The sequence below is a fragment of the Lampris incognitus genome, chromosome 1 (genome assembly GCF_029633865.1).
Source record: "Lampris incognitus isolate fLamInc1 chromosome 1, fLamInc1.hap2, whole genome shotgun sequence".
Taxonomy (NCBI): Eukaryota; Metazoa; Chordata; class Actinopteri; order Lampriformes; family Lampridae; genus Lampris; species Lampris incognitus.
In genome coordinates, this window is record NC_079211.1 from 56,608,570 (window position 1) to 56,680,658 (window position 72,089).

Below are 72,089 nucleotides of genomic sequence, written 5' to 3' on the forward strand. Positions count from 1 at the left end.
TCCTGGTGTACAGGCCTGTCTCCTGGTACCTTCTCCATGCTCTGGACACTGTGCTGGGAGACACATCAAATCTTCTTGCCACAGCACGCATTGATGTGCCATCCTGGATGAGCTGCACTACCTGAGCAACTTCTGTAGGTTGCAGATACCGCCTCATGCCACCTCTAGTGGTGAGGGCACTAGCAAAATGAAAAACTAACCAAAGATCGGCCAGAAAAGATGAGGACAGGCAAATGGTCTGTGGCCACCACCTGCAAATCCATTCCTTTTATAGGGGTTGTCTTGCAAATTGTCTAATTTAAACCTGGTGGAAATTAGACAATTTACCAACAGGTGAAATTGAGTCACAAATCAGTGTTGCTTCCTAACTGGACAGGTTGATATCTCAAAAGTGTGATTGACTTGGAGCTACATCGCATTGCTTATGTGTTCCCTTTATTTTTTTGAGCAGTGTAGTAGTAGATTAAGGACGTTATGTCAACCCAACACATGGTTTTATAGGGGGCGCTGTTCAGCTAAGAGCTCTTGTAGCACCACCACTTGCAAGTGTAATGGGTATACAGTCACGTGCTAGTCTTGGTTTTATAGAATTCATTTATTAGTCCACTCTGTGTTTCTCTGCTACAGGAGAATGACTACAAGTCATCCATCCATCCATCCATCATCCAGACCGCTTATCCTGCTGTCAGGGTCGCGGAGATGCTGGAGCCTATCCCAGCAGCCATTGGGCGGCAGGCGGGAGACACCCTGGACAGGCTGCCAAGTCAGTATATTGTGGAAATCGTTGACAAAAACAAAATGCAGCGATCCAAAGGAATTGAATCAAGTGCAACTGGACTTGGTCTATATCCGTGAAGACGTTTCGCCTCTCATCCAAGAGGCTTCATCAGTTTGTGCCTTTCTGACTAGACCAAGCTAGTCTGACTGGCTGGTGATGAGACTCAGATATTTATCCTCTAGGAGTCGTTATCAGAGCTATTGATGTCCATGGCTCTTTGTGTTCCGATGTTAAGCAGCGACGGTCGTTGGGGGTGTTAGTTTCGACTTCGTTAGTGCTCCATTCAGTGGTCATGAGTCATTGGAGCCGTTAGTGACCGGCTGTTGTTCTTGGAGGCTAGGCTTCTTGAGTCTCCTGGGTAGAGATGAAAGGACGGCATTGTAAGTGGGAGATAGGTGGTGTCGTAGACCTCCTCCTCTGTTGAGGGATGGTTTTTCCAGTTTGGCGTAGATGGCTTCCTTCACCCCTCTTTCAAACCATCTATCATCTCTGTCCAAAATGTGTACGTTGCTGTCCTCGAAGGAGTGTGTCTTCTCCTTTAGGTTTAGATAGACTGCTGAGTCTTGTCCTGAGGAGTTTGGCCTTCTGTGTTGGGCCATCCGTTTGTGTAGTGGTTGTTTGGTTTCTCCTATGTATAGGTCAGTGCAATCCTCATTGCATTGTACAGCATACACCAGATTGCTTTTCCGGGTGTGTGGTACACGGTCTTTGGGATGAACCGGTCTTTGTCGGAGTGTGTTGCTGGGTTTGAAGTATACCGGGATGCGGTGTTTGTTGAAAATTCTCCTGAGTTTCTCGGAGACCCCAGAAACATACGGGATGACTATGTTATTCCTTCTGTTCCTTTTCTCCTCGTCGCTCAACCGGTTGGTCTTTTTGGGACGTGTTGCAGTTTTCACAAAGGTCCAACTGGGGTAGCCACAGGTTTTTAAAGCTCACCTCAGGTGTTTGTATTCTTCCCGTTGGGCCTGAGTGCTGCTGGGCACATTGTCAGCTCTGTGTTGCAGAGTTCTGATGACGCTCAGTTCCAGCGGGCAGTGTGAGTCAAAAAGTAGATATTGGTCTGTGTGTGTAGGTTTCCTGTAAACCCCAATGTGGAGGCTCCTGTCTCCCCAATGTGGATGTCACAGTCCAAGAAGGGCAAACTTTTGTTCTTTATGTCTTCCCTTGTGAACTTAATGTTCTTGTCCACTGAGTTGATGTGTTTGGTAAACGCTTGCACCGCTTGTGTTTGGATTTTGACCCATGTATCGTCCACATATCTGAACCAGTGGCTCGGAGGTGTTCCTCTGAAGGAGCTCAGGGCCCTGTGTTCTACCTCTTCCATATATAAGTTGGCCACAATGGGAGATACTGGTGAGCCCATTGCACAGCCGTGTTTCTGTCTGTAAAACTGGCCCCTGAATTGGAAACATGTAGTGTTCAGGCAAAGGTCCAGTAGTTGGCAAATGTGGTCTGGGCTGAGGTTGGTCCTATTGTGGAGGGTGTCGTCCCGTAGCAAACGTTGCCTCACAGTTTCCAAAGCCTCCATGGTTGGGATGCAGGTGAATAACGAGGTCAGCAGCACTCAGGCCCAACGGGAAGAACACAAACACCTGAGGGGAGCTTTAAAAACCTGCAGCTATCCCAGTTGGACCTTTGTGAAAACTGCAACACGTTCCAAAAAGACCAACCGGTTGAGCGATGAGGAGAAAAGGAACAGAAGGAAGAGCACAGTCATCCCGTATGTTTCTGGGGTCTCCGAGAAACTCAGGAGAATTTTTAACAAACACCGCATCCCGGTATACTTCAAACCCAGCAACACACTCCGACAAAGACTGGTTCATCCCAAAGACCGTGTACCACACACCCGGAAAAGCAATCTGGTGTATGCTGTACAATGCAATGAGGATTGCACTGACCTATACATGGGAGAAACCAAACAACCACTACACAAACGGATGGCCCAACACAGAAGGCCAAACTCCTCAGGACAAGACTCAGCAGTCTATCTAAACCTAAAGGAGAAGACACACTCCTTCGAGGACAGCAATGTACACATTTTGGACAGGGAAGATAGATGGTTTGAAAGAGGGGTGAAGGAAGCCATCTGTGAAACTGGAAAAACCATCCCTCTACAGAGGAGGAGGTCTGCGACACCACCTATCTCCCACTCAAGAAGCCTAGCCTCCAAGAACAACAGTCGGTCACTAACAGCTCCAACGACTCATGACCACTGAATGGAGCACTAACGAAGTCGACACTAACACCCCCAACGACTGTCGTTGCTAAACATCGGATCACAAAGAGCCATGCACATCAATAGCTCTGATAATGACGAGCGTGGCTAAACATCGGATCACAAAGAGCCACGCATATCAATAGCTCTGATAACGACGGGCGTTTCTACACATCGGAACACAAAGAGCCATGGACATCAATAGCTCTGACAACGACTCCTAGAGGCTAAATTCTGAGTCTCATCAGCAGCCAGTCAGACTAGCTTGGTGTAGTCAGAAAGGCACGAACTGAGGAAGCCTCTTGGATGAGAGGCAAAACGTCTTCACAGATATATACCAAGTCCAGCTGCACTTGATTCAACTCCTTTGAGAACCATGACCTGGGTGAATGAGAACATTCACAGACAAAATGCAGCGAGCTTTATTTTTACATTGTGAAGCGTCCCACGGACCTGGCTTACAACTCACATTTATCAGGCTGAAGATTTTCCACTAGGGAGGCGCTGTCCGTATGCGTAGCATCGCAGCGATGTACAGGAGCGGTGCTTTGCATCGGTGACAGTGTCCCTAAGTGAGAAAATACACGTACGACACTGTGTGTAGGTGGTGCTGGGGTGTGGTGATCAGGGAAATAAAATGTCGATGCCAAATCTGTGAAAAGCCCTTATTCACGTGACCAGACTGGCCGGAAGCCGTCGTGTTTGCAGCTCAACATGCTTCTTCGTCAGGGTGCACTTGGAGTTTTGTAGTTAAGGTAAGTTTTACAACATATACTTCACTCTCCATATACTGCGGACCTGTCTGCGCCCCTGTTTGGGGAAGTTAAATGGACCCTCCCATGTGGCTGTGCAGAAAGGAAGGTTGAGCTGAGCAGTCTTAATGTTTCTTTCAAGGACTGTCAGATGATTGGACCAGCAGGCTGACGTCAAGTTACCTCTGGCTGAAATCCAGTTCATATGGTATCATACTTCATAAAAGAACTTAACCATAAATCAAACGATAAAAATCTTAATTCTCCTTAGTGCAAGAAGGTCGTTCTTGCTCACATCTATTGGACTGTCGAAGACCACATCAGTTGACCTTCAGTTCTAGTATTTTAGTGTGTGTGTGTGGGGGGGGGGGTAACTAAATTGGAATTAGTCTATTTGTGGACTTCAATGTAATTCTTAGGCAGTAAGTGCTCTGGGTCTTCATATGATCTAATATTAATTAGTATGTTGAGCCCCCCCCCATCATTTTCAAAATTGATTTCAATGGCTGCATTAAGAAGCTTTTACGTGGAATAGAGAAATTGACAAGATCATACACGGACTGTAAGGCAAAGCCTGTTGTATATGACGGTTTTGGTAACCTGGCCACAGTGACATCTTGTGTCATGCGCATGCGCTTTCATTCTCTCTGTCGTGCACTTAAGGTTAGACAGTCTAGGGGCGTCCGGGTAGCGTAGCGGTCTATTCCGTTGCCTACCAACATGTTGTGGCTACTTGTTTGTTTGTTTGCTTATTTATTTATACGCTGTATCATGCTGTTTGTTTCTCCACTTTATCAAATGCACAACAATACTGTAACGTGCGTGGATAAGTAGACACGTTGGCCCTTGGCTAACGAGTCGGACCCTTTAGTCGACTGGTTGATGTGGTCGCTTGCGGAGTGGGAGGCACGGGTTCGCGTCCCGGCTTTGGCGACGGTCTCCCAGACTGCCCCCCCCCCCGAATTCGCTACAATACATTGCTGGCAACGACGTGCTTACGCATCAGGCTAACCTCTGAGTTGAGAAACAGCGTCCGTGTGGTGTAGCGGTCTATTCTGTCGCCTACCAACACGTGGGCCGTCGGTTCGAATCCCCGTGTTACCTCCGGCTTGGTCGGGCGTCCCTACAGACACAATTGGCCGTGTCTGCGAGTGGGGAGCCGGATGTGGGTATGTGTCCTGGTTGCTGCACTAGCGCCTCCCCTGGTCGGTCGGGACGCCTGTCCGGGGGGGGGGGGTTGATAGTGTGATCCTCCCACGCGCTACGTCCCCCTGGCGAAACTATGTATCGGAGGAGGCAGGAGGTAGTCTGCAACCCTCCCTGGATCGGCAGAGGGGGTGGAGCAGCGACCGGGACGGCTCGGAAGAGTGGGGCAATTGGCAAAAAGTACAACTGAGGAGGAAAATGGGGAGGGGGAGGGGGGTAAAAAAACAAGAAAAAAAAAGGCGAGACAGTTTATGTAAGCTAGCTGGCCATTTACAGCACATTTATTCAACATGGAGATAAGCGTCAGGCAGCAATCAAAGCCATTTAAGATGAATCTCCATGGAAACACCCACATAAAAGACCCAGTTTTCGAATACTCAGCTGTCTTCTAGGTTCCAAGTCGTTCGCTTGGTTTAACCAGAAACACTTTGATACCATTACTATACCTGGTGGTCCACCCACGCATCACTATCAGCTACATTTGTTACAATTACAGCTACACTTGTTACTATTACAGCTACACTTGTTACTATTACAGCTACATGTGTTACTATTACAGCTACGTTTGTTACCATGACAGCTACATGTGTTACTATTACAGCTACGTTTGTTACCATTACAGCTACATGTGTTACTATTGCAGCTACATTTGTTGATATTACAGCTACATGTGTTACTATTACAGCTGGGTGTAAGGGAGACAAATAATTGAGGCAACATTCACAACAGCATCCTTGCCCATGATTTATTGTTATAGATCCAGCAATGATGTGAATTAGATTTAGCTTGACAAAATGCACAATCATTCAACTTATCAGTTCCATTTTCCACAAAACCTACCACCAATAAATGGATAAATGCCAAAAATAAACACACGATGAAGTCTGGGAGAAATGACAGGTTGTATCCGAGTGATGGTCTTTTTACAGCGTCTAATGGGTTTAACACTCATTCCACAATAGTGTAGTGCTCTGAAACTAAAGGTGTGTCTTTAGCATCTCATTTATATATATATCATAAATTAGACAAATGAAGTGTGGATACCTTTACGCTACATTTGAAAACGGGAATCTCAGAATTTAGTATAGGAAAACAACAATTAGGCATACAAATGTGTCATGTCACGCAATGAGCATTATTCAAGAGCAGAGCTACAGATTTGCAGGAAGTAGTGAAAGCTATGTCAGTGTCAGGATCCTACACCATGGCAGTTGGCAAGTAACAGGTTATTCGTGTGGTGGTTGAGATTAATTCTGACTTTCTAACAGGGCGACACTGTAGACAGTATTTTTACATTTGCAAAACAAACATTTCTACATAAATGGCATTGATTTGGTATAACCTAGAGAATAATATGACCAAACTACCTACGGCCCTTGCCTGTAGGACTCAGGAGCTTCTATGCTGAGCGTATCTTCATGTATGTGCAGGGATGAGATGGGGACCGGTAGAGAGGAAGGAGCTAAAATAAGCATGCATCTTTGAGGGATGTTTTATACAGAGAAAGAGAGATCGTACACTGGAGGAGAGGACAGGAAGATGTGTGGATAACTGATAAGGTCGTGTGGGTTAACAGGAAAGAGAATGGACTGTGGAGCTAGGGGTTATAGGGAATGGAGGGCAAGGGTGAGTTTTCTTGGGAAAACCACCCTATGGAGCTTGAGTAGTACCTAGCCCAACTGCATTAGCGTAAGCAGACAGGAGATTAACAAGTTGTCTGGTTTCCAGCGTCAGCCTAGCTTCAGTCAGCCAGCCTTGCACCACATTCCTTGCCTCGCCTCTTAGTTGGTTGAGTAGTTTAGCGGCTAGCTCCAAATCCCCCTGTTCTAAGCAGTAACTTGCATATGAAATAATTTTAAATGGGTCTAAATCCTTACTGGTAAATTGGGTAGGTGGTGCTTCCTCTTTCTCCTCAAAAAGGAGTGCAGCTTGAAGATAGGACAGAAAATATTGATATAAGGAATTGTGGGATTCATCAATAAGAGCAACGCGCCGCGCCAGGGATCGTAGAAAGTAGAAGCGTGAGCGGAGGGACTCCTCACTGTAAATGCCACGATGCAAGGATTCCTCAGGGAAAGCTGAGGCCAGAGCCTGGGCAAATTCGTTTTCATGGCAGCTTTCTCTGATGGCCACGACGGCACTTTGTAGAGGCTCAGTTGGGGAATTGGCACCAGCGGTCTTTAACGTGTAGTTCAGGGCCTCAACAGACAGCCACAATTGATGGGCTTTACGAGCCTCCTCCTCAGCTACGATGTGACCTGGTGAGAAAGGCACATAAACAGATGGTCAACCAACACGTTACTGAGTTACCCAACCTGTCAAGAAAGAACATTACCCCCCCCCCTTTTTTTCTCCCCAATTGTACTTGGCCAATTACCCCACTCTTCTGAGCCGTCCCGGTTGCTGCTCCACCCCCTCTGCCGATCCGGGGACGGCTGCAGACTACCACATGTGGAGTCGCCAGCCGCTTCTTTTCACCTGACGGTGAGGAGTTTCACCAGGGGGACGTAGCGTGTGGGAGGATCACACTATTCCCCCCAGTTCCCCCTCCCCCCTGAACAGGCGCTCCGACCGACCAGAGGAGGCGCTAGTGCAGCGACCAGGACACATACCCACATCCGGCTTTTCACCCACAGACATGGCCAATTGTGTCTGTAGGGACGCCCGACCAAGCCGGAGGTAACACGGGGATTCGAACCGGGATCCCCGTGTTGGTAGGCAATGGAACAGACCACTACGCTACCCGAATGCCCCAAGAAAGAACATTTCTAAAAAGCATTTTAGGGACACAAGTCATGTAAGAAATAAGTCTTCACTTCTTAAATTCTCAGAGTCACACGTCTGCTGGCATATATTTACAACGGTCCCATGCAGGGATGATGTCAGCGGGGTAGTAACGTGTGGATTAATTAGGCTTCACATGGGAGCAGTTTGGGGTCAATGGCAAACCGGATACTGATTTTTCCAGTGGGGCAGAGACCAAAAAGCTCTGCCTCCACATGCATTAAATATCCACATGCCGCAATCCCTGATGGATCATTCCATCAAGAGTGAGTCCATTTTCTGAACTTTGGCCATCATCGCATGGCAAAGGGACCAAGTACATGTTATTGTCATCCCCCACAATCGGAACGATAGGGGAGGGACTAAGGATCAATTTCTTTCTATCTGTTCAATTTTTTTCTGGCAGTTTTTTTCCTGATTTCTGAATTGTAAACTATAAACAAAGATTCCGTGGGCCAAACTACAGCTGGGTTTTAATCCATCCGGAGTGACATCAGACGAAATGGATTCAAGTTTACTAAACCGCTTCATTCACAAACTGCACCTGTCTTTCTCTTGCTCATTGGCATTTTTCTCATTCATGTAAAGCAGGCAGTCAGGGGTGAGTGTATGCGCTGACAAATCATAACTTTTGCTTAATTCACATACCATAAAGCCCGAAGTGTAACCGAGGCAAGAAGACTGGTAAGTAGACTGCAACACTTTACCTTGGATTACTGTTAAACAGTCTATACTAACACAGAACTTAATTGTCAGTTTTCATTGAAATTGGAGGACTATACGCAAAGTGGGCAGCCACTGTGCTCCAGTTCATCTTGCCATGCCTTGCTCAGGGGCACATTCAGGACCCTAACATGCATGTCTTTTTGATGGTGGGGGAAACCACCATCAATTCTATCAGGCTATAAAAATAAAATTGGCTTGACTTGACTGTGAGACTGTACATTGACGTGGAGAGGTGTTAAATATGATGGAAAGTATTGGGGCCAATTGTGCTGCACAGTGGCTCAGCAAAGCAGGACTGATGCTGTCTGGCCCTGCTGCTTCCCTGATCTTCAGCTTCCTGAACGTTACTCTCACCTCATCCTCCTGGATGCAGAAGGGTGGCATTGGAGTGGGAGTAGGGGGGATGGCTGGTGGAATAGGTTTTTCAAACCTTGCACAAAATTCATTTATTCATTTTCATTTGGACTGTGTATAATGACACAATGAATTCTTTGTAACACTCACCGAGAGTCTGTTTACATTTTCTTTAAATTTACTGTTTTTGTGCCCTTTGTGAGCTGATGCCCCATTTTGCCACATAATGTGAGTAGTTGAACCCATTCACAGGCCATAGCTAGGGGGAAAAAAATCACCGCACTGCAAATAAAATAAATGCTGTGAAATGCAGTGAAACTTCACACGCTATATGATGTGTTTTCATGATGTTGTCTTCATTCAGTAGCACACTTTCCACATAATTTACTGACGGGAATAAACTGCACAAAAAAAAAAGAAAAGAAAAGAAAAAATGACTCTTGATGAAAAATGGCCTTGAGGCTGGACTACTTTGCCATGTTCTCCTGCAGTTATTGCTTATACGGCAGTACAGGCTAAAGCAGCTCGCGTAGGCTGATCCCAGTGCACAAGCGCCCACAGCACAATGATGAAACCAGAATGAAATTTTGTTCTTTTTATTACAAAATATGCCTACGGGTCCACCAGTTTCAAAAGATCTACACTTTTGGTATGAAGGTCTATTAAAATGTTTTTCTTTCTCTTTTTTGGGTGGAACTATTGACAGACACCATGACCGGGGAGATTGTTGCCTTTTGAGAGTTTTTACTGGTAAAAAACGGTAATGGGCGTCCGGGTGGCGTGGCGGTCTATTCCGTTGCCTACCAACACAGGGATCGCTGGTTCGAATCCCTGTGTAACCTCTAGCTTGGTCGGGCGGCCCCACAGATACAATTGGCCGTGTCTGTGGGTGGGAAGCCGGATGTGGGTATGTGTTCTGGTCGCTGTACTAGCGCCTCCTCTGGTCAGTCGGCGTGCCTGTTCGGGGGGGAACTGCGGGGAATAGCGTGATCCTCCCGTGTGCTACGCCCCCCTGGTGAAACTCCTCACTATCAGGTGAAAAGAAGCGGCTGCTGAATCCACATGTTTGGGAGGAGGCATGTGGTAGTCTGCAGCCCTCCCCGAATCAGCAGAGGGGGTGGAGCAGAGACCGGGACGGCTCGGAAGAGTGGGGTAATTGGTCAAGTAAAATTGGGGAGAATACGGAGGAAAAATCCAAAAAATAAAAAAATAAACAGCTAACACAAACACTGGATGGGGCACCATGAGTCTCTGTGGTGAGGGTGTCTGTCACATGTATTTACTTTGTCTCTCAATTCCTCGCCAATAAACAAAACATATCAGCGATCACACACTTTTTGTGTGATCAGCGCTCCGCCTTGTTGTGATCATGTGGAAGCGATGAGAGGTGACTATGTATCACCATGACAAATGATCTGCACAACAGTCCATGAGGAGAGAAAGTGCACTCAGTGTGTATACGCAGAATAACGTAGTGTGTATGTGTTCCTACTGTCTATGGCATCCTCTATCCCCTTCAGTCTGACGTAGGCAGTGTTGATGTCTAGCGTGAAGTTGTCCAGCTCTTCCTGCATCAGCCGACGGTAGTGGGTCTCTTGCTCCAACATCTTACTGCTCAGGACCTAGGACAAGGGCAAATACAAGTAGGCAGAGGGGGGAAAAAGGGTTACACACACAATACCTACAGGAAGTCAACACATCCTTTCAAGGTAGCCTGAAGAAAGATGCTTCCTCGTTCAGCTTGTCCCCCCCTGAAAGTTCAGTTTTCATGAAAGTTCAGTTTTCATGGATACCCTGTGAGGGCACAGTACCAATGGAAGCCGTTGTTGAACCGGTTGTTAGTCTGAAGAAATATCGAGGGTCCTATTTAAATGATCTACAGCACATGGTGTAATGCACATGGAACAAGTGCATCTAGGCTGTGTTTTACCAGTTAAATGGTGCACGCCCACAGTCACCGGCTGACCTTCGTTCGAAGGGACGGTGATTTTTTTGTTTAGTTTGGATGTATGTGTTAGTGTGGACATGTGTGTTGTTGTAGTTCTTGTAGTTTTTGTGTTGCACTGCTGTGCGCTGGGGGACGAAGTGTTCCTGACTCCTGATAACCTGGACACAAGTGAAGCTGCAAGGCACAACAGGGTTGTACTTAGTCTGTTAATGAATCATAGGTGTGCTCTGGGCGTGACATGAAGTAAACCAGTCAGAACGTCATCTGCCTCTAAACGCCTGGTGCACCTGCACCATGCCGTACCTGCGCCATGCCGCACCTGCACCACTGCACCATGCCGCACCTGCACCATGCCGCACTGCTATTTAAATGGCAGATTTGTGAAGTTGGAGAAACGAATAGTTTTCTGTTGAGGGAACGAATCTGCTCATGCACAATATGACGATCTAGGAAAACAGCAAGAGTCCACCAAAGCTCAGATTCCATTTTGACATTTATTTTTCAAATACCATTTATACTACTACTACTACTACTACTTTCGGCTGCTCCCATTAGGGGGCGCCACAGCAGATCATGTTTCCATCTCTTCCTGTCCTCTGCATCTTCCTGTCACACCAGCCACCTGCATGTCCTCCCTCACCACATCCATAAACCTCTTCTTTGGCCTTCCTCTTCTCCTCTTCCCTGGCAGCTCCATATTCAGCATCCTTCTCCCAATATACTCAGCATCTCTCCTCCACACATGTCCAAACCACCTCAATCTTGTCTCTCTTGCTTTGTCTCCAGACCGTCCAGCCTGAGCTGCCTCTCTAATATACTAGTTCCTAATCCTGTCCTTCTTCATCACTCCCAATGAAAATCTTATCATCTTCATCTCTGCCACCTCCAGCTCCACCTCCTGTCTTTTCATCAGTGCCACTGTCTCCAAACCATACAACATAGCTGGTCTCACAACCATCTTGTAAACCTTCCCTTTAACTCTTGCCGGTACCCTTCTGTCACACATCACTCCTGATACTCTTCTCCACCCACTCCACCCTGCCTGCACTCTCTTCTTCACCTCTCTTCTGCACTCCCCGTTACTTTGGACAGTTGACCCCAAGTATTTAAACTCATACACCTTCATCACATCTACATCCTCACCATTCCACTGTCCTCCCTCTCATTCACGCATAGGTATTCTGTCTTGCTCCTAGTGACTTTCATTCCTCTTCTCTCCAGTGCATACCTCCACCTCTCCAGGCTCTCCTCCACCTGCACCCTACTCTTGCAAAAGATCACAATGTCATCTGCAAATATCATAGTTAACAGAGACTCCTGCCTGATCAACCTGTCCATCACCATTGCAAACAAGACAGGATGGTAATTTTTCACATACCATGATGTACACAATAATAATCTTTCACATTGTATTGTTTAAGTTGTAATCTTTTGCATGTTTGTGCACTGCTGCATGTATCGGTGTGTGTAACAAGAAAAGTGTATGCGTATTGTGCACCTGCCTATGTAGGTGCATTTTACAATCTGAAGAATACACCCTTTAAATGGCAGGAAAATAGTGCACCATTGACTTTAGACCAGGGCCCCAAATGATTTTCCATCTTTATTTAAATAAGGTAACTCACAATAAAGTGGAAAAAAACCTTTCTGAAAATCAAAAATAATACTCAGTAATAACAGGGTTGTATATCTATCCTCCCCCTGATAAACACTGAGGATGCACAAGCCATGCATGCTTAGCGCCGGTCCCAAGCCCGGATAAATGGGGAGGGTTGCTTCAGGAAGAAGGGCATCCGGCGTCCAACCTTTGCCAAATCAAATATGCAGATCATAAATCAGATTTTCATACCGGAAAGGTTGAGGCCCAAGTTACCACAGACGGCCACCGGTACAGTTGGCCAGCAGGGTGCCGGTGGAATGCTACTGTTGGGCAAAGGAGAATGATGGTGTTTAGTGTTGTTAGTATTAATGTAAGGTTTAGTGTTGTTCTGATCCCGAGGTGACTGACCTCTACTACCTGCTTGCCTGCCTGCCTGCCTGCCTGCCTGCCTGCCTGCCTGCCTGCCTGCCTACCTACCTGCCAATCTATCTATCTATCTATCTATCTATCTATCTATCTATCTATCTATCTATCTATCTATCTATCTGTCTGCCTGCCTGCCTGCCTGCCTGCCTGCCTGCCTATCTATCTACCTCTGTTACTCCACCCGGTTGATGTCTTTTTTTACCCTCTTTCCTGCTCCGTATCTACACCTGAACTTCCCTTTGGGGTGAATAAAGGTTATCTTGTCTTATCAATTATTTAGCCCAAATTCATATAAATAATTTGGCCTTTGGGCAAGGGTATGAGCGTTGATCTAAACTCCATAGCAAAAAGAGAATTATTATGATGCTGCCCTCTGCTGGTTGCATTCGCAGGCTTAACTAGGAAGACTCGCCTTTTATTAAATAAATTACCTTAACCAAACTATATTAGGATTCAGCCCTCCTCTTTAGACTTTAATTGCTGGTGACCTGATAAGCGCAAAGTGTTACATGATACCCCCCCCCTTTTCTCTTCAATTGTACTTGGCCAATTACCCCACTCTTCTGAGCCGTCCCCGTCGCTGCTCCACCGCCTCTGCCGATCCAGGGAGGGCTGCAGACTACCACATGTGTCCTCCCATTCATGTGGAGTCACCAGCCACTTCTTTTCACCTGACAGTGAGGAGTTTCACCAGGGGGACGTAGTACGTGGGAGGATCACACTATTCCCTCTTGTTGGCTGTTTTTGCTTTGTTGGCTGTTTTTGTATGTTTTTGGTGGTGTTGTTTTAGGAGGTTTTTGGATATGTGTTTTTGTCTTTTGTGTTGTACTGCTGTGGGCTGGGGGAAAGGGAGTTTTGTTTCTTTTGTGTACATACTAGTACATAAGATGAATTGTTCCTGGTTCCTGTCCCTGTGCTGCAGTGGGACATCTCAGATTAACTGTTACGCTTTCGCTGTAGGTGTTGGGCTTCGGTGTACCTACCTTCTCAACGATAACTGAACAACATCTTAAAAACACAACTGTTGCTGAGGAAAAAACATCTGCTTAGCTATGTGTTGTGGTCTGTATTGTGTTTTATAGTGTCGTGCACAAAGACAAACCTCCTCAGATTCAGCTTTCAGCTCCTGTTCTTGAACTTTGAGCACGTCTCGGAGGTGGTCAGTGTGAGCAGCTGCCTGCCTGCGTAGCTGGGTCCTCATCTCTGCCTCCATCACTTCTCTTACCTCGGACAGCTATGGAACAAGAGGAGAGGACAGCAGGGGGGAAGTCAAGAAAAATAAGAAACAGAGCGAGGGGGGGAGACGAGAGAGCAAGAGAGACAGCGAGAGAGACAGACAGACAGACAGACAGACAGACAGACAGACAGAGAGAGAGAGAGAGAGAGAGAGAGAGAGAGAGAGAGAGAGAGAGAGAGAGAGAGAGAGAGAGAGAGAGAGAGAGAGAGAGAGAGAGAGAGAGAAGGAGATGGCATAGGGTGAATGTTGTGTGGAATGGATTCATTCCACTAACAAGAGCAGGAAAGACACCCGCACTGACAAGAAACCCTTTCCTCCAGTCTAGTCTATCCATTCCCCTCAAACACTCCATTCAATCTCTAGATCAGTGTTTCCCAACCCAGTCTTCAAGGAACCCCTATCCTGCAGATTTTCTTTGCAACCCTGAATAGGTACCTGTTTGTAGTTATTCAACCAATGAGCAATGAATTATGTCTGCTGTTGCACACCTTGCATAATAAAGTGCTGTGAGATGATTGGTTGAGTAAGTACAAGCAGGGCTACCTATGCAGGGTTACAATGAAAATCTGCAGGATAGGGGTTCCTTGAGGACTGGGTTGGGAAATGCTGCTCTAGATCATCTCCGACCCCTCACATCCTGCTCATCACCTCTTCCAGCTCCTTCCCTCAGGGAGGCGCTACAGGTCACTGTCCACCAAGACTAAACGCTTCACAAACAGTTTTTTCCCCCTAGTTATCAGGCAGAGTGTAATGTGTACCACAAAGGCTAATAAAACTATTTTATCTAATCTAATCTAATCTGATATTCTTCATCATTTGCGTCCCATTACATTTACAAAAACTAGTCATCCCTGCCACCAGGCAGGTGGCACGTTGGCGCAGTGGTTGGCATGGTCGCCTCACAGCAAGAAGGTCCTGGGTTCAAGCCCCGGGGTCCAACCTTGGGGTCGTCCTCCGTGTGGAGTTTGCATGTTCCTCCCGTGTCTGCATGGGTTTCTTCCCACAGTCCAAAGACATGTAGGTCAGATGAATCAACCATACTAAACTGTCCCTAGGTGTGTATGTGTGTGTGAGTGTCGGCCCTGTGATGGACTGGCAGCCTGTCCAGGGTGTCTCCTCACCTGCCGCCCAATGACTGTTGGGATAGGCTCCAGCATCCCCGCAATCCTGGGAGCAGGATAAGCGGTTCGGATAATGGATGGATGGATGGATAGTCATCCCTTTCTCATGCTGGAGTCGGATTCATACCTTCCTCTCATGCTGGATTCTGATTCATACCTTCCTCTCATGCTGGAGTCTGATTCATACCTTCCTCTCATGCTGGAGTCTTGCCTCCTCCTTGCTGTGGACCAGGGCTGTGTTCACAGCCTTCTCCAGTGCTTTATGATCCACTTGTTTTTGTTGTTCCAGAGCTGCCTCTATATGGATCTGCTCTCGGACCCTCTGCTCGGCCAGCTCTCGGTTTAGCTGGTCGATACGACGGTGGGCATGGGTGATCAGGGCATTGAGATCATCTGCTGACAGTTTACCAGCTGCAGGGCCAAAGGAGGACAGGGAGACACAGAGCTTTTATGAATGTGAATTTCTTAATCTTACTTCGGAGGAACTACACTGGCATTCTGTGAGTTGGCTGGATTTCTGTGTGAGTTGTATCTTACCGAGTCCCCTCCAGTTGGCCTGGATGTCTGGAGTGATGCTGCTTAACTCCTTCTGGAACTGCTGTTTGGCCTCATTCACCAGTTCACTGTACTGGGAGATGATCTTCGCCTCCGACTCTGCAGACTGCACCTACACAGCCACGCATACATGAAGATTAGATGTGGTTTACCTGCCGTCTCTGTTCACATCTCGAGCTCTGCAATTTCATTTACAAGTTAGCCCCGACAATGTGAACATTATTGCACAGTCCGAGCCCTCAATTACAAACTTGATTTTACCGATGCCGGATTTCATGTTCCACAAATCCCGACAATGATCACATTAAAACACTGTTCACGTTCAAGGGAACATGCCATACTAAACAACAATTACAATTAACATGAACCACATCAAAATCTTGATTTCCTGACAAAATCAATGCAACTTCTCTAGACCACATCTGAACTAGACCCGGGAGCATCTTAGCTTCCTCATTCCATCAGGGTTTGGAAAGAACTGAATTCAGGGCCACTCTGATTGAGTCATATAAACATCGCTACTCCTTCTGTAAACTTTTTCCCCCCTTTTTTCTCGCCAATTGTACTCGGTCAATTACCTACCTCTTCCATGCCGTCCCAGTCACTGCTCCACCCCCTCTGCTGAGCCGGGGAGGGCTGCAGACTACCACATGTGTCCTCCCATACATGTGGAGTCACCAGCCGCTTCTTCTCACATGACAGTGACGAGCTTAACCACAGGGATTCAAACTGGCGATTCCCGTGTTGGTAGGCAACACGGCTACGCCACCCGCACGCCCGCTATCTAGGATTTTTACATTCCACAGATGCCAAAAATGTGGCTTTAACTGTACTGGGATGTTTTCTCTCAAGCAGTGCTGTGACTCAATTGCTGTTGCTAGAATATGAGTGAGTATGTATGGAAGAATGTTGGAAGGGATGTGAAAGAATTACGACATGCAAGGAACAACTATTTGGTTTGACTTAGCAGAGTTCCAAACAATTATTCCTTTTTAATGTACCTGCACTCCAGGGCTTGACTGTTTAACTTCTTAAGAAGGTTGAATCAGTTCATCTGGACACAACATTTATTGAGAAACGTTTCACCACTCATTTCAGTGACCTCTTCAGTCCCAACTGACTGCAGGTGTCCCCACCCTTATAAACAATACAGTGGCTGCAGGTGTCCCCACCCTTATAAACAATACAGTGACTGCAGGTGTCTCCACCCTTATAAACAATACAGTGACTGCATGTGTCCCCACCCTTACAAACAATACAGTGACTGCAGGTGTCCCACCCTTATAAACAATACAGTGACTGCAGGTGTCCCACCCTTATAAACAATACAGTGACTGCAGGTGTCCCACCCTTATAAACAATAGTGACTGCAGGTACCCCCACCCTTACAAACAATACAGTGACTGCAGGTGTCCCACCCTTACAAACAATACAGTGACTGCAGGTGTCCCACCCTTATAAACAATAGTGACTGCAGGTGTCCCACCCTTATAAACAATACAGTGACTGCAGGTGTCCCACCCTTCTAAACAGTACAGTGACTGCAGGTGTCCCCACCCTTATAAACAATACAGTGACTTAACCACCCAAACCAATGACAAGTTTCATATGCAAATTTCCATGACCATTACCTAGATTTTCAATGGCCATGTGTACTATTCACAGAGGGTTGGGGAATAGTTGCAATCACAGCATTGTAAGATGGTGACAGAAGTACTCTTAGCCCCCCCCCCCCCGGTTCAGGAGTGGTCGTTCCCTTTTCACATAGATGGCCTCTTTGACTCCCTGTTCAAACCAGTGTTCCTCCCTATCAAGGATGTGCACATCCTCATCCTTGAAAGAGTGGCCACTGGCCTGTAGATGGTGTAGACTGTGAAGATGGTGTAGACTGTGGAGTCCTAGTCTGATGTGTTAGCTCTCCTGTGTTTTGTGTCATCCTCTTGGCCAGCATCTGTTTGGTTTCCACAATGTACAAGTCATGACAATCCTCCTGGCACTTAATAGCGTACACTATATTGCTCTGTTTGTGCCGGGGGACCCGATCCTTGGGGTGGACCAACTTCTGGTGCAGCGTGTTTCGGGGTTTGAAAGCAACTGAGTTGCGGTGTTTGGAAAACACATATATCTTAACTGTTCCGACACTCCTGCCACATACAGAATCACCACTGGTTTACACTTAGACAGCTGTTGTCCTTCTCTCTTCGATTGGCTGGTGCACTGTTTGGGTGTCTTCCTTGCTTTGACAAACGCCCAGTTAGGATAACCACACTTAACCAGGGCCTGTTTAATGTGGGATTTCTCCTGTTCCTGCTGCTTTGTCGGTGGGGACATTGTCAGCTCGGTGGTGCAGCGTCCTGATGACTCCTAGTTTGTGCTCCAGTGGATGATGAGAGTCAAACCTTAAGCACTGCTCAGTATGTGTTGGCTTATGGTAAACATCAACAATCACATGTCCCCCATCACCAACTGCAGTGTCACAGTGTAAGAAGACTAACCTGTCATGTTCCACATCCTCCCTGGTGAAGTTGATGTGGAGTTCATGTGGTCGGTGAAATGTGCTACATCCTGAGATTTAATTTTAACCCGGGTGTCGTCCACAAATCTGAACCAGTGGCTAGGTGCTGTCCCTGGATAAGACATCAGAGCTTCTTTTCCACTTCCTCCATGTACAAGTTGGCCACTACAGGTGAGACTGGGGAACCCATAGCGCAGAAATGCCTCTGCCTATAGTACTGCCCCTATATGTGACATATGTGGACTGAAGACACAGCTTCAGGAGCAGACACACTTGGTCAGTGTTAAGAGTACATCTGTCAACATCTTACAATGCTGTCAATGCAACTATTCCCGAATCCTCTGTGAATAGTACACATGGCCAAATCCTCTGTGAATAGTACACACGGCTGTTGTAACTCTAGTTAATGGTCATGGTAATTTGCATATGACTCCGATCGCGGGTTTGGATGGTTATGCTACTGTATTGTTTATAAGAGTGGGATACCTGCAGTCACTGTACTGTTTATAAGGGTGGGATACCTGCAGTCAGGTGAGACTGAAGAGGTCACTCAGATGATGATGAAACGTTTCTCTCAATAAACGCCGTGTCCAGATGAATTGATTCAACTTTCTGTGATTTCCTTAGCTGGATTATTGAGCATGGATGAAGACACTTCTTAAGAAGCTGTGCCATCACAGTTCAGTGACCCCGATTCTACTTACGGCCCTCATTTATGTACGGCCATTGTACCCATACTGTACATAAGTGAGGGGTTGTACTGAAACACTTAAACGGCCAGGTCAAATAAAAGATGCATGCAGAGCTCCCCATTTACGTTTCTCCCTCCAGTCATCTGTCCTTACCTTGGTTACCACCTGGTCAAGGTCCACCACCATGCTGTGGAGATTTTCTTCTACTGCCAAAACCAATGGGCGGGTGGCAGTAACCTTTGAACCTTTAACTTCGTCAATCTTCGACCTCAGAGAATCCAGTGATTCCCTGTGGTATTGGGAATCGGGGTAGTGGGTGGGGGGGTGGGGGGTTGGGACAAGAGTTAGATTTAAAACATAGAAAAAAGAAAACTACCAGAGCTGGTCAGTGACCAGCAGAAACCAACTGTGGGACACAGCCCATGAAATATAAGCATGGGCTCTGCAAGTCAGAAGAAATAGGTCACCCCCTTGATAGCCTGTCAGAACTGCTCTCAGTGTGTCGACTCCCCATCTTTTCCTGAAGTTCCCAAACTGACGGAGATGTGATTTTACACTTTCAAAGTCCTACTAGATGGTTTGGGATATTGAGTCAAAGACAATAAACTGAAGGGCGCCTGGGTAGCATAGCGGTCTATTCCACTGCCTACCAACACAGGGATCGGAGGTTCGAATCCCCGTGTTACCTCCAGCTGGGTCAGGCATCCCTACAGACACAGTTGGCAGTGTCGGCGGGTAGGAAGCCGGATGTGGGTATGTATCCTGGTCGCTGCACTAGCGCCTCCTGTGGTCGGTCGGGGCGCCTGTTCGGGGGGGAGGGGGAACTGGGGGGAATGGCGTGATCCTCCCATGTGCTACGTCCCCATGGTGAAACTCCTCACTTTCAGGTGAAAAGAAGTGGCTGGCGACTCCACATGTATGGGAGGAGGCATGTGGTAGTCTGCAGCCCTCCCCGGATCAGCAGAAGGGGTGGAGCAGCGACCGGGATGGCTCGGGAGAGTGGAGTAATAGGCCAAGTACAATTGGGAGAAAAAGGGGGAAAATCCAAAACAAAAAAGATAATAAAATGAGAATAGCCCAGACAATAACGGCAACAGGATGTTTTTATGTTTGAATGTGTAATGTAGAAATACAACAGCATACCTGTAGAAATAAGTGCCTGTAGAAATTTCAGTGCGTTGCTTACGCCCAACATTTGGGTTGATTTTTTTGTAAATCGGGGCCAAAAGCCATGCTAATTGGTGAATAGTGTTTTATTTTTCTTTCTTTAACACAATAATTACAACAGAGTTCTTCTCTATACTAAGGGTGTAAGAAAATATCGATACACTCGAGTATCGTGATATTATCTTTTGTGATACTTTATTGATTCTCAAAACCACTATATCAAAAAAGAATTTTCTCCCCAATTGTACTTGGCCAATTGCACCACTCTTCCGAGCCGCCCCAGTCGCTGCTCCACCCCCTCTGCCGATCCAGGGAGGGCTGCAGACCACCACATGCCTCCTCCCATAGTCACCAGCCGCTTCTTATCACCTGACAGTGAGGAGTTTCACCAGGGAGACGTAGCGCGTGGGAGGGTCACGCTATTTCCCCCAGCCCCCCCCCCGAACAGGCGCCCCAACTGACCAGAGGAGGCGCTAGTGCAGCGACCAGGACACATACCCACATCCGTCTTCCCACCAGCTGACACGGCCAATTGTGTCTGTAGGGACGCCTGACTAAGCTGGAGGTAACACGGGGATTCGAACCGGCGGCCCCCGTGTTGGTAGGCAACAGAATGGACCGCTACACTACATGGATGCTGTATTTGTCAGCTCAGAGGTTAGCCTGATGCCTAAGCATGTCATTGCCAGCAATGTATTGTTGTGCATTTGATAAATGAAGAGGAGAAACAAACAGCATGATACAGCGTCCTCTGCAGCGCATAAATAAATAAACAAACAAACAAACAAGTAGCCACAACAAAACAGCTCTGACAGTTTTGTATGCCAATATGAGCAACAAGTGAGCAGTTGGTATATATTTTTCCTACTTGGCCTTCAGAAGAGCAGCTCCAGCATCATCTGCAGAGCGATTCCTCTCAGCCACAGCAGCCTCTAGATCCTTCCATTCAGCTGTATGTTCTTCAGGCGGGGTCTGAACACAAATGAACAAAAACACCAGACTGAGTTCTGAAGAGGAAGCCACAGATCAGCCTCCTGTTGACCACTTTAGCTGACCTACATGAGCAGTGTATTCATGGGCTCCACCTGCATAATCCAATTCAACCTTGTCAAGTCCATTTTATTTGCATAGCCCAATATCACAAATTACAAACTGGACTCAGGGGGCTTTACAGTAACACAACATCCTGTCCTTAAGCCTCCTACAGACTGTGTGATTTTAGCAGTCCTATACGTTACTGTCAGTTACTGTGTGATATGGATCTAATAAACTCAGGTACAACATCAAGTGTGATGTGTGTAGACTGTACGATGATAACACTACTGAATCACCGGCTATGACGCAAGTCCATAAAAACATCATCAGCGTGCGTGCCGCACCAACGTGTCATCAATCTACGCCGCTGGTAGAGCAACATGACGCCAAGCAGGAATCCAGTCCTTTCAATAGTCACCGCAGCTCGTTGTGTTGCTCCTTGTGTTCAAATCTATGGCATTTGGGTTACAGATGCTAACAGTGTGTTTGTTTGTGTTTAGCGCCAGCAAAGATTGTGCGTGGCGTTGATCAGTGTGTCATATCATGCTGCATTTCTATTGGTTGGTTAGTAGACGTAGGTCGTAGTAGCAATCTCATTGTGAGATGGTCATCCTACACTTCTGAGACTGTCAGACTTTTGTCCCAGGTCATCTTCGGTCGCAAGACCGTAATATCTGCTGTCTTTGAACCTGTCTCACAGTGTGACATAGGACCACTGTTTTGAAGCCACGACCAAAGACATAACCACGTTTAGTCATCTTTCATCTGAGACAGCCCACATCACACAGTCTGTAGGAGGCGTTATTGCAGGGTTGTGATGGGTTGGAGCCCATGCAAATAGGCAGTGGACAGAAGACACACACACCATTTATACCAGTGGGCAATGCAGAGAGTCTCTAATTCATCTAAAACACACTGCTTAGCACTGTGTGCTTAGCACTGTGGAGGACAACCAGATTATCTGGAGGAGACCCACCCATAGACAAGGAGAACATGTAGGGTTGAGATCAAGCCTAAGATCTGCCCCTCACCCTTGCTGTGAGGCAATAGTTGTCATCACTATGTGACTGTGCTGCCCTATCAAAATGCTATTTTTGTGTGTGCAAATACCTAACGCAACTTTAAATATATTCAAAACAACCGTTCAGAACTTTTTGAGTCTGTCCATATTTTATACTCACCGCTCACATTGGTAGGTTCCATTTCATCTATTGTTTCCTTCCGGACATCCAACCATCTAGAGTTTGATGCAATTCATAGTGGATAAACGCACAATCGTTCAGCGCAAAAAAGAAGTGCACAGTGCAGTCAAAGCTAACATGATTCTGCAGCAGTCGGTCATAAAGAACTCCAGTCATGCTGCTTAACTCCCTCTTAGTGTTTGCTTTGAGGTGCCACAGTAAAATGAGCTGAAGTGTGTTGGCAGGAAGTAGCACGGTAGGAAATGACCTTAACTTATCATAAGAAACCGTAATCTTTAAAATGACCACTCAGATTTGCTAAGACAGACTGATTTAGCATCATGTTACCTGTGGCTGAATCTTGGAGTGCTTTTTTTGTGCTGGACAAGGATTGTGCATTTGTCCCCCATTTAATTGCATTGAACTTGAGATGGCGAGTTGGAGTTACTTGTCCAGTATGAAGGCAAGAATAGATGACATGGAACATAAGACTTACCTATGGACCACAAGAGCGGTGAGTATAACGTCAGGGATAAACCTCAAATATGTGGAAGTGTTCCTTAAGTGTTTACAGTGTTCTAAAACATATGTACGTACCTGTGCATCCATTGCCTCCTTCAGCTTCTGCGTGTGCAGGGCAATAGCCTGCAGGGCTGCTTCCTGAGCTCCGATAGCCTGGAGGGTTGACTTGGCTGCACTGCCCAGGGAATCTTCCAGACTGGCTGAGATAGCTGGGGAGCAGTGAACAAGGCAGAGAGACATTTACAAGGAAACATCAGAGGTCACAGTCACAGTGTGCTTTTTTTCGAAATTTATTTCTGATTTTTCCCTTTTTTCTCCCAATTTCGTGGCCAATTGATCCCTATTTTAGTTCAAACACCCACCCTCGTACTGCATGCGTTCACCAACTGCATCTCTCCGGCCGGTAGTCTCGAAGGAGACGCCTCGCCACTTTCGTGACAAGGCGAATCCAGGCCAAACCACTGCTTTTTCCGACACACCCAGAGACGCATTCATGTGACAAACACAAGCCGACTCCGCCCCCTCCCGAAGACAGCGTTGCCAATTATTGCTGCTTCATCGAGTCCGGCCATAGTCAGATCTGACGAGACCGGGGCGCGAACCCTGGTCCCCAGTGGGCAACTGCATCGACACAAAGCCAATGCTTAGACCGCTACACCGCCGCGGACCCAGTCACGGTATGCTCCAGTCACGGTATGCTTTGGCTTCAAGACAAGAGGTCAGAGGTCAAGGTGACAAAACTCTTTTTTTACCCAGACTACCCCTTTTTCAGGGCAGTCCAGACATGATGTGTCAAATTCAGCGAAGATTGGGCAAACTGGTGGAAGTAGTAGGGAAAAATACTACTTTGGACGAAAGTCAAAATGACAGAAAATCTAGGGCATCCGGGTAGCATAGTGGTCTATTCCGTTGCCTACCAACACAGAGGTCACCGGTTCGAATCCTCGTGTTACCTCCGGCTTGGTCAGGCGTCCCTACAGAGACAATTGGCCATGTCTGCAGGTGAGAAGCCGGATGTGGGTATGAGTCCTGGTCGCTGCTCTAGCGCCTCCTATGGTTGGCTGGCGTGCTTGTTTGGGGGGGGGGGGCAACTGGGGAGGAATAGCATGATCCTCCCACATGCTACATCCCCCTGGTGAAACTCCTCACTGCCAGGTGAAAAGAAGCGGCTGGCGACTCCACATGTATTGGAGGAGACGTGGTAGTCTGCAGCCCTCCCCAGATCAGCAGAGGGGGTGGAGCAGCGACCGGGACAGCTCGGAAGAGTGGGGTAATGGCCAAGTACAATTGGGGAAAAAAATTAGGACCCCCCCCCCAAAAAGGACAGAAAACCTCATTAGTGATCACACTATAGAAGCCAATTCAGCAAAGTGATGTTAAATATAAAACAACTGGATGTTCAGGACTGTACAGACAGGTTGTGTGCAACATTTGATGACTGGACCAGATGTTCTGCATGGTGTGTGATCATTTGATGACTGGACCAGATGTTCTGCATGGTGTGTGATCATTTGATGACTGGACCAGATGTTCTGATGGTGTGTGATCATGAGACGGGCCATCATACATGCCAACACATCCTGCTCTTCCTGGTCTTGTTCAGCCAGTCTTGCTGCCACTTCCTCTACAGGGCGCTCCTCCAGTGGTTTCTCCGCTTCAGCCGTTAACACGGTCCCAGTTTCTGCCGTTTCATCAGCCAGCGGGGCGGTAATGTGATCTGTGTCATGGCTGTGACATTCCGTACACTCCCCTGAAAAACACAAGATAGTACAATAAAAACCAAAAATACCTTGTCCTGATGCTCAAAAAAACAACCTTATGTTAGCGAGACTTAAAGACTTTCATAACCATGTCGTCTTTTACTTTTGATAGATGTCGTTATCCAGATCAAAGTAATGTTTGGGTTAGTGTTACAATATTAAATTTTTGCAGAGTAAGACTTGATGATAGTAAGGTACTTCAGTGTAACAGTATCAGGTGCATTCATCTCATAAAGCCCAGTCAAACGACAAAACAGCAATTTAATGTGATGTTTTTCACCAAAATTACATTTAATTAATTAATTAATTAATTAATTAAAGTATCACATAATGACATCAGCAGAGTGAGAATTTCAAGTTGGCACCAGAACGACCGGGATTTCACTTCTACCTAAAACGACCATGGGTGGTCAACATGACGGCCTGTTGTTAAACTGTATATCGTGTCAAGATAAATACCCAGTTGAGATATTAATGCATTACATATGTTAGTATGTCTGTTATGAAACTAACTGACCCCAAAATTAACATTTTAACAACTTTTAACACTATTTTTAAATAATTTAAAATGGCCACCGGCCAACGCCTGTAAATACTGCAGCGCCTTGGTGGTAGTCATGATGCGTCTGTAGCGGCATCTGTAACCAGACACATCAAGTTTAGACTACTTGTCTGCATTGGAGGGCGCTAGTGTGTTTCTAGGACAGAACGAAATGACGTGACCAACACACGTCATAAATACTGACATGACGCGACCAACACACATCATAAATACTGACATGCCGTGCATGATCACGCGCACATTGAGAGCAGTCATTTTGACCGCTCATGGTCGTTTTAGGTAGATCTTATCATAACTTTTTTGTGTACAGTTGATCTAAAACTCATTTTAATGCAAATATATGCAGGTTTAGGAGCATTAAGGGAGCGGCAGGTCTGTACCCTTTTTTCCACCAAGTTATTAAACTGAAAATCCAAAACGGTCATATGACCGTCTTGGTCGTTCTAGTGTTGGTAAGTTTACTGGCATGTGTCTAGCACGCTGCTGAAACGGCCTGGTGATTGGTACATTTTTCAGGTGTGTGTACTGTATCAGTAACTATTTTGCCAATGTGTGTACTTTCACTGATAAAGTAGGGTAACAATGAGAGGTGGGACCAAGTCACCAGTAAAAAGTAAATCTCAAGTCTTGACACTGGAGTCCAGTCAAGTCTCAAGTCAAGTCTCAAGTCAAATCATGCACCACACTGATCAGGCTGAGGGAAATCAAACTTATTTAATTTCCCTAAACCAGTCTTAACAGCTTTTCCATCAAATTTAATTTAATTTTAAATCGTTAAACCAGTAGAATTGTATTCTCCCTCTTAAGAATGAAAATATTCCAGAACCATTAGTTTGTAAAATAATTATTACCATTTCAAAAAGAACATTGAAACGCCATAGAAATATGAGATAAAGACTCAGAAATTTTTGAAGCATCAAGTTCAACTTCATTGTCATGTGTATTTACAATACAAAGTAATGCCTTGTACTCTGGCTCTCTGCCTTAACACAAAGGACACAACACCCCCCCCAAAAAAACAACAAACAAAACAAACCAGACTTTTACACAGTGAATTCATACATTATTGCACAATATACAGTACAGGATAACACAACAGTGTAATATGGGTGTGTCAGCTGCTCCGCAGCCTGACTGCCTGTGGACAGAGACTGCTACTGAGACGGGCGGTGTGTGATGTGATGCTCCGGTGGTTTTTTTTAGATGGAAGGAGTGAGAACAGAACATGAGCGGGGTGGCTGGTGTCCTTGATGGTGTTTTGGGCTTTACTTTTGCACCGAGGGGTGTAAATATTATCAAGTTGTGGTAGATCCATGCCGATGATGTTTGCTGCTGTCTCTACAGTCCTTTGACGCAGTCTGCAGTCCTCAGCAGTCAGGCTGCAAAACCACACTGTGATACAGCCTGTCAAGAACATGTTAGCTCAAACATGTTTTAGAATCACCCCCTACACCCGAAACACTTCATTTGAATGTCCGTATGAAGCCTCCACCGCTGGCAGCAATACCAACATGTACCCTGGCTCTGCCAAATGACGGAAGCTAAGCAGGTGTGGGCTTGGCTAGTACTTGAATTGGAGACCGCCAAGGAAAACTGAGTTGCTGCCGGAAGTGGTGCTGGTGGGCCAATAGGGGGCAGTCTTCCCTTGGTCCTAATAAAAACAACAAATATCAAATCCCAGTGCCGTGACGGGGACACTGTGCTGTAGGAGAAGCCGTACTTCAGATGAGACACTAAACCGAGGTCCTGACTCACTGTGGTCATTAAAGATCCCATGGTACTTATCACAAAGATTAGGGGGTTCCCCGGTGTCCTGGCAAAATTCCCAACCTGGCTCTCTCCATCTGGCCACCTAATCATCCCCCATGTAATTGGCTCATTGATTCCTCCCTCTCCATCTCAAGCTGATGCGTGGTGAGCGTTCTGGCACAAAATGACTGCCGTGCATCACCCAGGTGGTGCTACACATTGGTGGTGGTTGAGGTGAGTTACCCCTTTCACTGTGAAGCGCTTTGAGTGTCTAGAAAAGTGCCATAAAAATATAGATATAATGATGATGATGACGATGACGATTATATGTAGCAGGGAGCTTTCAAGCCATTTGTAAATGTAGTCTTTGGAAAGTGTGCCTACATCACTACGCTTAGACAGGTTTGACCCCAAAACTTCAGAAACTATGTCGGTTGTCATTACTGAGCCTGAAATTAAACGAAGCTTTTAAATCAATCATATTCCGTGGTTATTAAGGTTTGGGTGTTACTGACAGGACACACCTGTCCTTCCATGATCCGCTTACCAGGGATTTGCTCCTAATAACTGGGTTTTTCATGGACAGTAAGACTGCCATTATCACATTTAACAAACTAACCAATAACTAACATTTACAACATGTACAAATGCAATTGCAATTTAAAAAATATGGCTCACAAGCATTTATTCTATTGCATATCTTGGCATTTAATAGTTGTTCAAACACAAAAAGACTCAGCGTTAATGTAGTAGAGCAAAGCATTCTCTAGGAGCCATGATAATGTTATTATGAGCATACAGAAACCCCCCTTATGTTGTTTTTAAAAGTTTTCCTTCACCCAATCAAGAAATATGCTTTATGAGAGTGCTAAATCATCCGTCATCTGGAGATCACCTGGAGAGGTGGAGGTATGCACCGGAGAGAAGAGGAATGAAAGTCAGTAGGAGCAAGACGGAATACATATGCATGAATGAGAGGGAGGACAGTGGAATGGTGAGGATGCAAGGAGTGGAGGTGACGAAGGTATATGAGTTTAAATACTTGGCGTCAACTGTCCAAAGTAACGGGGAGTGCAGAAGAGAGGTGAAGAAGAGAGTGCAGGCAGGGTGGAGTGGGTGGAGAAGAGTGTCAGGAGTGATTTGTCACAGAAGGGTACCAGCAAGAGTTAAAGGGAAGGTTTACAAGATGGTAGTGAGACCAGCTATGTTGTATGGTTTGGAGACAGTGGCACTGATGAAAAGACAGCAGGTGGAGCTGGAGGTGGCAGAGATGAAGATGATAAGATTTTCATTGGGAGTGATGAAGAAGGACAGGATTAGGAACGAGTATATTAGAGGGACAGCTCAGGTTGGATGGTCTGGAGACAAAGCAAGAGAGACAAGATTGAGATGGTTTGGACATGTGGGGAGGAGAGATGCTGGGTATATTGGGAGAAGGATGCTGAATATGGAGCTGCCAGGGAAGAGGAGAAGAGGAAGGCCAAAGAGGTTTATGGATGTGGTGAGGGAGGACATGCAGGTGGCTGGTGTGACAGAGGAAGATGCAGAGGACAGGAAGAGTTGGAAACAGATGATCCACTGTGGTGACCCCTAACGGGAGCAGCCGAAAGTAGTAGTAGTAGTACTAGTAGTAGTAGTAGAGAGAGCTAAGTGTACTTAGTGAGTGCACCTTTGATCATCCAGAGGAAGTGATAGGAGAATCAAGTTACAAGGTAGATGGGATGATGCCAGATGTCACATATATATAGCAAACTTACTGCAAGTGAATATGATTTAACGTGCAAGTAGTAAAAGGGCACAACAGTAGACACTGATAATATTGGTGTCTTGATAAGAAAGAGCTCAGTGGTAGCACTGCGACTGACTAAACAGTAGATGGAATTCTTACAGTAAGACTTGAAATCAGGTTTCAAAATTCATTGTTATTTTCTCCTGTGACCTGCTGCCTGAAGGGTCGACATGGGGGTGTGACTCATTCTTTTAGCTAAACTTTATTTGCATTCTGACAGCAAAGCTGTCTACATTTGTAGGGATTTTAAATAGCCGCGTGGCCAGTTGTGATCACCACATATCTGAGGTTGATAACACATCTCCAAGGGGCCACACATATTCAATGCTTAACAGCCATGGAGAGACACTCACTGAATTTCTTAATGACAGGTTAATGGGAGAGTTTCCCCTGATAATGACAACTTTACTTCAGTGTTGGTCAAGAGGAAACGCTATTGCAAACTATATTATTGTACCTCATAAGGGTTTGAAAAATTGCATTGAGATTACGTTTAAATCTGCAGTGCGGAAGTTTTGTCCTCCCCTTCTGGCAGTGAGAGTAATTACTTCTGTTCTTTTAGCGCTCTCCAATGAGGAGAAGCTACACCAATGGTTATCGGTGTTTGTCCTCTCCATCGATTGCTTTCTTTCTTTCTTTTTTTGTGTGACTTTAATCCTTCCTCTTAACATCGAGTTTCCTTTTTCTCCGGAGCATCAGAAACTTTTCCTGGACACTTACGTTTTTCTGCCATAGCTTTCAAGCCCGGAAACTTTCTAGAAGAAAGCCCTGAAGGCAAGCCAATGGGCGGCATGCGAACGCTTCTGTCACACAGAAGTTCAGCAAAGCAGTCATTGCTGGACTGCAAACACATCACTACGCATCACTTCCAGTGCACCAGTGCGGGAGTGCAGTGCGGGAATGTCGCCCCAGACGCCAGATTTAAAACTGCGAAATACAGAGAGATTCACATAGGGGTGATAGGCTTAATCATCATTGTGTGAACTTGTTTGGCAAGGGCTTGAATGTCACAGACTTTTATTTATGTGTAAAAGTGCCATAATCTAGGTTTAAGGTTATCTCCCCCAATTTTGGCAGCAACTGTCTTTGTTTGACTGGAGATGGGTCAAGGCTACCAAATCATTCTTTTTTTTTAAAAATAAATTTATTTATAGGTTTTCCCCTTATCCCACCCGATTAACCCAATGGCATATGGCCGGAACTCTTGTCGAATAACTGCCCTGGCTCACGTTTCCACAGGAAGGAGATATTCGTAACACCAGCTTCCTTCAAACTCGTGTCAGTTGCTCTCGCTATTTTACACGCTGAAGCCTCGCATGGATTGCATTACCCTCAGGCCGCGAAGGAGACGTAGGGAGAATGCTTTCGGTTGCTTGGCTGCAGGTGCCTGGGTGGGCCAGAGGGTTCGCTGGAGAACGACGAGTCCCCGAACACTACACCGATCTACACCCACTATCCCTTGGGTAAGGGTGGCCTAATGAATGTCTTACCCCGTAGACGTTCTGGCCGTGACCGGTTACGGCGAGTCTGGGATACGAACCTCCCAGCCACATGACGAGCAGACTGCAAGAACGGCGGTTTATTCCGCTTGGCCATCAGATCGGCTACCAGATCATTCTTTATTATGTTTGAAATTAAAATGTGGCGATGCCTATGATGCTATGGATGAATACAACAAATTTAAGTTTAATATTTTGAACAAGAGAAGGAAATTAGAAACGTCCCAGATAATTTGCTTCAGCGATGGACTTGAGGACTTGGTCATGCCACCAGCGATAGTGCGCCTCTCCCAGTGCTCTAGAGCAGCAGCTCAGGATGTGTTCAATGGTCCCATTCTTGGAACACAGGGGGCAAGGTGGTGTCTCCACTTTGCCCCATGTGAACAAGTTGGATGGGCTGGGGAGGACATCTTAAATTTCCTAGATCAAAAACATGATCCTTTGAGAACCCCCCTTCCAGATGTCCTGCCAGGTGAGCTTCTACTCTATTGCCTCTGTTCCCACTTCATCCTGGCACCTTGTTGTTTCATGGCCACTGCCTTGTTGGTTCACTCCTGCTCCACAGCAGCTCCCACCCCCTCATCCACCAGCTTCTTCCTCTCCTTCACACAAGCAGTTTTGTAACGGGCTGATGTTGAGCTCCCACGTCCTGCCCTGCCCTGGGCTACCCTTCCCACAAGAAACTTGCACTGCAAGTGGGATTCTGCTTGCTGCATTGCTTCAAGCACTTGAACTTTCCCCCTGTTCTCATGGAGATACCTGTGCTGGCCACTTTGGGGTCATTTCAACTGGCATACTGCAGACGCTTCTGTGTCCATGGTACCACAAATAAACACCTCTGTCACTGAGTTGAATGGGAACTTTACTTTGTTACTGTGCCCATACAGTGCAATGCTGCTCAGACAATCCCAGTCACCCCCGGAGGCAGCTGCTGGCTGACCTTCCGCTGAAAGCCTTCCACTACTGAGATAGGGACTTCATAGACCAGTAAAGGTCAGAGGATTCTTGGTAAGAGCCCATGCTGGTAGAGCCAGGCCTTGAATTTTCCTGGAAGTCCAAACTAGTCCACAGCTCTCAGCAAGCCCTCAAGATCATCACTGGAGTTCTAATAGAGTCTGCATCTTACAGGCTGTAGTTTAAGACCTTCCCCAGGGTTAGGGTTAGGGATCTGCTTTTCACTCACTCAACTTGTCCAACATAATTCCTTTCTTGAAAACCAATGACCAGGATTCTGCTGGCTTGAAACTCATGTGCGCCTAGGACGTGAGTTTCTCCACTCCCTGAAGGATACATCTGGCTCCTGGCACTGATGTGGTCATCACCTTCAGATCGTACAGAAAGCCTGATTGGCGGTTGCCTTGTTCCCAACTTGCTGAGGGTGCCCCAGCACGGTGCCTCTAATAACAATTTTGTCGACATATTCATGGCCAGAGCAAAGAGGGTCACTGAAATGGTGCAACTGTTGATGATTCCCACTTCAAGCTGGTAAGACTCAGATGTCACTTGGCCAGAAGAGAGCCCCACACTGAACTTACTGTAGTATTCCAGGAGGACGTTTTTCACCTAGAGGGGGAGATGGTGTTTCTCCAATGCCACCTCAACCAGTTTGTGGGGGTATTGAGCCACAAGCATTGGCAAGATCCAGCCACATCACAGTTAGGTCCCCTCTGCCCTCTCTTGCCTCCCTGATGAGCTGGGTCACTACACCTGTGTGCTCCAGACAACCAGGAATGCCTCCTTTCTGCACAGCTGTGGGTATGCAACTGTTGCTCAGTAGGAAGTCAGAGAGTCACTTGACCACAACGCTGAAGATGTTGCCCTCAACACTGAGCAGGGAGATGATCTGAAATTGATTTGATTTTTCTTGGATCTCTCCTCTCTAGGTATCCATTACCCTTCAGCATACCTCCATGACTGGGAAATCTTGTCCATCCTCCTGACAACCTTCAAGGCCCTCCAAAGCCTATGGAATAGCTTTGGGCAGTTCTTAGCAAGGAACTCTGCTTGGGTCTGGTGCAGAGCTTCCCCTTACCCTCTTCACAACTCCTTTCACTTCAATCAGGAAGGGCTCTCTCGGGTTGAACTCTGTTGCTGGTTTGGGTGGTTTCATCAGGGCACTACACAGCCTCAAGGCTTGGTCTTTTGCAAGGTCACTGTAGTTGCGCTTGAGGTGGTCGTTGGTGGCATCTTTGGAGCCGGTCAGGCAGCCAGTGAGCTTCTGGCTGAAGACTTGCTTGGTCAGCTTAAAGGGATTGGACAGGAATGCTACTCTCTTCTCTGCCCTCTCTCTTCACCTCCTTCTAGGGCCCTAAGTTCTGAGCAGAGTCAGGAGTTTCTTTTTGAGAGTTGCCCGGAGCTCTGCCAGAGCTACCCTCCCGACTTCCCCCGACTCCTTGAACTGCCTCAAAAGACTCAAGTTCCTTGCTGAGCTGCTGAATCCTGACTGCTTAGTGATCCAGAATATATGTCAATGGTGCTGGCTTGGCAGCCTCTGTCCTGAACTGCTCTGATGTATATTGATGATGATGGTGGCAATTGTCATCAGCAGGCCACTCATGTACCCCTTTAAAGTCACTTCCAGAACCCATTCACATCCTCATCAAACTGGTGCGAAAACATACACTGAAAGGCATAACCAAGAGGCTAGGACAGTGTACGGGAATGTCTGTACAAAGTACAGACTGGAAGTCTCCAAGTCCAAATGGGAGACACCACCAAAGGTGGTTGAGAACATTTGCAGTCCTTAGCAAACTATGCAGAAATTTCAGCAAATTTCATCTACTATAAGGTGTTCAAAAAGGCAGATGTATGCAAACATTCTGTGTATCGTCTACCTTTCTAATATGGATTTGTTTATCCTATTACTCTGATTTGTTGTTTATTACACTGCTTAGTGACAGGTCACATTCAAGCATGATTACTCACATATGGCATTTTAATATAAAACTGTATCTTTAAAAACAAAACTAAGTCATTTTGTTTGACTTTCCTTGGTTTCTGGTTTCCACTGACAGTGAACTTGATATGTAAACAATATTTCATTATGCCAGTAACATGAAGTCCAACACTGCCACCATTAGTAGGTTTGACTTTAAACAACATGGCATGCAAGGATAAACTTGGAACAAGGGTTGTGGAGTCACCTTTGGGTGCTGAGGCTTCAGTGTCGCAAGGAGCAGGTACTGAAGGAACCTCAGTGATGGCTGAGATGATATGGGACACTTCTGTTGAAGCTTCTGAAGAGACAGCCAAGTCAGAGAAAGAAGTGTTTACGTACATCTTTGACAAGGGTAATAGAAGAGTCAGTCAGTGTAAAAAATAGTATAAAAAGAATGTTTCGATTCCTTGGGCACAAATCAAAGCCTTGTCAGTGCTTTGTAAAAATGCCCAAATTTCAATGTATGTATAATCAATGTGTGTGTGTGTGTGTGTGTGTGTGTATATATATATATATATATATATATATATATTTATACATACATACTGATGCTAAAGTAGCCTAAAACACTTTTTTTCCAACACGGGGATCGCCGGTTCGAATCCCCGTCTTATCCTACAGACACAATTGGCCGTGTCGGCGGGTGGGAGGCTGGATGTGGGTATGTGTCCTGGTCGCCACACTAGCGTCTCCTGTGGTCGGTCAGGGTGCCTGTTCAGGGGGGAGGGGGAACTGGGGGGAATAGCGTGATCCTCCCACGCGCTACGTCCCCCTGGCGAAACTCCTCACTGTCAGGTGAAAAGAAGTGGCTGGCGACTCCACATGTATCAGAGGAGGCATGTGGTAGTCTGCAGCCCTCCCCGGATCAGCATAGGAGGTGGAGCAGCGACCGGGACGGCTCGGAAAACAGGATAATTGGCCAAGTACACTTGGGGAGAAAAAGGGAGGAAAAAATGAAGTCCAATCTTCCTATCAATATTTTCTGATTTCCCTCATGCTTTTCACTCCAGCTCCCTTTGCATAGAATCCAAGTTGCCATTGACAAGCTTAGTCCAAGAGTCCCACAAAATGTCCACTTTTTTTGTTGAACTGCTTTCCTGGTGAAGTTTCCATGACAAAGTGTTTGTGACTCTTCAAGAATATCTTCCCCGCTCACTTGTCTAGCTAAACTTAGTGGGTTCAACATCTCAGATTTTCACTTAACAATACATCCAAATGCTTACATATTTAAGTTTCTTATGATATTTGTTTAAAATGTGTTTCAAATTCATTTGTAATTGATTGAAGTTCTAGATTTAGAGTAACAATTTAGAAATTAAAATAAGAACAAACCACACATGTCGGGATTACCAAAAGTGTTACAGTACAGCATCCAATTTCCATAAACCATTACAACATTATACTTAACATCCACCAAGTATTATAAATCACTATAGTCAAACACTTTAAGCAAACTCACATTTTTACCCAACTGACATATGTACACTTGATAAATAAATATGATGTGATTAAACATAACTACTCTATTTTACTGGATTTACTGAGACAGCCTACAGTTGGAAATTGTCCATCCAGCCATCCATCCATTATCCAAACCGCTTATCCTGCTCTCAGGGTTGCGGGGATGCTGGAGCCTATCCCAGCAGGCAAGCGGGGAGACAACCTGGACAGGCCGCCAGGCCATCACAGCCCCCCCCCACACACACACACACACACACACACACACACATTCACACCTAGGGACAATTTAGTATGGCTGAGTCACCTGACCTACATGTCTTTGGACTGTGGGAGGAAACCAGAGCCCCCAAAGGAAACCCACACAGACACAGGGAGAACATGCAAACTCCACACAGGACAACCCGGGACGACCCCCCAACTGCTCTATGGTATGGAAGCAGAGATAACACCAGAGAGGCTAGAATTTACATTACAGGTAGCAGAGATGAACATGCTGCATTGTTCCTTGTGAGTGACTAGAAAAGACAGGAAGAGAAATGAAGAAGTGAGAGCCATGTTCAAGATCAGAGGAATGGATGAGAAGTTGAGAGAGACAAGATTGAGTTGGTTTGGACATGTACAGAGAGGAGGTATAGACTATATAGGAAAGAAGGTGTTGGACCTGGAAATACCTGGCAAAAGAAAAAGAGGAAGACCAAGGAAAAGATGGAGAGACCAGATAGAGGAGGACATGAGGAGGGTTGGACCGTGGCAGAGGGATGTGTCAGACAGAAAGCTATGGAGGGCAAAAAATCCACTCTAGTGACCCCTGAAAAACAGGGAACAAGACCCTACAATATCAAATCACCGCAAACAAAAAATAACAAATATGATAACATCACACAAGCACTCAGTTTCTACTATCTGTAAATATCGGCACAAGAGAGTGCAACAACTGATACAGTATAGAACAAAAAATAAACGAACTGTAATAAATAGAACAAGGTACCGCATTTATAATAACAGCAGCACAGCTGAGTCATCGGCATACTGTTTTACCTTTAATGGCCAACGTGAACTGAAGCGTGATGTAATGCTGTGAGTGAGAGGGATGTCACCACATTGTCAGTACACATTGTCACTGAACGTACAAAGTGAACGAGAGCCCTGAGTGACGGACAGTCGCTGAGTCACTCATGTTCACCGTGTACGTTTGTAACGAGCATGAATGACAAGACTCACTAGCCCTTGGCTAGCTGGTTGGACCCTTTAGTCGACTGGTTAACGCAGTTGTCTGTGGTGCAGGAGACGCAGGTTTGCGTTCCGGCTGCGGCGGTTCCTGGCTGTCCCCCGAATTCGCTACATTGGTGTCAGAAGTGGGACGGTTGAGACCGTGAGGCAATTGGAAGCGCGTGCGCCCAGAGGCGTGAGGGAGCTGATATGATGAAGCATGAGGACGCACTTCCTGATGGAGGGGGGTAGTGTAACGAGCATGAATGACTGGACTCGCTAGCCCTTGGCTAACGGGTCAGAGCTTTTAGTCAACTGGTTTACATAGTCGCCCGTGGTGCAGGTGACCCAGGTTCGCGTCCCGGCTGCGGCGGTTCCCGGGCTGCCCGCCGAATCTGCATACAGTGAACGTGAGCCTGAGTGATAGACAGTTGCTGAGTCGCTCAGGCCCACCTCTCTCCCTCTCCTTCCCTCTCGTGTCTTGAAGTCTTGAAGTAGGAAGTAGTACCAAATATTTTATGTAGTAATTAGGCGTTGCAAAAACATAAATGCTGGACATAATAGGGTAGGACTTTGTTATACCGGCGTTCAGTTTGCAAACGATATCTTTATCCAACTAAATTCTCAACTCACTGGCTTATCCTTCATGAGCGACCATTCTCCAGTTCACTAGTTAGCGAGCTGAACTGAATGTTCAGCTGTGTTTCAGTTCAGTGAGTGAGACTACACAGTCGGAACGTTCAGCTGTGTTTCAGTTCAGTAAGTGGGACTACACAGTCGGAACGTTCGGCTGTGTTTCAGTTCAGTAAGTGGGACTACGCAGTCGGAACATTCGGCCGGGTTTCAGTTCAGTAAGTGGGACTACGCAGTCGGAACATTCGGCCGGGTTTCAGTTCAGTAAGTGGGACTACGCAGTCGAAACATTCAGCTGGGTTTCAGTTCAGTGAGTGGGACGACACAGTCGGAATGTTCGGCTGTGTATCAGTTCAGTAAGTGGAACAACGCAGTCGGAACATTCAGCCGGGTTTCAGTTCAGTAAGTGGGACTACACAGTCGGAACATTCAGCCGGGTTTCAGTTCAGTAAGTGGGACTACGCAGTCGGAACATTCAGCCGGGTTTCAGTTCAGTGAGTGGGACTACACAGTCGGAACATTCAGCCGGGTTTCAGTTCAGTAAGTGGGACTACACAGTCGGAACATTCAGCCGGGTTTCAGTTCAGTAAGTGGGACTACGCAGTCGGAACATTCAGCCGGGTTTCAGTTCAGTGAGTGGGACTACACAGTCGGAACGTTCGGCTGTGTTTCAGTTCAGTAAGTGGGACTACACAGTCGGAACGTTTGGCTGTGTTTCGGTTCAGTAAGTGGGACTACGCAGTCGGAACATTCAGCTGGGTTTCAGTTCAGTGAGTGGGACTACACAGTCGGAATGTTCGGCTGTGTTTCAGTCCAGTGAGTGGGACTACGCAGTCGGCGCTCCACTCATGTACTGAATGACTCAGTGGACAAATCTTTTTAATGAACTGAGTCCAATGATTCAGTACACTGAAAAGAACTGCTTTGCTTATCACTATAGAGTGCGGACTTTATCGCTTCTATTGACTACATTACTCATCAGTGCTGAATGCACACATAAAACCATCAGTGAAATTTCACCTAAAGATTAAAAAAATAAAGGAAGGCAGCACTGGATATAACATTCCCAGCCATATCAATAAGATGGGTAACTAGGGATACACTGATACCACCTTTTTTCAGACCAAGTACAAGTACTTAAGATTTGAGTACTTGCCGATACCGAGAACCGATATGAGTACTTAATAATGCCATTACAGTTCCTATAATTAATTTGAAAATGTGTTTTAGTGTCATCAGACATTGTTCATTCTCTGACTAACAAACTGTCGTTACTGACATTTGAACATTCAGCTATAAGTTTTTCTTAAACATGGCGTTGCCACACATTTCACTAAAATATAACCACACTTTTCAGTGTAACAAATTGTCGTTACTGACATTTTAATATTCAGCTGCATGTTTCAGCTGTTCTGTCCCCCGCCCACGGGTTGTCTCTGGACATTTTCTCTCGCTTCTCCAGCGTTTGCTGCAGAGTTGGTTGTTTCTGTTTCCCGCTGCTATTAGCAAACGCCTTGAACGCGGCGTTGTGTTGGTTCTTCAGTTGTTTTATCAAATTGCTTGTGTTGAAAGAGCTAGTTTTTTTTTTTTAGTCTGCGGTGGTGTAGCGGTCTAAGCATCGGCTTTGTGTCGATGCAGTTGCCCACTGGGGACCAGGGTTCGCGCCCCGGTCTCGTCAGATTCGACTATGGCCGGACTCGGTGAAGCAGCAGTAATTGGCAGCGCTGTCTTCGGGAGGGGGGCGGAGTCAGCTTGTGTTCGTCACATGAATGCGTCTCTGTGTGTGTGTGGGAAAAAGCAGTGGTTCGGCCTGGATTCGCCTTGTCCCGAAAGTGGCGAGGCGTCTCCTTCCAGACTGCCAGCCGGAGGGATGCAGTTGGCAAACGCATGCAGCACGAGGGTGGGTGTTTGAACTAGAATAGGGATCGACTGGCCACTACATTTTGCTGAGCATAATTTGCAGTCGGCTTTACTTTTGTCACCGTCGTTTACTTTGAAATATCTCCACACAGCTGACACTGCTCCTCCTCCACCGCCTACCTGCTCAACTGAGAGGTGAATGTAACGCTGCCGTAAAGTGGTATCGGGTGTTGTTGTATCGGAGCAGTTTTATGATTACGAGCATGAGTACACGCACACAGTATCGGACCGATACCCGATGTTGGTATCAGTGCATCCCTACGGGTAACACATTTAAGCTGTTTGCTAACGTTATCAAGTGTTGTGTAAGGTCTCATACCTGCCTTATTATTCATTACTCACTTTTCACAGCGACTCATTATAAAGCGTCACCGTGCAGAGAAAACACGTCTTACCCTCCATACTCTGTCCTGTGGGGGCTGCAGCAGGGCTGGTCTGGAGGACAGAGCCTTCTGTTGTCTCTTCCTTCTCTTTCACACCTTCTAGTTTGGTCGGGGAAGATTCCTCCTTACTCATCATGGACGGGGGCTGAAACAAGTCCAGCTTTGTAAATGCAAAAAAACAAAACAAAACAAAACAAGAAAAAACACATCATCCGTGAGGCTGAGGTCATGGTTTTAGCTGCAAAATGAACTTTCAATACCAGCTCTGAAAAAAGTCTAAAATAATCCACAGGGACATCCTGCGTCACTTTAAACAAAATCAGAAGTATTACTACAATAAGAATGGTTAACAGGTACTGTACATTACCAGTCATCACACAGTGTCGTATCTTTGATGGACAATTTGTCCCCCCCCCCCCCCCGATTGTATCTGGCCAATTACCCCACTCGTCTGAGCCGTCCCGGTCTCTGCTCCATCCCCTCTGCCGATCCAGGGAGGGCTGTAGACTACCACATGCCTCCTCCCATACATGTGGAGTCGCCAGCCACTTCTTTTCCCCTGACAGTGAGGAGTTTCACCAGGGGGACGTAGCGCATGGGAGCATCACGCTATTCCCCCCAGTTCCCCCTCCCCCCCGAACAGGCGCCCTGACCGGCCAGAGGAGGCGCTAGTGCAGCAACCAGGACACATACCCACATCTGGCTTCCCACCCGCAGACACAACCAATTGTGTCTGTAGGGACGCCCAACCAAGCCGGAGGTAACACAGGGATCGAACCAGGGATCCCCGTGTTGGTAGGCAACATAATAGACCGCTTCGCCACCCGGACGCCCACCTTTTTTATTTCAAATTCAAAGCCCACCACACTTCATCTCATCATATAAAGAAATGCATAATTGTGAAATTATTGAAAATCAAAACTGAGCAATAACACAGCTGGACATCGTTAACGGCGAGCTCGTTACACTGATGTGTCGTTTTCATCTGAGCTGAACTGCAAATGGATTAAGAATCCCATATTTGTAAATCAAAATGTGTCACTTTAGAAAGTCCGTGCTTTCATTTGACATAGTAGATGGAACATCAACTTACCTTCTGTTTTTTGGTGGGGGCAACAGCCGTGTAGGAACTGGGCCCCAGGGCCACATCAAACAGCCTGTCAGAATACGGCACATTCTTCTCCACCATGGTTCTGAACTTTGGGTCCCATTTAGCATACAGGATTGTACTTCCCACTCCACTCCCTAACATCACCAAACCTGCAGAGATAGCCTTACCGGCAGAACTGCTGCAGAGGAGCAGAAAGAGGGGAAATAGGATCAGTTATGGGATGACAGTGACTTAACATAAATAAGTACAACTTGCAATGGCCTGTGCCAACACGGCTATGTGAAAAACTGCAACAACATGGGCAATCTACTGACTACAAGAAACGGGACATGTCTTGCCAGTGGGTCAACATTGTATTTGTATATTTTGTTCCCCCCCCCCGACTTTTTCTCCCCAATTGTCTCCAACCAATTACCCCACTCTTCCGAGCCGTCCCGGTCTCTGCTCCACCCCCTCTGCCTACCCAGGGAGGGCTGCAGACTACCACATGCCTCCTCTGATACATGTGGAGTTGCCAGCCGCTTCTTTTCACCTGACAGGGAGGAGTTTAACCAGGGGGACGTAGTGCGTGGGAGGATCACGCTATTCCCCCCAGTTCCCCCTCCCCCCTTGAACAGAACGATTACCAGGCTGACCAGAAGAGGCGCTAGTGCAGCGACCAGGACACATAACCACATCCGGCTTCCCACCCACAGACACGGCCAATTGTGTCTGTAGGGACGCCCGACCAAGCCGGAGGTAAGACAGGAATTCGATCCTGCGCTCCCCGTGTTGGAAGGCAACGGAATAGACCGCCATGCTACCCGAATGCCCCAACATCGTGTATTTGTTTGAGTGATGGAGATAACTGAAAGTTTCAAAAGGACATGAAAGCGATACAGCACTTGCTGGTTTTCTCACTGGCAAGTAATAAAGCACACAACATTTTAAAAATCTGACCAAAACAAGTCGGGCAGACAGCTGCTATGTGCAGATTACAACTTTAAAGTAAGGACTGGGACGAGACACTTGGAATCTATTATTATACAGTACTAAATGGTCAGTGTTAATGTTTCTAAAATGTTAGAATGATTATATATGGACAAAAAGTACAAACCCCAATTCCAATGAAGTTGGGACGTTGTGTAAAACGTGAATAAAAACAGAATACAATGATTTGCAAATCCTTTTCCACCTATATTCAATTGAATACACTACAAAGACAAGATATTTAATGTTCAAACTGATAAACTTTATTGTTTTTTGCAAATATTCACTCATTGTGAATTTGATGCCTGCAACACATTCCAAAGAAGCTGGGACAGGGGCAACAAAAGACTGGGAAAGTTGAGGAATGCTCAAAAAACACCTGTTGGGAACAGGTTAACTGGAAACAGGTGAGTGTCCTGATTGGGTATAAAAGGAGCCTCCCCGAAAGGCTCAGTCGTTCACAAGCAAGGATGGGGCGAGGGTCACCACTTTGTGAACAACTGCGTGAGCAAATAGTCCAACAGTTTAAGAACAACCTTTCTCAACGTACAACTGCAAGGAATTTAGGGATTTCATCATCTCCAGTCCATAATATCATCACAAGATTCAGAGAATCCCGAGAAATCTCTGCACGTAAGTAGCAAGGCCCAAAACCAACACTGAATGCCCGTGACCTTCGACCCCTCAGGCGGCACTGCATTAAAAACCGACATCACTGTGTAAAGGATATTACCACGTGGGCTCAGGAGCACTTGGGAAAACCATCGTCAGTTAACACAGTTCGTCGCTACATCTACATCTACAAGTGCAAGTTAAAACTCTACCATGCAAAGCCAAAGCCAGATATCAACACCACCCAGAAACGCCGCCGGCTTCTCTGGGCCCGAGCTCATCTGAGATGGACTGACGCAAAGTGGACAAGTGTGCTGTGGTCTGATGAGTCCACATTTCACATTGTTTTTGGAAATCATGGACGTCGTGTCGTCCGGGCTAAAGAGGAAAAGGACCATCCAGATTGTTCTCAGCGCGAAGTCCAAAAGCCAGCATCTGTGATGGTATGGGGGTGTGTTAGTGCCCATGGCATCATGGGTAACTTGCACATCTGTGAAGGCACCATTAATGCTGAAAGGTACATACAGGTTTTGGAGCAACATATGCTGCCATCCAAGCGACGTCTTTTTCAGGGACGTCCCTGCTTATTTCAGCAAGACAATGCCAAGCCACATTCTACACGTGTTACACCAGCGGGGCTTCGTAGTAAAAGAGTGTGGGTACTGGACTGGCCTGCCTGCAGTCCAGACCTGTCTCCCATTGAAAATGTGTGGTGCATCATGAAGCGCAAAATACGACAACGGAGACCCCGGACTGTTGAGCAACTGAAGTCGTACATCAAGCAAGAATGGGAAAGAATTCCGCCTACAAAGCTTCAACAAGTAGTGTCCTCAGTTCCCAAACGCTTATTGAGTGTTCTTAAAAGGAAAGGTGGTGAAACACAGTGGTGAACATGCCCCTGCCCCAGCTTCTTTGGAACGTGTTGCAGGCATCAAATTCAAAATGAGTGAATATTTGCAAAAAAACAATAAAGTTTATCAGTGTGAACATTAAATATCTTGTCTTGTCTTTGTAGTGTATTCAATTGAATATAGGTGGAAAAGGATTTGCAAATCATTGTGTTCTGTTTTTCTTCACGTTTTACACAACGTCCCAACTTCATTGGAATTGGGGTTTGTACATTATTTATGCATATTTTCAATAATTGCCAAATAAAAGTGAAACAAATAATGGTAAAGTGCATTATATGTTAAATATACCCTACCAGGGATGCTCATTTTGAATTTTTTTCCTGACCGATAACCGACTCTCATTAACCGATCATTAACCGTTAACAGACAAGAATAAAATTTACTATTTACAATGGACGAGTGTCTGTGAAATAAAAAAACTACCAATATCACAAATGTTTTTTTTCCATACAAAGGGGTTTATTTTTACTTGTGCAAATAGCAGCATAAACAACAACAACAGAACATGAGAACATTGTCACACACCTGCAGCGCTGGTGTGAACCAAGTAAAACAGACTGAATGAAATACACCAACAGGTCTACGGGAAAAATATTTCACTGAAATAAATGTTTTAAATAAATTCCCAATAGTAGCCAGACTTTCTAAAGAACAAAAACGGATTAACAAAACGAAAACACACACTGAATCCTCCGGTGCAAAGTGTGCTGTATCATCGGCATAACAGCCTACATCTCCTGAGTAGAAAAATATTTTATAACTTATTAGACTAAAGAGTTCAAGTAACTCGGGGTTTTGTTCACGAGTGAGGGTAGGATGGAGCGGGAGATTGACAGGCAGATTGGTGCAGCATCAGCAGTAATGCGGACGTTGTACCACACCATTGTGGTGAAGAGGGCGCTGAACCGGAAGATAAAGCTCTCAATTTACCAGTCAATCTTCGTTCCGACTCTCACCTATGCTCATGAGCTTCGGGTAGTGACCGAAATGGTGAGATGGCGGATACAAGTGGCTGAAATGAGTTTCCTCCGTAGGGTGTCTGGGCTCAGCCTTAGAGATAGGGTGAGGAGCTCGGACATCCGGAGGGAACTTGCAGTAGAGCCGCTGCTCCTTCGCATCGAAACGAGCCAGTTGAGGTGGTTTGGGCATCTGATTAGGATGCCTCCTGGATGCCTTCCTTTGGAGGTTTTCCGAGCACGTCCAACTGGGGGAAGACCCCGGGGTAGACCCAGAACTCGCTGGAGGGACTACATGTCCAATCTGGCCTGAGAACATCTTGGGATCCCCCAGGAGGATCTGGAGGGCGTTGCTGGGGAGAGGGACGTCTGGAGGGCCCTACTTAGCTTGCTGCCACCACGACCCGACCCCGGAGAAGCGGCTGATGATGAACGAATGAATGAATAGAATAGAGAGCTAGTAGCCAGACTTTCTAGTATTTAAACAGATTAACAGAACGAAAACGCACATTGAATCAATCCTCTGGCTAATTAATTATGCAAAAAGCCATCAGATTAACAAAATGAAAACGTGTAGTTGCATTTTTCAGACCTCTAAATAAAATAGGCAGGCCAGGGTCCGCGGTGGCGTAGCGGTCTAAGCATCGGCTTGGTGTCGATGCAGTTGCCCACTGGGGACTGGGGTTCGCGCCCCGGTCTCGTCAGATCCGACTATGGCCGGACTCGATGAAGCAGCAATCATTGGCAACGCTGTCTTCGGGAGGGGGGTGGAGTCGGCTTGTGTTCGTGAATGCGTCTCTGTGTGTGTCGGAAAAACAGTGGTTCGGCTTGGATTCGCCTTGTCACGAAAGTGGGGAGGCGCTTACCTTCGAGACTGCCGGCCGGAGAGATGCAGTTGGCGAACGCATGCAGTACGAGGGTGGGTGTTTGAATTAAAATAGGGAAAAATTGGCCACTAACTTGGGAGAAAAAAGGGAAAAAATCAGAAATAAATTTAAAAAAAAAAAAAAAATAGGCAGGCCAGGCCAACCTCAGTCCTCAGCATAGCGGACAGCTTTTCTACTGGTTTTTATTCAGAAATAGCAACATGCCGACATGCTGTGGGGTTATTCTGGAGTGCAGTCTAATGACTGTGAGACTCGCAGTGGAGAACACCCACTCAGATGGTACAGACGTCCCAGGAATGCAGAGATAGCGCCTCGCTGGAGTGGCCAGCCTCGGGACGCACGTCTGATTAGCTTTCCACCAGTCAAGAGGATCCGTATCCAATGAGGGGGATCGTCTCTCATATAGGTGTCCACCTCTGTCTCTGGGTCGTTAGCTTGTTGAGAGGTGCTGTAGTCGTCTCCCAGGAGCAACATCGTGGCATTGCCCTGGTGGTGTCGTACGACTCCAGCCTGGGCAGCAGGCACCGCTGTCTTGTCATCTCCCCCTGTAGCGCCAGGCTCATCTTCCTCATCTTCAGTGGCCACTTCCACAGTAGCACAGATTTCCACAAGTTTTGCTTTTGCAGCTTCTCTCTCCCCTGGTGCAAAAAAAGGGAGATGTTTATGGCGTGGGTCCAGGACAGAGGCGATCAGCGCTGGTTTGGCCACCAACTCATCCATATCAACCTATGGTGAACAATATAGCCCAATTAATGTCCCTCTTAATTCATAACAGACTATTATGTCAATGATAATAATAGGCTAATAGTAACAATACATGTTACGGCTAATAATAGTAATATTTGAACAGTTCCTAAGTTATTTTAAAAATACACAGGCATATATTAACCCTATAGGCTTACCTTCAAGCGGTCACTCAAGGACTGCTGAACCTTCGCCTTGAACTCTGTCACTCTTCGTCTGTCATCCTCAGCTCTCTTCAGGTGTGTGTTTAGGAGGCTGAAGGTGATGGGGTAAATGTTGGAAATTGACACCTCCTTTTCTGTGGACATGACGATGGTCGCACATTTTAAAGTCTCCAACACAGGCACAATCTCCCCCAATATCTGCCAGTATTCGTCCAGGATCTCGAGGCCTCTGGCTTCTTGCAGCTTTGTTACTGTTCGGTCAGACAGAACAGCTGTAACTGCTCACCATTGCTCAAGAAGTCTTGCAAACGTCACACACCGAAATCCATCTAGTTTTGCATGACTGGATGAGCTGGTGACTGGTGCATGACTGGATGAGGTGGTGTTTTGGAAGTTTCATTTGTTCTTATTTGGCCTCCAGTGCCTTGCATGCAGGGGTGCTGTGGTTGAAGTACCTGACAAGCCGCACAGCTGCAACAATAACCCGATGCACATACACGTTAAATCCATCATTTACCGCCAGCTGCAATGTATGCGCAAAAAAGGCAAATGAGTCCCAGTTCACCCGTCCGGGAGAGTTAGCAGCAACGATGTTACGTGCATTGTCGTGGACACATGCAGACACTTTCCAGTAAGTCCCCAAGTCTCCACCGCATCAATTAGTTTAGCTGTGAAGTTGTTAGCCATGTGTCTGCCTGGCATACTCTGTGTTAACAGGACGGCTGATTTAACCTGCCAGTCCTCATCGATAGAGTGGCATGTAACACGTAGCTCTCCATTGTGAGCGCCGTCCAGCAGTCGGTTGTGAGAACCACAGACTTAGTGCTAGCAAGTTGTGTTTTCAACTCTTGTTTTTTCTCTGCAAAACAGGCTTCCATTCGATGGGTAATAGTCAGTCTTGATGGGATCTGGTATTTAGGCTTGATATAGCCCAACAGCTCTTGAAAGAAAACCCTCGCCACACACCACACTGATGGGCAAAATGTCTTCCTCCACTATTGAACAGATTCTCTGAGTTACCTCCTTAGACCACCATGCATCACATCTTTTCCCTGCTAACACGGAGGCCAAAGTATGTTGTCCTCCATCACCCGATGCTTGTGGATGTTTGCTTTGCAAGTGGTATTGCACTGTGCTTGTGGTACTGCTATATTTCAGTACTGCATTGCATATTTTACAAATAACCTCGGTATCCTTTTGGTTGAAATGGTCCCACACAGTACTTCTTTTTGCTCGCTTCACTTTGCTCGAGCCCAGCGAAATATGATTATAGGCACGTGTGGCTGGTTGCACGTGTCGACACACCCACATGAGTTGATTGATATGTATAGCCTATTTTTCTTTTACTATGCAGCAAACTTTTCTTAATTACGTTAAATATATATTTAAATATATATGAAGAAGAAGAAGAAGAGAGAGTAGGCAAGGTGGAGTGAGTGGAGAAGAGTGTCAGGAGTGATTTGTGACAGAAGGTACCAGCAAGAGTTAAAAGGGAAGGTTTACAAGATGGTAGTGAGACAAGCTATGTTATATGGTTTGGAGACAGTGGCACTGATGAAAAGACAGGAGCAGCTGGAGGTGGCAAAGTTGAAGATGCTAAGATTTTCATTGGGAGTGACGAAGATGGACAATATTAGGAACGAGTATATTAGAGGTTGGACAGTTTGGAGACAAAGCAAGAGAGACAAGATTGAGATGGTTTGGACATGTGTGGAGGAGAGATGCTGGGTATATTGGGAGAAGAATGCTGAATATGGAGCTGCCAGGGAAGAGGAAAAGAGGAAGGCCAAAGAGGAGGTTTATGGATGTGGTGAGGGAGGACATGCAGGTGGCTGGTGTGACAGTGGAAGATGCAGAGGACAGGAAGAGGCGGAACTGGATGGTCCGCTGTGGCGACCCCTAACGGGAGCAGCCGAAAGTAGTAGTAGAGATACACTATATGGACAAAAGTATTGGGACACCTGGCCATTACACCTACAGGAGCTTTTATGACATCTCATTCTAAATCCATAGGCATTAATATGGAGTTGGTCTCCCCTTTGCAGCTCTAACAGCTTCCACTTTTCTGGGAAGGCTTTCCACAAGGTTTTGGAGTGTGTCTGTGGGAATTTCTGCCCATTCATCCAGAAGAGCATTTGTGAAGTCAGGCACTGATGTCAGACGAGAAGACCAGGCTAGCAATCTCCATTCTAGTTCATCACAAAGGTGTCCGATGGGGTTGAGGTCAGGGCTCTGTACGGGCCAGGCATCTGTCCTGGCATCTGCCAAACCCAGACTCATGCATCAGACTGCCAGACAGAGAAGCGAGATTTGTCACTCCATAGAACACATTTCCACTGCTCCAGAGTCCAGTGGCAGCGTGCTTTACACCACTCCATCTGACACTTGGCATTGTGCTTGGTGATGTAAGGCTTGCATGCAGCTGCTCAGCCATGGAAACCCATTCCATGAAGCTCCCGTTACACAGTTTTTGTGCTGATGTTAATGCCAGAGGAAGTTTGGAACTCTGCAGTTATCGAGATAACAGAGCGTTTGGCGACTTTTACGCACTATGTGCCTCAGCACTCATTGACGCTGCTATGTGACTTTACGTGGTCTGCCACTTCAGAGTTGCTGTTGTTCCTAAACACTTCCACTTTTCAATAATACCACTTACACCTAGTAAGTGGTATTATTGAAAAGTAATGACCGTGGAATATCTAGCAGGGAAGAAATTTCATGAACTTACTTATTGCAAAGGTGACATCCTCTGACAGTACCATGCTTGAATTCACTGAGCTCTTCAGAACGACCCATTCTTTCACAAATGTGTGTAAATGCAGACTGCATGGCTAGCTGCTGGATTTTATACACCTGTGGCAATGGGTCTGAATGAAACACCTGAATTCAGTGATTAAGAGGTGTGTCCCAATACCTTTGTCACCATATAAACTTAGCACAAAAAGTAAGGAAATGTGTGTGTGGTAGATTATTTCTTTGTTGTAACAATGCTTCTTGGCAATAAATCTTATATCACCTGGGGTACCAGAAGCCCAAAACAACAGTCAATAGCAACAGCAAAATAAGCTGTTTGGCATTGGCAGAGAAGATTTGGCAAATTTTTCATGGGCGCAACCCACATACTCAGCTCTGCTGCTCATCCCACAAACGCATGTTCCTTACACATGTGGCGCCATTTAAAAGGCAAATAAACAGGCTTTCCTACGGTATAAGATTTACTGCCAAGAAGCATTGTTACAACAAAGAAATACTCTACCAAACACACATTTCCTTACTTTTTGTGCTAAGTATATTTTATAAATATTATGGCATGAAACAGGCTTGTACTGTCTCATAAAGAATGTATTTGACTCACTGGATTTCATATATATATATATATATATATATATACATAAAACCATTAAACTGATAGTATTAATCGGTCAAACTTCTTATAACCAGTTAACGGTTAATTAATGATGAACATCCCAATACCCTACACTAACTAGAAGGTGGACTGGCCTGGCTGGTGTACCGTGTGTGCTGCGGGGGGGGGGGGGGGGTGTGCACATTACCCGGTGTCCCCTGCTGTGTAGAACCGAAACTGCTGAGGATGGGGGGGGGCGCCTCTCCGGCCAAGGCACTTAACACAAAAACACAGAGACAGACAGGCAGCGTCACCATGTGGACACACACACACGCGCGCGCGCGCGCGCGCGCGCGCGCAACATCACAAGCAACCAGTCCTGCTGAGTGTGCTAGGCATCAGTAAAACAGCTGTCTGACCTTTGCTTTCCCAACAAGCACATCTGTACATGTTCTCCAGACATTTCACCTTCTATATTAGGAGAGAACAGAGTTTAAGGAGAAAATGTACAGGTGCCCCAAGTAATGCCTACAACCACAGACCCCCCCCCCCGGAAAAACAAATGCATTTTTAATAAGGGTTGAGGTCGAAGAAGCCCCCTTCTCCACGAATTGAATGCCCCCGTTGTAAAGGTTAAGTAAAGCTTTGCTGTCTATGAGAGCGGACACACCGCCCGGTCACCTCATTTGTCAACCCAATGAACACCTCGTGTGCGACCCCGACCCTCGAGGCCGCCTACGTCCTCCCGCACCCCGCGGGGTGACGACATCACCGTAACCCCGGGCAACACTTCCAAGACGTGAGGGCCCAAGCAAGAGGCTGCGGGTCACTAAATGACATGTCGAACGGCTTACATAAGCTAGCGTGTTAGCGAGCACCCTGCCAGGCTAAGCTAGCAGCGGGGCGGTTTAACTTACCCGGGCCGCGCCTTTCACACACACACGCAGCATGGTGCTGGGTCAAACGCTCTCTGCCTGGAAAAGATGCCTATTTACCGATCAGTCGCTCATTCTGGAACCGGTCAACCTTTACGCTCTGCTTCAAAAACCCAGCAAGAAGGGGACGCATGCGCAGTCGCCCAACTGGTAGAGGCAAGCTCGACGGTGTGACTGTCAATGACACACACCGCCGCCGAGCACCGCTGAAACACCCGGAAGTACATCGCAGTTCACCGCGGGAGGTCGCTTTGTGCCCTCCGCGCGGGCTGTCAGGTCTCTCGGCCCGCCTACGAGACAAGGACTCTGTCCTGCCCTCTGCCACTCGGAGCCAACCACGAGCAGCTATGGACGTGTCCAGACCCGGTACTACCTGGGGTCCACATAGTACATCCAGAGCGGGTCTAGCTTGCGGCTGAGGATGCCGTTCACACTCGGCATTAGAATACGTCTCAAATGCGCCTCGCAGGGCCACTCGTGATCGGATCTCAGGTTCCCGCTCAGTATGCAAATAGGGTGAATATCGTCATCCATCTGTTCTTGACTTTAGCACCGTTAATAACTGACTTTCGAAATGTTTGGATGTAATGGACAAGGAAGCAGTCAAGAACAATTTATTGTCATTTCTATTATGCACTTGAGTACACAAAAGAAACACAATTTCGTGTCACCTGGCCCACAACAGTGCAACACATAAGATACAAACGTATCCACATTTCCAAAAACGACATCACCAAAAACAGAGAGAACAAAGCAAAACAAAAACAAACACACACACACACCCGTCTCACTATCCTTATGAGGACCCCTCACTGACTACATTCATTTCCTAGCCCTTAACCCTGACCTTAACCACACAAACCACATGCCTAACCCAACCCTTACCCTAACCTTAACCTAACCCTAATTCTAACCTTAACCCTAAAACCAAGTCCTAACCCTAAAATAGACCCTTTTACTTGTGAGGACCTCTAAAATGTCCACACAAGGTAGGTGGTTTCTGCTTTTTCTATCCTAATGAGGACATTTGGTCCACATTAGGATAGTTAAACATGCACACACACACACACACACACACACACACACACACACACACACACACACACACACACGCACAAACAGTTAACTATGGGAAGCCCTTTTAACATTTATTAGCTAGACGAGATATCTGCAATGACCTAATTACAGATATCTGCAACGTCATTCTGCCTAGTCAGAACTCTAATTCAAGATATCTGTAACTCAGTTTTGACTACGCACAACGAAAGTTGCGGATATCTCAAACGTCATTTTGACTAGGACTAGTATGTGGATATCTTGAACTGAGGGGGATTAGAGATATCGTGACCTGGACTTATGACTAGTCAGAATTCAACTGTAGATACCTGAAACTGGAATAACAGCTAGTCATAATTCATTTGCAGATATCCACAATGTGAATTGGGGATATCTGAAAATGAATTTTCAATATCTGTAATGAGAAACCCCATACACATGAATGGCAAATGTAGTTTGAAGCTCACTAGTCAAAATGTAATTACAGATATCTTGAAACAGAGTTTTGACTAGGCGAAACGACTTTGCAGACATCTGTAATTACGTCATTGCAGATATCCCGTCTAGCTAATAAATGTTAAAAGGGCTTGCCATACAGGTAGGGCCCACCGGACGCAGCAGACCAGGCTTCCCCAGCCGATCCAACGCCAGCTCTCCCAGCCAGACAACTTTGACACACCTCCCTGCGCTCCACACGACGACACCAAAAAAACAGTCAATGCCAGGCAAGGCCGCCGCCAGACCGCCCTCGATGTTATCGGAACTGTCAGTCTGCATGGGCTAGCAGTTAGCTTAGCCCGCCCTGCTTCCGTGTCCTGTGAGACCACCCTCAGTGTTTCCTCTTCGGGCACAGCTCCAGGCAGGGCCGTGTTCCCTCGGCCCACAGGACGCAGCAGACCAAGCTCTCCCAGTCGATCCAGCGCCAGCTCTCCCAGCCATCAAACGAAGGCAAAACTTTTTTTTTTTGTATCCAAACTAAGGGAATGAGGTCGATTTCTCAAACCCAGACATAACACTGGGGATTATTCTGCTCCATTCTTCTGGGTATGTCAATAACTACAAATTTAAGCATTTGGGAGACTGCTGTTCTCTCTGAGGATACCGACGCGTAGCACTGCCATCCAATGAATCCACGCTGGCTGTAGCGGGAACAGATGTCTCTGTAGGAGATGGAGACAGTTCAGTCTGTGAAATCGTTGGAGTGGGTCCAGAAGAAACAGGCTCTGTAGCACACAGTACATCCTGGGTGAGTGTGGGTTGAGTTGGGCTGACCTGTGCGAATGGCTCAGCACAAACCACTGGTGAATTTCCCCAGGTGCTGTAGGTCCAGAAAGCAGTTGGTCCGTGTTTCCTCTAGACAGTGTCTCCAGTGGTCCTGACTGTGTAAGACACAGGGCTCGTCTGTGCTATGACTGTAGCAGGAACCCATTTTGGTCCGTTGTTATAGTTACGTTCCAGTACATGATCACCTGGGTGGAAAATCCTTTCCTTTGCTCTTTGTCTGTATCTCTCGACCTGGGCTTGTTGTTTTAGCAGAACAATCTCTAGTCTTGGGTGGTTTCAGAAGGTCAAGACTGGTGCAGAGCTGTGTCGTAACGAGAATTGCAGCGGGAGCAACTTTGGTGGTTGCGTGTGGGACTTTTCTGTAGGACAGCAGGAAACTCTTTAGCTGCTGGTGAAGGGAGCCTTGTCCCTGTGAAGCCTTCAAAGCATGTTTCATGCTCTGCACAATCTCTGCTAATCCATTAGTAAAAGGGTGATATGGAGCAGAGCGAAGGTGTTGCACCCCATTTGCATCTAGGAATCTCTCGAACTCTTCTAAGATAAATTGGGGGCCTTATCGCTCACCAGTTGTTCAGGAAAACAAAATCGACTGAACGTTTCACCGAGTTTCTGAATGGTTTTCTCTGCTGTGGTAGATCTCATTATGAACACTTCTGGCCATTTACTATGGGCATCTACTGCCACCAGAAACATCATCTCTTCAAATAGATCAGCAAAGTCAACATGAATGCGCTACTAGGGTGCCTTTGGCTAGTCCCAGGGATGGAGAGGGGCTGGTTGTGGCATGCAGCCCACTTTCTGGCATGATGGATATGTTCCGGCTGTCTCTTCAATTTGCCTGTCAAGTCCAGGCCACCAGAAGTAGCTTCTGGCAAGCTTTTTCATGCGGCCCATACCACAATGGCCAGCATATAGCTGCTGTAGTAGCCTTTTTCACAACACTGGTGGAATAATCACTCTGTTTCCCCATAGAAGACACCCTGCCTGCACAGAGAGTTCACTTTGTCTTTTGATGTAAGGTTTTAGCTCCAGGAGATCCTCATATCCTCCACTGAGCACTATATCCAACAGCTTTGACAGTACAGGGTCCATCCAGGTGTGCCTTCTCACCTAAGCAGAAGTCATAGGAGCTTCCTCCACTTGCCTAAAGAAGAATATGTCTGCCTGCAGCGACCTTCCATGGTCCACAGGTAGGGGCAGCCTAGACAGGCCGTCTGCATTTGCATGCAACTCAAGACTTTCATAACTTGATGTCAGAGGTGGGAGCAGACAACAATAAAGCCCATCTTTGCATGTGGCTAGCTGCTAAGGGTGGAATGCCTGTGTGGGTCCAAATATTGTTGTCAGGGGGCGACAGTCTAAAGAATGAACTTCCTTCCAAAGACTTATCAGTGGAACTTTCAAACACCAAAAACAATCTCTAGAGCTTCTCATTAACTTTGTGCATTTTTACTCGATGCTTTACTGAGTGTGCGTGAAGCAAATGCCATGGGGCACTCCTCGCCGTTGGGCATGATGTGGGAAACAACTGCCCCCATCCCATAGAGGGAGGCATCACATACAAGTTGTAAGGGCAGTGTGGGGTCAAAATGTGTCAGGGCGTCACATTTTTGTCTGAACAAATTCTTTCTCACACTGATCTGTCAATTTCCAGGCTCTGTCGTGGCATAACAGCTGATGAAGTGGTTTAAACAGAGAGGACAGGTTCTGGATGAACCTTCCACAGTAGCTGAGGAGTCCAACATAAGAGCATAGTTGACTCACATTCTGAGGTGCTGGTGCTTCAACGATCGCCTTGACTTTGGATGGGGCCTTATGCAAGCCCTCAGAGTCAATCACATGTCCCAAATACTCAACTGAAGGCTGGAAGAATTCACACTTCGATTTGCGAACTCTGAGTCCATAGTCTTCCAGTCGCTGCAGTGTGGCATCCAAGTTTTTTAGATGCTCTGCCTCTGTTTTTCCACTGACAAGTATGCCGTCCAAATAACATTCGACTCAAATTCCAAATGGTAGCCTGCAGTATCTGTAGAGGCCCTTGTGAGTGACTATCGTGAGCAGCTCTCTCAACTTCTCATCGACATTTATCTGGAGGTAGGCTTGGTTGAGGTCAATTTTGCTGAATTCTTTTCCTCCAACCAAGCCAGTGAACAGATCATCAATATGAGGCAGTGGATATTGTTCAGCCTCCTGTACCTGGTTTATGGTCACTTTGAAATCTCCACAGATCCTCACAGAGTCATCTTTTTTCATGACCGGTACAATTGGTGTGGCCCAGTCACTCTGGCTGACAGGTTCCAGCACCCCGCTCTTGATCAGAGATTCCAGGTCTGCTTCAACTTTTGGTCATATTGCATAGCGAACTGGTCTGGCTTTTAGGAACTTTGGTCTGCTATCGGGTATACTGTTCCGTTTGACTGTTATTTCCTTCATGCTCCCCAGTTCCTCTTTGACCACCTCAGCGTGTTTGCTCAGGACAGCTGTCACACCTGTGTCACCTTTACACAGGATGCGAACTGCAGGCCAGTCCAGTATGATTTCCTCAAGCCATGAGCGGCCCAGCAGCGATGGAAAATTTCCTTTAACCACAAAAAGCAGTAGCTTAGCTGTTGGACCCTTCACCTGGACTGTGACATCAATGAACCCTTTTGTTGGCACTGGCTCAGTGGTGTAGGTTTTCAGGATGAGGCAGAATGGTTGTAATGGAAGGCGCTGCAAAGTGTTTTGTAAACAGCATCAGACACGAGGGAGACTGCCAAACCAGTGTCAATTTCCATGCGCACTGGTTGTACATCCAGCAGTGGAGAAACCCAGTCTCCACCTGGACGTCCAACTGACAGTACATACACTGCTGCCTCGTCTGATGAGCTGCTGCACACAGCCGCAGTGTGACTTTGCTGCACACTGTGTGTAATGACCTACTTTCCCCTCTCACAGATGATAACAGCGTTTCTGAATTAGCCGTGGAACTTCGGCATGTTGACTTCGCTCCATGCATAACGTGCACATCATCCGCCTGACCCTCGTCTACCTTCCCGCTCCCGTGGCTGCTCTGCTTACTATCCCATAACTCCCTGTTTCCTTAAAGGTGTATTCCCCTAATACTGAACATCACACGATGTACAGACTGCCTTTTTTTTATAAATTTATTTCTGATTTTTCCCTTTTTCTCCCAATTTAGTGGCCAATCGATCCCTATTTTAGTTCAAACACCCACCCTCGTACTGCATGCGTTCGCCATCTGCATCTCTCCGGCCGGCAGTCTGGAAGGAGACGCCTCGCCACTTCCGTGACAAGGCGAATCCAGGCCGAACCACTGCTTTTTACCACACACACAGAGACGCATTCACGTGACGAACACAAGCCGACTCCGCCCCCTCCCGAAGACAGCGCTGCCAATGATCGCTGCTCATCGAGTCCGGCCATAGTCGGATCTCACGAGACCGGGGCGCGAACCCCGGTCCCCAGTGGGCAACTGCATCGACACAAAGCCGATGCTTAGACCGCTACACCACCGCGGACCTCCAGACTGTCTTTTTAAACTTGCACTTTGGCTTTAGGTTGCAGTGTTTTGTTTTTTGTCAGCTCCCTTACTTTTGCAAGCGCGTTCAATATGCCCCTTCTTGCCACATTTCCTGCAATTAATGTCCTTACTCCAACACTCAGCTGCAAAATGCCCACTTTGTCACAAGTCAATTTTACTTGTATAGAACCAATACCATCCATTATCCAAACCGCTTATCCTGCTCTCAGGGTCGCGGGGATGCTGGAGCCTATCCCAGAAAACACTGGGCGGCAGGCGGGGAAACACCCTGGACAGGCCGCCAGTCCATCACAGCCCCCCACACACACGCACACGCACACGCACACGCACACACACACACACACACACACACACACACACACACACACACACACACACACACACACACACACAGGGACAATTTAGTACGGCCGATTCTCCTGACCTACATGTCCCCCAAGACGGACAACAGAGGGATCTCTCTCCCAAGACAGACAATGTGCAATGGTTGTTGTGTTTACACAATACAACACTGATAGAGGATAACACAGTTATAATGGAATTATAAAATATATGAAGAATATGATGAGGATGCCAAGCAGTGTCCAGACGCCACTGGAACAGGAAAGACCAAATTTTAGCAATGTGATGCAAGTGAAAGAGGCACTCTTGGTGATTTATTTAGTGTGCTTATCAAAGGAAAGGCTGGAATCAAACGTAACACCGAGATTTTTGGCTGCCACACTTTGTCAAACCACAGCGTCGTCAATTGTTATTGTAACCGGTTATTTTCTTGCCCGGTGCGGGATTCGATCCGGGGTGTACTGCACCACAAGGCGACATCACTAAGCGCTCGGCTAACGTGTCAGACCCGTTAGCTAGGGGCTAACGTGTGTTATTAGTAGTTTACAGTCGTCACCCTCCCCGGAAGCGCGCCCTCGCGCTTTGTTATTCCCGCTTTCCGAAGAGACTTCTGAGGATCTGCACACTTCCGGATCCCACCGCTGCCACCAATGTAACCGGTTATTTTCTTGCCCGGTGCGGGATTCGATACGGGGTGTACTGCACCACAAGGCGACATCGCTAACCGCTCGGCTAAAGGGTCAGACCCGATAGCTAGGGGCTAACGTGTCTTATTAGTAGTTTACATTATCGTTACTTGATCAAATTGGGTGTCCGTGTCTAGCAGGGCCAATGAGCAGCATCTCAGTTTTATACCAATTTAAAAGCAGCACAATAGTGACATCCAGTTCTCAGAGATAGGGACTCGAGTCATTGTGACTTGGACTCGAGTTAATGTTTTGACTTGAGACTTGAGACTCGACTTGGACTTGGAAGTTAAAGACTCGGGACTTGACTTGAGACATGATAACCTGTGTTAGAAGACTAGACAAATACTTTATGTCTATCTCTGCGCAGATGAAGTGGATTATTAAACCGTTATAACGAATCGTACTGACTAACGAACTTCTGCTGGAGGGAAAAATGCAGCCTCCGTTTTATTCGGTAGTTTTTGGGAGAAGAAGAAAATGAACAGCGTCTCAGTGACGTAATCAATCCGCGCATGCAAGCGCAACACCGCCCACTTGTGGACAAACAAAGTCGTAAACAAAATAATAGTACACAGTAACACATAGTCATACAAATACGCTGGTGTCATATCTCAACACTCCCACTTATGAATCATGAGCTTACTGTATACCTTTTCTTATTCATAGAACAAAAATAAAAATAAAACTTGGTATAACCCATACCACTCACATTTCACACACCAAACATTGCCTTAGCAAATGTCTTCAGTTTTACCTTGGATGCGGGCTTCGTCATTACATCCGCAACCATTTCGTCTGTAGGGCAATACACCAATGAAATCCTTTCCTTTGACTCCTTGGAGTACACACAATGGTCTGATTGGTTTTGTGTAAAACCATCACCTGTCAAACACTCGTGTAACAGTAAGTTCCAATTGCGGCCAGACTGCTTGAGGCCGTAGATTGACTTCTCTAGTTTACACACTAGTTTTTCTCCCTTCTCAATATAACCCTCAGGTTGTTCTATGTATATGTCATAGTCTATGGGGGCATGAAGATAGGCCGTCTTTACATCCATCTGGTGTAAAATCAAGTCATACTGAGCCGCCTTCTGTAGAAGCACTCGAACACTTGTTAGGTTGGCTGTTGGAGAAAATGTCTCCCCATAATCCACCCCAGCTCTCTGGCTATATCCCTTTGCTACAAATCTAGCCTTGTACTTGTCGTGTCCGTCTATATCTGTCTTTATCACATACACCCACCTTCCTCCCACTGTTTTCTTGCCCTCTGGCAATTTCGTAAGGGTGAATGTTTTGTTGTCTCTTAGAGACTCCATTTCCTCGTCCATTGCCCTGGACCACTTTTCTGATTCTGATGATTCCACGGCCTCTTTAAAGGTCAGAGGGACACCGCACACTGCCCTGTATGCATAATCTATAGTAGTGAGTGAGCTGTCATCACTGTCGCTCTGACTATAGTCAATCAGGTATCTCGGAGGGTTGCGTTCCCTTTGGGGGTACCTCCCACTGGCTGAGGCTTGTGACGTCACCCTTGGGTGCTCCTCGTCATCATCCTCGGGTGCTGACTGTGTACCGTCAGTCTGTACATTTTTCTGTACTCTAGGCTGAGTTGCAGCTGTCTCAACAGACTTTCTCTCTCTTACCCAGTCTTCTGGGTGCAGACCTGGTGTCTGAGTCTCATTTTCACTAGTTGCCTTGTGTACAAATTTAACTAGTCTGTGTTTCTGTACTTTCTCTTGGTCAGGGTAGTAGACTAGGTAGGCCGGGCTGTTCTTGTCGTGTCCTACAAAACGCCCCCTCTCACATCTAGAATCTAACTTTCCCTTGTCCTGCTGGTAAGCATAGCATTCTGTCCCGAATTTTTGCATTCTAGCCATGTTGCACTTTTTTCCTGTCATTGCCGTGTATGGCGTAGTGCCTGTGTGCTTGTTGAAGCATCTGTTTCTGGTGTGGGATGCCTCCTGTACAGCATAATGCCAGAGGCTCTTTGGTAGACCACTATCTATTAGCATACACCTTGCCATCTCGAATAGTGTGCGTCCTTCTCTCTCTGCAACGCCATTTTGATGGGGAGAGTATGGGCAGGACGTCTCATGTCTTATTTTGTTCCGTCTCAACAGGGTTTGAAACTCCTTGCCTGTAAACTCAGTTCCATTATCTGACCTTATGCATTTCACTGTCCCATAGGGAGCTACATCTGCCAGAAATTTCTCGGTCGCTTGCACTGTGTCACTCTTTGTTTTTAAGAAATAAACACACACTGCCCCTGTGCACACATCTGTAAATGATTGCATGTACCTGAAACCATTAATGGACTCATTTGCCACAGGACCGGCTAAATCAGTGTTTACCAACTCCAGTGGTGTCTTGGCTTTGTCTGTAGATTTCCTGTTCCTGTTTTGGGTAAACTTCCCTTCTATGCATACTGCACACTCTTTGTCAGGTTTACACACTTTACCTTTTATATGCATACCATTAGTGATATCCTGTAGCTTTATGATATCGTCATAGTTGCAATGGCCCGTTATCTCTTGCCAAGTTTCTATATCATGGCTCACATGGCACTTTTCAACAACACATTCAGTTTGCAAATAGTACATTTTCCCCTGTACAAAAATGTCAAACCTGGTACCATCCGGTGACATCAGGGCATCTTTGCCCTCTTCGAAGAACACACTGGCTCCGTGTGCTGTCGCAGACTTCACAGAGAAGAGCTCTTGGGGGTACGATGGAATATATAGTGCGTTCCGCAGTGTCACTCTACACCGTCGCCCCTCACTGTCGAGCAGACATACCGTAGCATCTCCCCTGCCCTGCACCACACCAAAGGTGCGCTTACCGTCCGCCAGCTCCATGCAGTGTTTCTCTGGCTCGAACGAGCTGTCAAAGCTCTTGAACTTCTTCTTATCATTGACTATGTGGGAAGAAGCCCCACAGTCCACAATCAATCCTGGTTTGAACTGTTGCCGTCGTCCTGGTCCTGCTGAGCTGGTCTCTCCAGTCTGCACTCTGAAGATGTAGTCCTCTTCTTTCGCAGCATTCCCCGGTCCCTGACCTCGACCTGCTCCATGACCACCACCGCCGCCGCCACCTTGCTCGCGTGCACACCTGGCTCCATCAGCGCGGTCCTTCTTCTTGCACACTTTGTCCGTGTGACCCTTGATCCGGCAGAAGCTGCACCACACGCTGCGTGAACAGTCCGATTTCCGATGGCCTTTGTCACCGCATCGCCAGCACACCGTTTGTTCATCATCTCCCTCACAGCGTTTCACTGGCTTTTTCTTAGGCGCTGCGTGGGCCTTCATCACCCTCTCGGACGTCTCGTCCGATGCTGTAGCATCTACATCTTCAGCCGCCTCAAAGTTTCTCAATTTGGCCTTAAATTGTCCCAATGTCAACTCACTGTCGCCATGTGTCACCATTAGAGTGAATGGCTTATATCTCTCGGGTAACCCCCTCATCACCATGCCCATCATTAGCCCCTCACTCGGTGCTTCTCCCGCCCCTTTGAGAGCCGTAATGATTTGTTCAGCTCGGATAATGTATTCGGTTATCGTCTCATTATCAGCTTTCTTTAGCCCAGTCAATGTTACATACAGAGTGACAATCCGGGGTCTGCCCTTACAAATGTAATGTTCCCGCAACACCCGTAGACTCTCTCTACCTTTGTCCTTCGTTTCTCTGAAGATCAGTCCCAAGCTTGTGTTGTCCAATAAAGGCGCCAATGCGCAGTAGGCGTCCGCGTTCCGCTCCTCGTCTAGGGCCTGCTCTTCCGCTGTCAAAGGTCCCGCGGGCTCGGTAAGGATGGTGGTTTTCAGCCCCACACCATGCATGCAACAGAGCATTCGCTCTTCCCACAGTTCATACTCATCGGCCTGTCCGTTGAATGTGGGCCACCTGCTCTTCTTTCGCTCCATCTCCCTAGGTAGCGTTAGCTTAGCTTAGCGTTCCGTTAGCTTCCCGATAGCTTCTCTCGATGCTAACTAGCTTCACACTTGCTAACTTGCTACTCCGTGCTAACCTGCGCGCATCCCGCCATCCGAGGTTATCACACTTCGTGTACTTCTTTTATCAAACTACTAAATAATCCAACGTTATCTGGGCCCATAACCTGTTAGAAGACTAGACTAATACTTTATGTCTATCTCTGCGCAGATGAAGTGGATTATTAAACCGTTATAAAGAATCGTACTGACTACCGAACTTCTGCTGGAGCGAAAAATGCAGCCTCCGTTTTATTCGGTAGTTTTTGGGAGAAGAAGAAAATGAACAGCGTCTCAGTGACGTAATCAATCCGCGCATGCAAGCGCAACACCGCCCACTTGTGGACAAACAAAGTCGTAAACAAAATAATAGTACACAGTAACACAGTCATACAAATACGCTGGTGTCATATCTCAACAACCTGAATGACTTGACTGTGTTCGTTTTATGTTTTCGGTTTAGAGATCAGTGTCCGTGTCATGTTACCCGGTATGCGAGCGCACGCTGGGAATGGCATTGCCATGATTGGATGACTACCCTGTCAGTCAAGCTCCTCCCACCTTGCGTGTTTTTTTCCACGGAGAGACACGCCCTCTCAGGTCATGTCGGCCGGAGCGGCACCGGGACCCGCTTTCGGATTCAGGACGTTCACATGCGGAGGAAACGGCGAACGGCGGAACGCAAGACGCGCTCAGACCACAACCTCAAGCTTTGTTCGTCATCTGGAGACTCATTCGGACCGGTCCGCGTCTGTGAATTAGCTGACATTAGCCTGCTCTCTCAACACTCGGCAGTTAGCTAATGTGAGTTTGATACGGTACAACAGACCCACTGTCGCGCGACGCAACAGCTGCGCTGTAAACAAGATGCGCGCGGAAACGTGGCCAAACATGGCCGACAAACAACGTGTGTACCTATGAAAGCGTTTAAAACTTAAAATTACACGGAGAAACGTTAGAAATGTGAGAAAATGTAATCTCAGAATATGTTGAAGGTCTAAGCAAGGAAGACAGGAAGCAATACGACTCGAAACTTGCGCTTGCACCGGAGAAAACCGTCCTGATACGTTTCCGCTTGCTGGAGCTCAGTGTTGTAGGGTAATGTTATGCAGCCAACAGCGCCCCCTGGGGGCACTGATTGATGATGTATATGTAAGGTAGTAATGCAAATCCGCCACAGGGTGGCACTGTTACGCTGTATGTTCCCCTGGGAATGCCGCAAATGGCGATGTTTGTCCCCCTTGCAACACCGTACCCCTAAGTCTTGTCCCGGGCAAAAGGCTACGTTGATCAAATGTTTTTTGTTTGTCTGCCGGAAGGTGAGCAGTGTTACTGGCGGTCTGCATTATCATAAAAATATTGATTTATATCGCACATATTGTCTAACTGTTTATTCTGTGGTATTAATAGACAAGTTTGCTTATAACCTAGTTAAAGTTTGATGTCGAACATTGTATTTGGCAAGAGAAATGTGACAAAAAGTGTTGGCTAGCCTGTTGAGCATTAGCATAGCATATAACGCAGGATGCAGTATTATTTGAGCAGATTATCCATGGTTTTTTGTTTAATTTTATGGGTACTAAGTGCCATATTTAATTTATAATGGATGACATTTGCTTTGGTTTTGCCGTAAGGTAGCATTTTGATATGAGATGTGTTTATTTGCACATTTGCACTTTTTATTTTAATTTTATTTTGAAAGAAAAATGTTTTTTGTTTGTCTGCCGGAAGCTATGAGTATGATGAGGCCAGCGGCCAGCTGATTGATGAGAGGTGAAGTGTAAGCGAGTGCCAGTAAAGTGTCCAGGTCTCAGCCACGATCCCAAGCCTCCGCCTCCTTCCTTTTCCACGCAAACATCATACTACAACAAACACAACGCAGAGTCCCAGGGCGTGTAGGGAGACGACGGCCGAACGCAAAGTGCGGGTTACATATACTTGCCTTGTGTAACATGCCTCAGTTGCGTTATGGGCACAGCCGGTGAATACACGTTACTAAGCGACACAGCCCGACTCTGTCTGTTATTTATATGCACCTACACTTGCAACATGGTGTCAGAAGCTGTATTGGAACCCAACGTGAGTCTCACGTTGCCTGTTGCTTGAACAGCGTGCGTTTATTTGTTTTACTAAGCGTAGCTAGAAGTTTTAGTTAGCCTGCTAGCATTAGCGTCGAGCCAAGACGATGGCTTCCAGTATTCCGCCGTCGGAGCCCATGAATATGACTGGGGATCTTCACAGCAACTGGGCTAGCTTTCGATCAGAGTTTGAGGATTATTTGCTTGCGACCGGGATCGACAAGGCAGAGAAGCCGGTGCAGGCAGCGACGCTCCGGAGGCTAATGGGGAAGGAAGCCTCCATGTTTACGTGCACAACCTGGGACTCACAGCGGAAGAGCAGAAAGACGCCGGAGCGATACTCGTGTAACGGGGGCAGTCCTATGCTGTTCTATGCTGGTCAGCCTGCTGCATGCCCGTCACTCTTATCAGTAGCTCTGCGTTGTGTTCTAGTTGTGTGGGGCCCCAGGTGTTGTGGGGGGCCCTCAGTCTCTCATCATCATCATCATCATCATGATCAAGGAAGGAGCGGGGACACACAGGACTCTATTTGGCCCACCTTGCCATTTATTTTGGTTTCAAACCCTTCGACAACCGTCCAGTCCTCCAGCGGGAGCGGTGTTTCTTACGGACGTGGGGGTCGAAGTTCAACCACTGCCCGGACTCCACTCGTGTGCGTTGGAAGGAGAAACCGTCCACGGGACTCCGATGCAAGAAAGGATAAACAAGTATTTTATCCCACAGCTTGCAGTATCTTCTTACAGGGATACTCAAGGTTACGTTCTCCTCAACCAGCAAAACTGTCCCATGGTAAGAAACACGTGTGGCTCGGCTCGATTGCTGCTTGAGACTCCTCCCACAAAACAAAAATGGCCTCTCCCGCGTTCCGTCTTCCGTGTACCCATAAGACCTCTCTCTTAAAGCGACAGTACACGTATATGACGGTCGTTGTAAAACACATAAAAGTAAATAATGACATAAAATAAAATGTAGTAAACACAAATAACAGCACACAGACAGGATTTGGTGATATTTCATACTCAAACAAAATAAAATAAAAACATTAATTTTAACCTGGTTACATTCACCCCTCCTGAAATTCACCAACATCCTGACAGCAGGATAAAAAGAGAAAGAGGAAAGGAAAAGCCCATCACTGACTACTGGCACAAGTGAAAAGAAGGACCTAGTCCTCCAGTCAACTTAGGAGCTACCTCGGTTACGAGGTCCAGAAAATAATGAGGTTGATCAAGTCTCAGAATTCCCTTAGATCAATGTGACGCCTGATACGCCACACCATGCACTTGGCCCAAAACAACCCTGTCTGATAGACACCTAATAACTCACATTAAACTAGTTTGAATGACTCCAACCTCCATCAAAGTTCAAACCCTCACACTCCGTAGAAATGGCATCTGAGCCATAGATTCTATTAACCTGTTCACTGACCTCACCACCCTCCCTGTGCGTGTCCTAACCCGACCATCGCTCTCTACTTGTGTGCGTGAGACAGTGCGAGCTGCAACATCTGTATCGAGTGAGGGTGGTGCCCCTGTGTGCGAATCAGTGTGAGATATAACACCTACATCGAGTGAGTGTGATGCCTCTATGTGTGGTGCATGTGTGTTGTGTGGTGCGTGTGTGTTGGGTGGAGTCTGAGCAGTGGCCCCCACAGGACTGACTACCAGACTAGACGGAATGAACTCTTCCGCTTCTGCCCACTCAGATCTAGGTGAGTCTCCAAGTGATGAGACTGCTAGCCCCACTGCATCCCCTGAGACCGTCAGGCCATCTGCACTGTCCTCCTCATTGGACCCTGCGCAGTCAAGCAACTGACTGGTTGTACTGGACTCCTCACCCTGATCTAACTCAGGAAGGGGCAAGAAGTTGACCTCCAACAAACGGTTCCTGTGCACCACCCTGGTGTGCCCCTCTGCATCCTGAATCTTGTAGACGTGGATATTGGGGTTGACACCGACAACCGTGTACACTCCGTTCTCCCATTTGTCAGCCAACTTTCTCTTCCCTCGCTCACTCTGGTTCGCAACCAAAACACGATCCCCGACAGACAGGACAGTGCCCTTGGCATGTCTGTTGTACTGTCGTGCCTGATGCTGCTGCTCAGCCGTGGAGTGCTTCTGAGCGATCTCCATTGCACTCCTTAGACAGGAAAGCAGAGACTGAGCATAAGAGTCATAATCAACAACGTGAGGGTCATGCAAAACCTGCCTGAACATAACATCCACCGGCAGTCTTGGGACACGCCCATACATCAGGAAGAAAGGCGCGTAACCCGTGGTCTCGTGAACAGTGGCATTGTACGCGAGCGTGAGAGAATGGATCTGCTGAGGCCACTGTTGCTTCTGCTGAAGCGGAAGGGAACGGAGCATATTCCCCATCGTGCGATTAAACCGCTCTGTCCCGCCATTACCCATAGGATGGTAGGCCGTCGTGTGGGACTTCGCTACACCCGCCAACCTGAGAAGCTCTGCAATCAGGTTGCTCTCAAAGTTTGTGCCCTGGTCAGAATGTATTCTCTCCGGAAACCCGTAAACACAGAATACATGATCCCAGAGTTTCTTGGCGACCTGCTTCGCTGTCTGATTGGCGCAGGGGAACGCGTGAGCAAGCTTAGTGAAGTGGTCAGTAACCACTAGGACATCGACCGACCGCTGCTTACTGTCCTCAGCGGACCAGAAATCCATACACACAAGCTGCATCGGTGCGGAGGTTTTAATGCTCTCCAGGGGCGCGCAAGCAGCTGGCTCTGGGGTCTTCCCAAACACACATCTCCGACAGCATCTGACATATGCTCTGATATCCCTCTCCATGTCAGGCCAATAAAAACGCTGCCTTGCAAGAGAGAGAGTACGGTCCTGGCCCTGATGACCAGCGTGATCGTGGATGCCAGACAGTGCCTTGTCTTTCAGACTCAGAGGTAAAACATACTGAGACCTCCTCTGCTTGGACACTGGGTCCTTTGTCACCCTGTACAAGACACCATCATTGACTTCCAACTTCTCTCACTGTTTCAGCAGCCTGAGGACCTTCTGGTCAGCACCATGCCTCTCACGTCTCGATGGCCGCTTCCGAACAGCGACAAAGGGCAACACCTTGGAGATGCAGGGGTCCTGCTCCTGACTCAACCTGAGCTCCTCGGTGGATAACATTGGCAGTGTATCCTGACCACCCGACAGATGCTGAACGTGCTGGACCAAACTGAGTGCTGTGAATACTGATGCATCAGGCCAGTCACATTTGGCTTGACAAAAAGCCCTGACCTCAGCTGCATCACAAGCAAACCCAGATCGCGCACTACTCACTGTTTGGGACTGGCAACTGAGTCTGAAAACATCCTGCACAGAGTCCCCCTCAACCCCGTCGGCTTCCTGAACAAGGGCCGGGTAGGGCTCCCTAAGTAGCCTCTGACTGACGGGCTTGGAAAAAGGGTCGCGACTCAAGGCATCCGCCACCACGTTTTTCTTCCCTGGCAGGTGTTTGAGATCGAAAGTGTAAGACGCCAACTTAGACACCCAGCGGATCTCACACGCGTCAAGCTTCGGCTTTGTTAGGAGATAAATCAGCGGATTATTATCTGTCCAAACGGTGAAGCTTTGACCCTTCAGCCAGTGGCTGAACTTTTCACAAACACTCCACTTCAGCGCCATGAACTCCAGTCTATGAGCTGGATACTTCCGCTGTGAGGCACTGAGGGACTTGCTTGCAAAACCAACAGGTCTGGCCTTGGACTCTCCTCGGGGCACTTGAGACAGCACCGCGCCGAGTCCGTCCAAAGACGCATCGACCGACAAAATGAAAGGCACCTCAAAGTCTGGATGGGCAAGCACCACACACTCCAGTAACATCGTCTTCAACAGATCAAATGCTTCCCCACATTCCACCGTCCAGTCTGCGGAGGTAAGCTTACGGAAGCTGCCATGGGGCTTCTTATGCTTAGCTGACCTCCCCCTCCTCTTTTGTCCAGCTGTAAGGGCGAACAGGGGCTTAACCACGGAGGAGCAGTTCGGGAGGAAATGCTGGTAGTAAAATACCATACCAAGGAAAGATTTAATCCTACGAACAGAAGGCGTGCACCCATCACCTTCCATGAGATCCTGCACTGTCATGTTGGAGATGACCTCTACTTTGGAGGGATCGACAGACACACCTCCGCCATCAACCACGTGGCCCAAAAACCGCACCCGCTTCTGCAGCAGATGACACTTCTTCGGAGCCAGTTTCAATTTGTTCTCCCTCAACCTCTGAAACACAGTGCGGAGCCTCGACAGAGCCTCAACCTCTGACGGCGCGAAGACAAGAAGATCATCAAGATAGCACAAAAGCTTCGTGAAGTTCAGATCCCCAAAGATCCCAATCATCATTCTCATGAAGGCTACAGGGCTATTACAAAGGCCCTGTGGCATGCGATTGTATTCATGCAACCCAAGGGGAGTCGTGAAAGCAGTGTACTTCTTGTCATCTTCATGCATTGGGATGTTGAAGAAGCCAGAGGTGAGGTCCATCGTACTAAAGAGGCAGTTACCACCCAGCGCGGCAAGACAGTCCGACTGGTGTGGCAAGGGATGAGCGTCTTTCAAGGTCCGAGCATTCAGCCATCTGAAATCAGTGCAGATCCGAAGCCCGCCATCCTTCTTCCATACCATAACCAGCGGTGAAGCGTATGCGCTCGAGGACTTCCGGATAATCCCTTTCTCCTCCATATCAGTGAGAACTTGTCTCAACTTCTGATAGTGGGCTGGGGGAACCCTCCTGTAGGGCAAGCGAAAGGGGCGCTCATCCACCAGATGGATGCGATGTGTGTATCCTGTGACCTCGCCACAGTCCAGAGAGTCCCTGGAGAAGATGTCATGGTACTCGGTGAGCAGCTGAGTGAGCTGGGACTTGCATGCCTCACTAACCTGACAGGAGCTGAGGTCAATGTCACTGAGTCCGAGCTCTGACAAACTCCTAGCCGGCTGGACAGGGGGACAGGCACTATCTGTGGCGTTGGACTCATGCCTCCCTGCAACTGATTGCAGTCCCTGGAAAACATTAAAGTCCTCAATCGCCAAGCATGGAAACACATCAGCCAACTTGCAGTTCCTTTTCAGTGTGATGGCTTTGTCAGATGGATTGACAACAGTCATGGGTACCCACCTATCACCCCAGAGCGGTGTGACAAGTCGACCTACGAGGACACTGCGTGGCATGGCCTTGGAGTCTGTCGGCTCCACAACAACAGTGCTTCCAGCTGACATAGGCACCTTAGCAGGAAGTCTGCCCCAGACTAAGTGCTCGTGCCTCGGTAAGAGTGTCACGGCCTGGGTGAGCTTAACAGTACCTATCTTCTCAGGAACTGCACCACCCCTCCAGCGCTCTACATTCGTGAACATGGACAAGAACTGTTCAACGTCAGGACTAGACGGATGTTCCTGTCTGGACGCGATGTCCCAGTACTCAGTACCACTCTTGAGTACATGGGCCACATGTTTAATGACGTTTGTGCCGACTATCAGATCATCATGCTGACCGGGCACGACCAGAGTGGGTATGACAAAGGAAACACCATAAAGCTGCATGTTGAGGTCATAAAAACCATCAGGCCTAGTCTCCAGACCACCGCAGCCAATCAAGACAATGTTCTCTTCAGGCTGCTGCTTCTCAGGTAAAACACCCCCAGAGCGGAGCTTCTCTACTGCATTTTCACTGATACTGCATGACATAGAGCCAGTATCCAACATGCCATTAAGCTGCACACTCTGGTTGATAAGAACAGGAGCATAGAACAAGTCACTGAAAGCCTGAATCCTCTGTGTCGCCTGAATGACCATACGCGAACCCTGAGGTGCTTTGGCACACTTGTCTTCATACAAGTGAGCCAGGTCGGAGACATCAGTGAGGGATACATCTACATTACCCACACCATCCCTCTCTAGGTGTGGGTTTAGTAGTTTAACGGACGAGACTGACGACCAGCTCTTCCACCAGGCTGAGAACGGAGCTGGTTGGGCGGCTGAGGGTGAGGACAGTCCCTCTTCCAATGACCAGGAGACAAACAGTTTATACATCGGTTCTCCCGGCTGCAGTGGGAAAATGTGGAGTGATCCGGAGACTTACAAACCCTGCACAACCGCTGCGGTGCGTCTGGCACCCGCCCTGCGGCGCTAGCTGGCGGTTGAGTCCGCGTCGGTGTCTGGACCGCAGCGCTAACTGGAACCTGAGTCTGCATTGTGACCAAACGGTCTAGCAAGCTCACCAAACTCCTCATATAGTCATCACCGCCAAAGACAGGTGCGGGAGACGGTGTAGGACACCTTGCACAAAATGGTGTAGATGACGCATGAGCCGGGACGGGAGATGGCACCACCGGCACGGTCGTGTTCAAGTCGGGAGCCACGTCGACTACAGGGACATGAACCTGTGAATGGAACCTACACTCTACCGCGCCTGCTTCACGTTGTCCACCTGCAGCAACACGGTACTTCCTCTCCAGCATGTGCTCATCAAGCCTCTCTTGGATCTCGCTAGCAGACCATTTCCCTGCGGACTTGAACTTAAAAACATTGGCAAGAGACTGATCTGGACAGTGTTTGATAAACATCATGCTTACCTCATGGCTTGGCTCTTCAATACTACGGCCTTGCCGCTTCAAGCATTCGTCAGCCACCTCCACTGTCTTATTAAGCCTAATCCAATACTCCATAGCGTCCACACCTGGCTTGGGCAGCGTACTGTAAAAGTCCGCCAGGGGCATGCTCGAGTATGTGAAGTCACTAAAGTGTTGCTTCAGTACATCAAAAATAATGTGGGGGTTCGCTATGTGGTCGACAGATGTGTTGCGCAGCTTTATCCTCACCACGTCCCTTGCTTTCCCCATAAGCTTAGCTAGAATCTCATGTGACTGCTCACTAACTGGAATGGCTCGCTTCCTCAAATACAAAGTCATAAGGCTCTCCCACTCATGAACTGTAAACTTATCAGAGCTATCGCCCCGCAAAATAGGAGGCTCCCTAGCGTCTGTCTGCATTACTACTCTAACACTAGGAGCTGTCTCCAAACGCTGTTCAGCAGACCTAGCACTGTCTGTGTGTGTGTTTCTAAGCACTTGTGTTTCCTGCAGCTTAGCAGTGATTGACTCTCCTATCTTCTCTGCTAACCGAGTAATGAGCATGGCTAACTCACCCACTGGCTGCTCGCTGTTACCTAGCACAGCCCCTTCGCTGATACCTGGCCTGGCCCGTTCTACGTAGCGTGTGGAGGTGAACTGAGGAGTGCCAAATGTGGTCGGGTCTCTAGGTCCTGGTGCTCTGGTGTCTGGTTCCCCGCCCTCTAAGAGCTGCCCGAAACTCCTACCTACACCTAGCCGTAAACCCCCACCCACATCTAACTGGTACCCCCTCTCCATAGCACACTGGCGATCCAAAAGATCCTGATCAGCAATGTTACCCCCACCTACGTACGAACCACCCTCTGCCATGTTCCTACCTCTAACACTCAGATAAAATAAAAAATAAAATAAAAAAGTGAAAAGCTCAATTCATTTAAATAATTGAATCTAGAAATCACTAAGAGATTGAAACAATCACACACAATCAACAAATTCACCAATAGATTATTCACATATGCACATATCTAGTAGTTTACATCAATAGATTATTCACACGAGTCCTTCAATCACATCAACATTAACCTTTTTTTCCTTTTTTTTCGTGTGTTTTTCTTCCTTCAGTATATACAAATGTCCTGTTCACAAGCCCAGTCCATGGTAACCACAGCTATGACTGTCCAGTGTCCACACAGCTCAACTCCAGTCCACTGTAACATGAGTGTACAGTCTGTAGAAATACCTGAGGACGTCTGGGGCTTGATGACGACAGCAGCCTCCCGCGGCGAGCAACTGATGTCACTCTCAGGATCCAGGAGGGTCACGGCACCAATGCAACGGGGGCAGTCCTATGCTGTTCTATGCTGGTCAGCCTGCTGCATGCCCGTCACTCTCATCAGTAGCTCTGCGTTGTGTTCTAGTTGTGTGGGGCCCCAGGTGTTGTGGGGGGCCCTCAGTCTCTCATCATCATCATCATCATCATGATCAAGGAAGGAGCGGGGACACACAGGACTCTATTTGGCCCACCTTGCCATTTATTTTGGTTTCAAACCCTTCGACAACCGTCCAGTCCTCCAGCGGGAGCGGTGTTTCTTACGGACGTGGGGGTCGAAGTTCAACCACTGCCCGGACTCCACTCGTGTGCGTTGGAAGGAGAAACCGTCCACGGGACTCCGATGCAAGAAAGGATAAACAAGTATTTTATCCCACAGCTTGCAGTATCTTCTTACAGGGATACTCAAGGTTACGTTCTCCTCAACCAGCAAAACTGTCCCACGGTAAGAAACACGTGTGGCTCGGCTCGATTGCTACTTGAGACTCCTCCCACAAAACAAAAATGGCCTCTCCCGCGTTCCGTCTTCCGTGTACCCATAAGACCTCTCTCTTAAAGCGACAGTACACGTATATGACGGTCGTTGTAAAACACATAAAAGTAAATAATGACATAAAATAAAATGTAGTAAACACAAATAACAGCACACAGACAGGATTTGGTGATATTTCATACTCAAACAAAATAAAATAAAAACATTAATTTTAACCTGGTTACACTCGACAAACTGGGGGAATACTTCACACCTACCAAAAACCTCATCTTTGAGAGGTATGTTTTTGGCAACCTTAAACAAGAGGAAGGAGAACCTGTGGATGCTTTTGTCACGAGACTGAGAGAAAAGGCTGCCACGTGTGAATATGGAGCTATAAGAGACGAGCTTATAAGGGACAGGCTTGTTCTTGGAACAAGTGATGAGGGCGCCAGACGATGCATGCTAAGAGAAAAGGAGCTTACGTTGGAGTGAGCTATTGACATTTGCCGTGCAGCGGAGGTGTTGGACAATAATTTAAAATCCATGCCACTTAGCAGCTCTGTGACTGCGGAGAGCATCAATGTAGCACATGGACAGCGACCAGGACGGAGACCTACCAGCAGGCCATCCGAGCCCACCAACACATCTGCACAGCCACAGAGAGGCACAGGTGAATGCAAGTACTGTGGCACACCGCACAGACGGGGGCGAGACCTGTGCCCCGCATTTGGAAAGTCATGTCGCTTGTGTGCCACTGCTAATCACTTTGCCAAAGTATGCATGAAAAGAGGCCAGAGAGCAGCACGTCAGTTGAACGCTGTGGATGACCCGCCGCTAGGGGACCCGGAGGACAGCGAGAGGGATGTGTACACGGCTGAGAGCGTGGGGGCTGTGAACGCTCAAAGGAAAAAGTGGTTTGTAAACCTGCCATTGCACAGAGGGGTCCAGAGGTGCCAGCTTGACTCTGACGTGATGAGCTTGAAAGACAAGATGAGACTGGCGCCTAGAGTGCCTCTTCAGAAAAGTCTCACCAGGCTGAGACTCTACAACAGTGAGTGGATGAGCTCAATGGGCGTGTACAGCACACAGTGTGTCATCAGGGGCAAGACGCACAGACTGGACTTTGAGGTTGTGCGCACCAGCCAGAAGCCCTTGCTTTCAGGGGACATGCGAGAGACTTGGCTTGATACGCTTCACCATTCCCGAAGAGCTGAATAAAGTGGAGCACTGCAAGACAGGTGAGCTAACCAAAGGCTGTCTCATTAACACTTACAATGACGTGTTCACCAGCCCAGTCGAGTCACTGCCGGGTGATGTTCACTTCAAGTTGGATAGCACTGTGGGCCCTGTCCAGTGCGCACCAAGAAA

At 47.2% G+C, this 72,089-nt stretch overlaps 1 protein-coding gene across 4 annotated transcripts; it reads right to left on the minus strand.

Moving 5' to 3' along the window:
• Positions 1-5,685: 5,685 nt before the first annotated feature.
• immt (inner membrane protein, mitochondrial (mitofilin)) lies at positions 5,686-49,542 on the minus strand. 4 transcript variants are annotated; one of them, XM_056276950.1, is made up of 14 exons: positions 49,338-49,542; positions 48,629-48,696; positions 39,814-40,006; positions 38,733-38,880; positions 33,320-33,412; positions 24,385-24,567; positions 22,893-23,026; positions 20,948-21,051; positions 19,066-19,201; positions 15,688-15,817; positions 15,338-15,561; positions 13,895-14,026; positions 10,311-10,440; positions 5,686-7,212 (listed from the first exon to the last, which is right to left on the minus strand). In XM_056276950.1, exons 1-14 carry the CDS (start codon positions 49,368-49,370, stop codon positions 6,605-6,607), a joined length of 2,316 nt encoding a protein of 771 aa, XP_056132925.1. In that variant the 5' UTR covers positions 49,371-49,542; the 3' UTR covers positions 5,686-6,604. The 4 variants fall into 4 exon arrangements, with proteins under 4 accessions (XP_056132925.1, XP_056133004.1, XP_056132860.1 ...); XM_056277029.1 differs by having other exon boundaries at positions 38,733-38,865; positions 39,814-40,009; XM_056276885.1 differs by having other exon boundaries at positions 39,814-40,009.
• Positions 49,543-72,089: the final 22,547 nt, after the last annotated feature.

What these genes read in the sequence shown, in the direction of transcription:
- immt (XM_056276885.1), bottom strand. Translation starts at nt 49,370, where the DNA reads ATGCTGCGTGTGTGTGTGAAAGGCGCGGCCCGG. An exon ending in CCCCCACCAAAAAACAGAAG is followed by an intron (nt 38,881 to 39,813) that starts GTAAGTTGATGT and finishes GCATTTACAAAG; the next exon opens with CTGGACTTGTTTCAGCCCCC. An exon ending in AGAGCAGGATGTGTTGGCAT is followed by an intron (nt 23,027 to 24,384) that starts GTATGATGGCCC and finishes ACTGCTCCCCAG; the next exon opens with CTATCTCAGCCAGTCTGGAA.